We start from the raw sequence: 72,089 nt of genomic DNA, 5'->3' as shown, positions 1-72,089 counted from the left end.
GTGATTTCGTCAAGCAAAGCTAAGACATAATAAGGTCCCTCATGGATAATCTACAACATGCACAGAACCAACAAAAGTTATATGCTGATAGAAAAAGGATTGAAAGATCTTTTGAGGTAGGAGATTTGGTATTTGTTAGGTTGCAGCCATATAAGCAAAGCACCTTGAAGAGGAGTGGGGTAGAGAAACTCAAGCCAAGGTTCTATGGGCCTTATAAGATCATCAAGAAGGTAGAAGAGGTAGCTTATGAATTCGAGCTCCCACCAAATAGAAAAATATATAATATTTTCCATGTATCTTGCCTAAGGAAGGTTCTAGGCCAGCAAATCATAGTATCTACAAAATTACCACCTCTTGATGATGAAGGGAAATTAGTTTTGATACCAGAAGAGATTTTGGATATAAGAGAGAAAAGATTGAGAAATAGGAGCATTATAGAGCATTTGGTCAAATGGAAAGGATTACCACTAGAGGATGCAACTTAGGAAAGAGCACATATTCTTGAGAATTCCAACCTTAATTTCTTGAGGACAAGCAATATTTGGGAGGGGAGGACTTGTCATGTCCCCTTTTCAAATAATTAAAAATAATAAACTTTGCTAAGGCAAGCAGGCTCCAAAAAGGTGAAGTTCTGGCAAAAGAGGCTAATCTTTGGAAACCAATGGACTAATAAATAAAAATTATTATTAAATTATATTTTATTAACCCCTCTTGGTTGTGAGTTAGGGTTATGCCCTCTTTTAAGGGGTTTGGAGGCATTTTGGGCTCATTCTAGAACTTGATTTTGCTCATTTCTTTGTTGTTCTTCAGAGGCTGCCAAACCTGTGGAGAAGGAGACCCAAGAATGGGAGTTTGTAGGTTTCTAGGAAGGCTAAGTATGGGAGTTTGAAGCCATTCCATGTGAATGCTCATACAGATTTTGCCTTTGTGTTGAACAGTGCAAATTTGTGAATTTTTTGGTGTGTGTTTTGTAAGAGTTTGGTGTTTCCAGTTGAGTATTTCATATCAGTTTGGGTTTCTGCTATATTTTAGACTTTTAGATGTTAAAATAGAGCTGGATATATGTATTTGGTCATGATTATAATTTTGTGATAGAGTATTAGTATTTTTGTGGTGTTTTCGGCCTATTCTATGTTATTTTCGGGAGCCTGATGAGCATTGTTTTTATCCTCTGTTTGGGAGTTGTTGTGTAAATTTTATACAGATCTAAAAATGTCATTTTGTAGGCTTTTATGCTGCTGAAATTTTTATAAAAATTTCCACTTTCAGATTTACTAATAATATGTGAAGCTGTGAAGTTTTTGGCACTATTTCGGGCATACCCGATTTGGGGTTTATTAAGAAATTGGTGGATCTTTGAAATATTGGTTGTTTGATTTTAAAGATCTGATTAGGGGCTTGAAATATCATATAAAATCAGAAAAGAGACATTTCAGACTTAAATGCAATGTCTCCAAAGACATCTTGCACGCACAATAAAAAAATAACAAATAAATGATCAGTATCAAGTCAAAACGAAGCATCAAAACGAAATAAAATGCAATTTTTAAGTGCAAAAGTCAAAACTGTCATGGAATTTCGCATGAAATTCATGAAATCTCGCACGAAATTATACAATTTTGTGCAGAGACATTATTTCTTCACGCAAAGAATCCTGCATTCACACAAAAAAAGAGTTTCTCGCACGAAGAAATCAATGTCCACATGAGAAAATAAGATTTCATGTGAAAATTCAATCACTTCGCGTGAAGAATCTCTTTGTTCACACGAAACCAAATTCCTTCCGTGTGAAGATCCTCATTGCCGCGCGTGAAGAAATAGATATCCTTGAATCCTCGTGCGAAGAAAGAAAATCTTCGGGCGAGAAGAGATCGGTCTCGCATGAAGAAAGATTTGACCCCTAAAAAAATGCTAAAACATGCAATAAATGACCTCAATATACTTAAAAACAAAAGTACAAAGATGGGAAATCGATGACTCACCGGCGGTCTGTAGTCTGCTGGCTGGCTGTGTCATCTAGAGCACTCAAAATGATGATATCTCACGTTCACTACCATGTCTCTATCAGAGCTAAAAATCACTACAAGAAAAAAGCAAAATTGAATTGAAAATGACCCTTCAAGCCCTTATATAGGTGTTGACCAAATTTTTCAAAGTTCTCGGATTTGCGCAAAAATCACACCCCTGGCTAATTGGACCGTTTTGAATCCATTTTTGGGACCAAATTCGAAATTTGACACACCTAAGAGCCTAAAAAATGTGTTTTAAAATTTTAGGGACCGACGCGATCAAATGCTTGTGCAACCCAAATCTTTCTAATACTTTGTGATTCTTAGAATCCTTTCAACTTTACATTCTCCATATTTTCAAAATTTATTTTGAAAATAGTCAACTTAAGTCAACTATGGCTAAATCTGGTTAAACTTGGTCTTTGTGACCTCACAATCATTTCAACTCAACCCTAAATCTTCTTTAGATCATTATCATCTCTTCTAGATTCTGTTGAATCTCAAATTTCTTCTACATCTCATGATGTATTGCTTCAAATCAGATTTCTGGTGTGTCATCTTTCCATTTCACTCCTGAGGGGGCAGGATGATTACATCATTGAATACCTATTGCTTGGGGCATCTGGTTCCCATCTTATGTCCTTATCACTTGGGATATCTCATCACTCGAGGCATTTTGTTCCCTTCTATTTGGCATCTTTTCCATCTATCTTATCTTTTCATCAATTGATCAACTTTATAACAACTCTTCTCAAAGTTCAATAGATGGGTATTGGGATAATCTAAACCCCAACTCCTGAGGATCAAGCATCATTTTGGAGATGATTCTATGACTCATGATTGGACCTTGTTATCTTTTTTTCAATCTCTTGGGTATCTAGGTGTTCTATCTGGATCCTTGAACGTTAAGCTCCGTTCTAGAGATAGTCTTCTAAATGCTTTCAATCTCAGGTATCTAGGTGTTCTATCTGGATCTTTGAAGATTACGCTCTATTTTGGAGATAGTCTTCTAAATGCTATTATTCTTGGGTATCTAGATGTTCTATTTAGATTCTTAAAGGTTAAACTTTTTTCTAAAGAAACCTTTTAAATGCTTATCAATTTCAGGTATCTAGATGTTCTGTTTGGATCCTTAAAGATTAAGCTCTGTTCTAAAGATAGTCTTTTAAATGCTACCAATCTTAGGTATCTAAGTGCTCTACTTGGATTCTTTAGGATTAAGCTCTGTTCTAGAGATAGTCCTTAAAAGCTTATAATTTGGTCTCCATGTCATCAACTTCGAAACCAATCTCATCTTTGCATCATGCTTTCTGATTTTCTTTGAATTGAACGTGTTGCTCACACATTCATTCAAAGAGGGACAAAATGTAATACCCCAAAATTGGCTCATTGCACTGATACCAATTATGGTCTATTTCTGACTAATCCTAAAGTCCTATTCTAATAGGGAGTTCTCATTCTACTATTTTCTACTTGACTTAACTGCTAGATGTAGAAAACCCTAATCTGCATTCATCATATTTCTTATTTAATTCCTATAGTACGTACTCATATTAGTTGCATTAAACCTACTTGATTTAATTATAATTTAATTTTAAGTATTTATACTTTATTAAATTCAATTATTTCTTAAGGCTAATGTACTATGGAATTAAATTTATTTAATTTAATAAATACGCCTATCTTGATTAATTAAATGTAATTATTTAATTAAATGGGAAAGGTATTTCTAATTAATTAAACTAAATTATTTAATTAAGTGGAGTACTTACTTCTAATTAATTAAACGAAGTTATTTAATTAAATAGGAAGTCATTCCTAATTAATTAAATGAAGTTATTTAATTAAATAAGAAAAGTGTCTCTAATTAATTAAAAGATTATTTAATTAAATAGAAAAAGTAATTATGAGAGCATATCTCATTTTATTAAATTAAATATCTCAACAAAATCTCTCTTCAGTTCAAAAAAGGAAATTTGCAAATCAGTATTGATAAAAAATGAGTTAAATCAGTTAACTCCTTTTTCTACTCAAATTGAATCAGTTAACTCCTTTTTCTACTCAAATTAAATTTGTTAACTCCCTTTAATTTGGGAATCTCCCTTTGTGACTGAACTTCACCTTTAATCCTGACCGTTGATTGAAATCGATCTCAACCGTTGATGGATTCCAAGAAAGTCTATTTAAGAGATCCTCATCTCTTCATTTTGAAAGGATGAATTTGGAGAATTTGCATCAAATTGCTGTTGGAATTCATACTCACATTTGCTCATATTTTTACATACATCTTGCATTCTTAGTTTAAATTCATCTAGCTTAATAATGCATACATTTTTAGTTTAATGTCTTTTATTTCTTAGATTAATTTCTTGTACTTCATCTAGATTACTTGCACATTCATATAGCTTAAATTGCATTTAAATCCTTCATTCTTACATGGTCTGGTTGCTTAAACACCTCGAATTTGAGGATATCTAACCAGAAATTCCCTTTAGATAGAAAGCAACAGGTCGCTTTACGGGCTAATTTTTGGATGAACAATCTAATGTTCATTCCAGGATGAATGCATATATAATGACCGTGTTGAAGTGTGTGTGTGTTAGTAGAGGCCACATATTCATGCATACACCTATAGAGTATGCCTCTTTGTTCTAAGTTATAATACTCATAGGTTGACCATGGGAATTTCTTAGGAAAAGCCTACATTTGATGCATTTACAGAGATGTTAATTGTTGAACAATCTCACTTGATAGATTTGGGACTTCTCACAACATCAAAGACCAAAGAATTGGTGGCTAGTGATGAGCACCAATCAAGTCAAGGAGGGAGAAGTTATAGCAACAACATGAAGAAGTAGTGGAAGAAAATATCACAATCTGAGACACAGCAATCCTCCTCACAACAAGGCAATTTTTCTTCCAACAAGAAGGGAAGTAATGAAAAGAAGGAAAAACTTTTTTGTGCATATTGCAAAAAGCCAAATCATGATGAGCATCATTGCAAGACTAAGAGAATTGATGAGTTGAAAAATCTACTTAAGAATAACAAATTTCAAGTGCCAAGTACTTCCAAGGATTCAACTCCAACCTCTTCAAATGGAAAAGGGCAAGCACTTATGGAAAATACAACTTCTTCTTTAGAGTGGATTCTTGATTTAAGTGCCTCCTATCATATGAGTTCTTCAAAGGGAGACTTTTCTTCATTGAAGTAGTCATAAGTATCGCACATCTGCATGGGAGATGATACCAAAATGGAAGCTGAAGGAAGAGGACATGTGAAAATGGAAAATGGGGAATTCAAATATGTTCGCTATGTTCTAAACCTTAGCTCCAATCTCCTCTTAGTTTATCAAATCACTCACCTTGGAGATGGACACAAAGTTGAGTTCCTTCAAGGTTCAGTGATGGTGTGCAATCTTAGAGATGATTCATTGGTTGTAGTGGGGAAAGTCAATCATGACAAGAGGCTTTATTCCTTCTCCCACTTTGTGCCTAAGTCTCCTTCTCAAGCCTTGTTGACTCACTCTAATTCTCAAACTACATTATGGCATGATCGGTTTGGTCATCTTGACTTCTGCTACCTTTAGCGAATTTACTTCAAACACATGGTCAAAAGTCTACCTAACATCAAATTTGCTAAGCATCAATATTCATCATGTTTAGTGGATATGCATATTGAGGAGAAGAATGATAAAGGAAAGTCTTCTAGAGCACCAGTTGTTCTCGAGTTGGTTCACATGGTTTTAGCAAGACCCTTTGCAATGACATCAGTCAACCAAGGCCACTAAATCCTTACTTTTGTTGATGACTTTTCATGATTCACATGGGTCTACTTTCCTCATCACAAAAGTGAAGTGGTTCATAAGCTTCAAGCCTTTAAGACTCATGTTGAACACAAATCAAGGAAAGGCATCAAGGTTCTAAGGATGGATAATGAAAGAAGATATGTGGACATAAGACTTAAAGAATTTTGCAAACTTGAGGGGATTGATCTTCAGAATCCACCAACATTTAGTCCGCACAAGAAAGATGTTGTAGCTATGAGGATTAGAACTCTTAAGGCAATAGCAAGTTGCATGATAGAAGCCAAGTCTCTTGATCCAACACTTTAAGTTGAAGCCATTAGTAGTACTACTTACATACCTTATAGGTCTCCTCATAATGCCTTAGATGGAAAAACTCCTTTTAAGGCATGGTGTGGCAGAAAACTAGTTGTGAGTCACTTCAAAGTATTTGGTTGTCCAACATGGGAAAACCTATCTTCCAAGGAATATAAGGCACCAACACCTAGGCCTTATACTTTCATTAGGTATGAAGACTGTGTTAAGGCTTACAAACTTATGGATCCAAAGACTCATGAGATTTTTGTGGAGAAGGATGTTCACTTTGAGGAAAGTTCACCCAACTTATCCTCCAATCCTCTCTGCACTTCATACACTATGAAAACTAATAGTGACACTAGTGATAGTTCTTTAATAGATTCAGATGTGGGTTTCTATTGATAGTTGCAGCAAGAGGTCATGGCATCAGTATAGTCCACATGCATACATTGCCATAGTGATAGGTCTAGCAAAGCAAGGTACTTCTTGTCTTCTAGCTCTAGCTTTAGTTGACAACTACATGGTAGACATTGGAGGTTTGATTGTGGAGTCACACACCATAGAATTGGAAGACATCCTTGATGATTCACATCTTCTCTTTGATAAAGATGATCCTTCTATAGTTGTTGTGAGGGCTCACTCTAAACCTCATGTCCATTCTCTACATGATCAATCTTTATAGGTTTATGTGAGTGTAGATCTTTATTAATAGTAGTTGTCTGAGGTCTCTTTATGAGTTGAGGAGATAGGTGGCTCATTGGGATAGGTTCAATAGACATTCTTGCTAGATCAGCATTCATTTTTTTTAGTAGTGTTGGAAGGGGTAACCATTAGAATCGACATAGGGACACTTAAGTAGGTTTCAGGGACACCATACATCTTTAGGATTGTACTTTTTCCTTTTTTTCTTCCAAAGGGGAGGAACATCATTCTACACTCATGGACTAGCTTCTTCCTTGGAGCAATAATCACTGGTTCACATTTTGCATTGGGGGGTAGGCGGACTACCTTGTCTCTCTTCCTTTTCTTTCTTATGGGGGGGACTTTTTCCTCTTATGAGGTCTTGTTCTTCTCATTCTTCACTATTGTATATACTATATGTATATTGTAATGAGGGGGTCTTGATTATAACATCCATCCATGCATCCCTTTTCATCTCTCTTTTTGTGGGAGGGTTTTTCCCATGAGGTTTTCCCTCTTTCTCTGCTTTATGAGAGATTGCATTTTCATTATGTACATGGGTACCTAACATGGCCTAGTAGCTGAGACCCATCATGCATTGCATCCTAGTTTTCATAAGCTTAAGGGCATTCCCCTAAGTTACACTTAAGGATGGGTGTTGGTGTAAATACGTATTTACTATTAACACTTTACTTTACTTAGGTTAATGCATTGTTTTATTATATTGCACTATCTTATTATTTATTTTGTCAAACACTTAGGAGTTTGCATACCATTATGAGTTGTCATGTTGACAACATAGAAGTATGCAACTCTAATTTAGCACATGGTGTCTACAACACCAGAGTTTGCATCATTCACTAAGTTTTCATGTAGACAACATAGTTATTTGCACTCCCTTTTTATCACATGTTTTCTACAACATAAATTTGTGTGTTACAGCTTTGTAGGCTTATCCCTTCATCATCGCACTTACTTTCGTGCTTAATGGAGGATAACCCATATCTGGTGGACATGTGCATGGTTGTATGACTTATCATGTAGCTAATTCTTAGGCAATCTACATGCATCTCAAAAGCCTTTATATACAGGCACTCCTAGTGTACTTTCATTACATCAAATGAATATATCATCATTTTGATCATACTCTTTCTAGTCTATATTGTGCTTGTATTTGAGTTCTTTGTTCTTGGGTGAATTTTTCCTTAAGGAAAATTCTTACATATATATAAACAAGAAACACACACATATATATATTGAATAACTATTATAGATAAACACCCATATATATTGAATAAGTAATTTGATCAACATGTGTAATGTTTAAATGCATGTACATGTGTATAGGTTTTTGGAAACTAAAATTCAAAAAATTGTTGTGTTGTCACTAATGTCAAATCTATTGATAAGACAATTTATTATGTGAACTAAATATCATATTTATTTTATTGATGAAGAGGATTTGAGAAGTTCTTCATATAAAAAGTATCTAGAGGAAATATCGAGTTATGAAGAGGAAACTACAAATTGACATTTGATTAGTTATACTTTAACAAGACAAAGTGATTGTTTAAATCATGTTGATAGAGGAGAAGATAGTGATGTTCAAGTCTTGACAAGTGCAAGAAAATATAGATCACTTATGTAGGCTTGGCCAAGCAATAGAGTAAAAGACCAAGGAATTTTAATGTACATTTCGAGTGATGCTAGTGTCAACCAAGCCACTATATGTGCCAAGAAAATCCAGTGTTGACCGAGTATTAGTATCGACTAAGTGAAAAAGTTGATGTCAAGAAAGAAGTTATATAGCGACCGAGAAATTTAGTGATGATCGAGTGTCAGAACTTAGTGTTGGCCAAGGAACACCATTTTAATTATTTGAGAGGAATCATAGTTTCTAGCCAACTATGTTGAGTTCTTTGGATATGGAAAATGGGTTGAAGATAAGGATTGATGAGTTGGATCATTTAATTGTAGGAGAGGATTAAGTAAATGATCTAAGAAATAAATTTAAAGAGATGTTTCTAAAAAAGATGAGATAACCAAAAAGTTGATTAGATATGTTGTATTTGATAGATTGAATCACAAACCCTAAGATCTATGGTGTTGATTAAGTTGCAAAAGATCATAATTGCATATTTAAGGAGGTACAAAGGAAAACTTTCTAATGTAGCAAGGGTTTGAGGTTACCCCTACTAGAGGTAATCTAGATCTCTGCAAATAACCACATAGTGGAAACACAATAACAAGACACACAATATGATACCAATGCAACTCTTTATTTATAAAACAATTATTTACATGCAATAAGCCCAATTGTAAGGCCTTCTAAGTTAGGGCCAACTACAAAAAGAAATTACAAAATAGTTATACAAGCTCCCTCAAGGTCCAACTCACAATACTAAACCCAACTAGTCTAAATACACACTCTTGTAGAAACCTATAAGGAAGATCTAAACTTTTTCTCGCAAGCCAACCAAGCAATCTCCTTGTTTCCCAAGCCTCGGCTACTAGCCCTTCTCAAAACTTGCTCCTACACTTCTTCCTCTTCTCCAAGCTAGATAATCTATTGTTACATGCCTTAAGACTCCAAAATACACCCCTGCTTATACCTAAGCCAGCCATAGGTTGGCCTATCCCATTACAAATTAAAATAAACCCTTTCATTAAATTTTTGCATAAACCACAAGTTGTTGTAGTACAAATTAAATACCCATTCATAAAATAAATGCCAAAATTTGTCTCACTAACAACTCAGGCACCATAGGAACAAAGAACAAACTAAGTGTCAAAGAAAACCATGTCAAGTGTCAGTATTCCACCATACATAATCAAGATCCTTTACTGATCGAGTTGACTTAGGAAAAACTATTTTTGAGCTCCCTGTAAACCGAGCTCCCAATATCTGTCGAGTGGGCCCCAAGCATCATTGAACATCTTCATTAATTGAGACACTCAGTTAACACAATCAAACCAAATCAGTATCGATTCAGCCACCCTTTGTTCTTTTCCTGAGTCCTCCAACTCTAAGGTCAATCCATACAAACATGTAGGATTGCTAACCAACCATGGATGTTGCTGCATCAGACACCCCAGGTTTGAAAAGATGTTCTCAGTATTTGGAAGAACATCTTCTAGGATTCAAAATATAAATCCCAATTTGGTTCTTCACATACATATCCTCCAAGTCCTCAACTTGTGCATCCTTTTCCTTTCTCTTCTTCTTCTTCTTTTCATCTTTTCATCCATCCTTGGTTTGCTATAGGTTAGTTTTCCATGTTGATCTCCAACCCTCTTAAAATCTGCCAACTCGACTTCTAATACTTAGGTTCCTCCTACTAAGATCCTCATTCAAAAAAGGAATCAGGGAATGCTTATTTCTACCTTTCACAATTATAAACACATTCATGACACAATCATGCACATCCATGCAATCATACTACCAAGGTGTACTAAGAAACACATAACAACTATTCATGTCCACAATATCACACAATACTTTATCCTTATACTACCGAATCTGAAAATCAATAAGACATTGCTCCCTCACTTCCAAAAAATAGTTATCTTGCAACTAGGCAATTCTATAAGGATAAAAATGTCTTAGTCTTCTCAAACCAAGTTTCTGAACCATCTCCTCAGCAACAAGGTTGTCAATACTAACACCATCCATAATCACCTTATAGACTTTACCACCAAACTTACAATGAGTCCTAAAAAACCATTCCTTTAACAAGATTACATTGTCCTCTAACCAATCAACACTAATCAAGCCAATAAACTCTCTCCTTGATTAGGTTGACTGTCATGGCCTTCAACCTCATTCTCAACATCTCTCATACCATGAGGATATTCAAATGATATATGCCCTACTTCACCATATCTATAGTAAGTACCTTTAAACTCACCTCTACCTATCCTTCTCTTTTGATTAATAGGTTTTGGTTCATCTTCTTAACTTGGTTTAGCTTTTGCCAAGATATTCGACTTCTCCTTCTCTCTAGAATTGCCTTGACATTTCCTCTTCAACTTATCTTCTACCTTTAGATCATACTGATAAGAATCCTCAATCAAATCAATCTTCAAAATACCAACCTCATCTTTGATATTGAATCTCAAACCATTAATGTATCTAAGCTACCTTCTCCTTTGACAATTCTTTATGCCCAAACTGAATAGAACTCCTTGGTATAATCTTTCATAGTCATTCCTTTTTGTTTCAATTTCTGTAACCTTTTGAACAACTCAAGTTCATAATTAGTAGGAATAAAATCATCCATCAATTTAGTTACCAACAACCTCCATTTAGTGATCTTTATTTCATCTTCCTCCTCTCTATCTCTTTGCAGTTCTTTCCACCAAAGATTAGCATGTCCTTTAAAATTAGTTTGTACCAACCTTACACTGAGTGGATCTTCAATATTCTCAAGCTTAAAGGAGTATTACAATTCACCAATCCAGTCAATCAGGTCTTTAGGTGTCAAAGTACCTAATAAATTAGAAACATCCATCTTATGATTCAACTTTTATTAAGATCTAGGTCTAGCAAATTGACCAGCCCTAGTTTCAATATGTCTCTCCACATGATTAGTTTTGTCCTCACCACTAGATCGAGTAACTTCAAAGTGTTTAGCCACTTCCTCATAACCATCTTCACTACCGACATGCCAAGGTACACCACCTATAGCACTCAAAATTTTAGCAATCACGTCACTCTTCATCAATGCTATATCAGATTTGAATTATACTTTAATCTTCTTAGAGATCCTTTCTTCTACAACAACACTAAGATCATCAATTTTGCTAGGGTCCAATATTATTGGAGGCATCTTACAAGATCCTTTGCAAACCCAAGGCAATAAATCTAGAATATCAATCAGCTCCACAAGATCAACCTTCTCTTCCAACCTTCACCCAAGTCTTGGTGTAAACTACCTCAACTTCAGTACTTGATTTACACACTTAGGAACAACTGAGCTCTAATACCACTTGATGGAGTGAGAATCTGAGGGTACCCTTATTGGAGATAATTTGGATCCCTATAAATAACCACATAGTGGCAGTATAGCAATAAGATACACAATATGATACCAATGCAATTCTTTATTTATAAAGTAGTTGTTTAAATTCCATATGCCCAACTGTAAGGCCTTCTAGGTTAGGGCTAAATACAAAAGAAAATTACAAAATAGTTCTACAAGATCTCTCAAGATCCAACTCACAACACTAACCCTAGCTAGTCCAGATCCACACTCTAGTAGAAACCTCCAAGGAAGATCTAAAGTTGTGCTTGCAAGCTCACCAAGCAATCTCCTTATTTCCTAAGCCTCGGCTACTAGCCCTTCTCAAAACTCACTTCTACAATTCATCCTCTTCTCCAAGCTAGATGATCTACTATCTTATGCCTTAAGACTCCACAAAACACCCCTACTTATACCCAACTAACCCACAGGTCAACCTAGCCCATTACAAATTAAAATCAACCCTTACATTAAATGTTTCCATAAGCCAAAAGTTGGTTGCAACACAAATTAAATACTCATACATTAAAAAATGTCAAAAGTTGGCTCCCTAACAACTTAAGCACCACAGGAACAAAGACCAAACTGGGTGTCAAAGAACACTATGCCAAGTGTTAACATTCCACTAGACATGACCAATTTCCTTCACTAACTAAGCTAACTTGGAAAAAACTACTGTCAAGCTTCCAGTGCAAACTGAGCTCCCAATATCTAGAAAGTGCCTCAAGCATCACCAAAGATCTTCATTAATCAAGTCACTTAGGTAATAAAACAACCAAACTAACTCAGTATCAACCTAGTCACCCTTCATTCTTTGACTTAGTCCTCCAACTCATGGGTCAATCCATGCCAACATGTAGGATTTCTAGCCAACCAAGGATGCTCCTGCATCACTTTCAGTATGCTTATGTGGAAGAGAAGAAAGTAGAGAACAAGTGTGTGTTTGGAAGAGTTTCAAAGATTTGAAGCTATTATTGATTTTTTTTACTAGCAAATCTAAGTAGAAGGCTTAATTGAGTTGTGAAGAAGTGAAGGGTGATTTCTTGAAGAGTTGCCAATCTAACATTGAGATGATAATGGAGCCATAAAATGAATATGTATGAGGAGTTGAACATAGATTTGAACATGTAGAGTTAGTTGTACTAAATAGATCAAACCTACTAGTACTTTCTAACCATTGTGAATAGTATTTAAAATCCTTTAATCAAGGTTAACCTAATAATCATAAGGATTGAACAATTTATGTAAATCCTTTAACCAGGTGACATTCTAATAGAATGTTTTAAATTCTTCAAACAAGGCCACTCCTAATAGGGTGTTTTGAGTGTTAATGCCTCATAATGTGGATCTAATACTCCCTGGAGTGGAGGAACTTTATTACTTAGTTTTTTATCTTCTTCTTTTTCTAGTTTGGTGTCTTGGGATCTCATGTGAAATCATCCTTTCTCATGTGAGAATGCAAGATCTCACATAGAGTATTGGGTTTCCTTGCATGGCCTTTGGCACTTTCTCATGCAAAACTCAACAATAGTTTTGGGTATCTTAGTTGTTTGGTCAAGTACTTTCTTGATCTGTATGGTGGACATCCTTTGAATGGAAAATACTTCCTCACATGGCACGCTGCACATCTTTGTACAAAAATTTGTCAGTTTGTGGTCCTCATGTGAAAAAAGGGGGCATCTCCACTAATTTTTGGGATCAATTTTTGGTGATTCTAGTACCCTTTGGGTTTACTTAATTTTCCATGCCTTAACAAATCTTATATTCTTTGTTTTATTTTTCTTTTGGGTTTCTATTTTCTATTGTGTGTGTGTCAATTCGGGTAGTGGCATTTTGAGATTCGTTGTTTTCGGGATGGTGGTTAAGTCTTCCATTGTGATCTATGTGATCCGAGTATGATGTTGTCATGTGCACTCATACTTGTTAAAAAAATCTTGGCTTGTATTTCATCCTTGTTCCAAAGATCTCCAGGCGAGGCATTACATGTTATTATGATGCTTTATTGTTTAAATGTTTACATTCTGCAAATCTGTTATTTTTAAAAACAATGGATAGCTAGTTAATGTTGCTAATAGTTTATAGTAAAGTCTAATCAATGGAATGATAAGATATGAAATTGTATTTTTTTTCAATTGTTACATTTGGACCTCCGATAACTAATTCAACCCCCCCCCCCCCCCCCCCCCCAAAGCTATTCTAAATATTTTAACAATTAGTATCAGAGTATTGGTGCATGTAAAGAAGAGTTTTAAGGTACTCAAAGTTAAAGATCATGGTATACAAGAGAAAGGACCCAAAGTTGAACAAAGCTAACTTTTCTGCATGGAATAAGTTGATGAGATTACATATATCCAACATTAGTGATGTTGCACTGGAGTTTCTAGATAATGCATATGTAGACATTACAACAATCCCTCTAACTACCCAACAACTAAAAGAAAAGAAAGAACATAATCACTCAATGTTGGAGATTGTTTTAGCCCTAAGCTATGATGAGTTTGATGACTTAAAGGAATGCACAAATTCAAAGGAAATGTAGGATAAAGAAAAGACTATGTATGGAGGAGATTATAATGTCTTGAGAGCCAAATTAGAAACCCTAAAAGGTAAGTTCAATGAGATGAAAATGACAAAAGGTGTGAACATAGTACAATATTGTATGAGAATCAAAGAATTTGTCAATACTATTAGAGGAGCTCATGGAAAGATTGTAGATGAAATAATAATCAGCAAGATATTGAGAACTCTACTTAATATTTATGCTATTAGTGTTTCTGCAATATAAGAGCTAAGATGTACACCAAGTAATAACCTAACTCTAGAAGGAGTAATTAGTAGGCTTGCTACTTTTGAGATGTCACATATTCATAATTACACTCTACTACTATTGAATATTCTTTTAAATCACAATTGGTTCTTAGCAAGAAAGGAAAAAAGAAAATATGTGAAAAATGATAGTGATACTTCTAATGATGAAATTGATGAACTTGAGCCAATGATAGCTAGGAGATTTGGAAGAGGCAAAGCAAAATACAAAAGTAAGCTTCCTATAATCTATTTTCATGCAACAAGGCTAATCATATTGCTACAATGAGTTCTAATTGATAAGACAAGGATGAGAGCAAGTAAAAAGGAAGAAGATATGACAAAGACTTCAAGAAAAGCAAGAACTACAAGGACAAAGATAAGAAATCTTGTTATATTGCTAAAGAAGAAATTGATAATGAGTCTAAAAGTAATAATGAAGAAGTAGTCTATGTTTTCATGAAAGAAGATTCTTATGAAGATGAGAAAACTACTTCAATTTCTTATGTCAACAAAAGTGATAGATGGATAATTGATAGTGGTTGCTCTAATCACATGACTGATGATAAAAGTCAATTTGAGGACATTGGACCATACAAAGGTGGATGTGTAAATTTTGGTAATGATATTCTATGTCTTGTAAGAGGTAAATGGACAATTTAACTAACTGATAAAATTAAATATGTCAATATTTACTGGGTTGAAGGACTTAACTATAATTTGTTGAGTATTTCATAGTTAAACAATTCAGGTTATAGACTTGAATTCTATTACAGAAAGGCCAAAATATTTGATGATGATGGTAAACTAATTGAAAGTGGTGACCAAACAAGAGGTAAGTTGTTCTACCTAGATTTATCTAATGAGACATGCTTTATTGCACAGTATGAAGATATTTGGTTATGGCACAAAAGGTTATGTCATGTAAATTTTAACAATTTGGTTAACATTTGTAAAATGAAATGAGTAAGAGGATTTCCTAAACTGAAGAAACTTAACAATGTTGTGTGTAAACAATGTCAATTTGGAAAAATGACAGTCTAGTTTCAAGAGAAAAATATATTCATCCGATGACATTTTGGAATTGGTTCATACTGACTTATGTGGATGTATTGGAGTTCAAAGCTACTATGGAGACAAATACATCATTTTATTTGTAGATGAATACTCTAGAATGATGATTTTGATATTTCTTAAAGAAAAATATGATGCTTTTAAGATATTTAAGTGGTTTTTGGCTATAGTTGAGAAGGAGACAGGGAAGATTTTGAAGTGCTTGAGATCTAATAGAGGTGATGAATTCATTTCCAATGAGTTCAACATATTCTACAGTGATAGAGGATTCAAAAGGCAGATGTCTACACCTAGGAGCCCTCCTTAGAATGGAATAGTTGAAAGAAAGAATATATCAATCATGGATTGTGCTGAAACACTAATGATGGAAATAAATGTGTCATAGAAATATTGGAGAGAAGTTGTAAGTACAACTATTTATACTCTGAACAAAGTGCAAGTCAAGAAAGGTAAAAATGCTACACCTTTTGAATTATGGTATGGTTATGCACCTCATGTGAAATATTTCAAAGTCTTTGGAAGAAAATGTTACATACTTAAAAGACAATAGGAATGGAAAACTTGATGCTAAAAGTGATGAAGGCATATTCTTAGGATATTCTACAAAGTGTAAAGCTTATAAGAATTTGAATTCTAACATTAACAAAGTTGTGGAAAGTGCAAATGTAATAATTGATGAATTTATAGAGAAAAATGAAGTTGAATGTAAGACATAACCTAAATATTACAGTTCATTCATATATGTGAATGGAAGTGCTCCAAGTAGTCCACCTAAACAAGAAATCAAAGTTGTAGATCCTTAGCAGACTAGGAATACTAAGTTGCAATAACTAGTTGTCAAGAAATGGAATGTAGGTGTTGAGAAATAGATAGATGATGTTGAGTCACAAATAGAGGAAGTTGAACAATAGTTAGACAATGTCAAGCACACATAAACTAAATCTAAACCTATGTAAGGAACAGATGATGAGGTTGAGATTATTTTTCAAAATAAATCCATTGAAGAAAAAAGAAGAAAAGAGTCTGTGTTAGCAAAATATGTCAGAAGACATCAAACACTTGAACAAATCATTGGAGATAAAGAGTTTGGTGTTATGACAAGAAAAAGACTATAAAGTGATACATGATTACTTTGTGAGTTTGAGCCCAAATCTATGAAATATGCTTTGGGGAATGAAGACTGGATATAAGCTATGAATGAAGAAATTAAACAAATTGAAAAGAACAAAACTTGGTCTCTAGTACCCAAACCTAAAGACAAAAATGTTATTTGAACAAAGTGAATATTCAGAAACAAGTTGAATGAGAAAGGTGAAGTTATAAGGAATAAAGCTAGATTTGTATGCAAAGGATATGCATGAGAGGAAGATGTTGACTATAGGGAAAAAATTCCCTTGTAGCAAGATTAGAAGGACATTGATCTATACTTGCATATTCTACTTATAAAGGATTCAATGTATATCAAATGGATGTCAAAACTGCATTTTTGAATGGAATACTAGAAGAAGTATAAATACAATAGCCTAAAGGGTTTATGGACCTTGACAAGAAGAACATGGTATGCAAGTTGCATAAAGCTTTATATGGTTTGAAATAAGCCCTAAGAGCATGGTATGAAAGACTTCATAATTATTTGGTAAAGATTGGTTTTACAAGGACAAATGATAACATCAATCTATATTTAAAGACTAGAAAGAACAATGAGGTATTGTTATATGAAATTTTTATGGATGATATCATATTTGGAGGAAAGCAAGCATTATGCAAAACTTTTTTTGATGAAATGAAGAAGGAATTTAAAATGTTAACGTTTGTTGAGATCAAATTCTTTGTTGGTTTACAAGTATATCAGATGAAGCAATGTATCTTCATTACACAGTTAAAATATATCAAGGAGATATTAAAAACTTTTGGGATGGAAGACTTTAAACCATTGGGTGCACCTATGATTACTAGACACAAACTATCTAAGAATGACAATTATGCTGATGTGAACCAGACACAATATAGATCATGATTGGCAAAATGCGATTTTTTTTCATAGCAGACCAGATACTCCATTAGTTATTGGGATAGTTGTTATATTTTCATCAAGTCCTAAGGACAATCACATGATGATATTAAAGAGTATACTAAGATATCTAAAAGGAGAAAAAGTCTATGGATTATATTACAATAAGAATGATAGGTTTTAACTAAAGGTATTTACTGATTCTGATTGGGCAAGAAATGTTGATGAAAGAAAGAGAACTCAAAGAAAGAGCACAAGTGTTGGTGAATTATTTCTAGGAAAGAGACTAGTTTCAAGACAAGCAAGAAGTAGAACTACATTTCCTAATCAACTATTTAAGCCAAGTATGTGGCAGCAACTATAAATTGTTCAGATATTATGTGGATCAAGAAATTGTTGAAAGGTATGAAGGAACAAATTACGGATCCAGTGATTATCTATTCTGATAACACAAGTCCTATTAATATATCAAAGAACCATGTTATGCACACAAAGAAAAAACACATTGCTATAAAGTATTATTACTTGAGAGAGATAGCTTAAGACAAAGAAATGAAATTAGAATATGTGAATATAAAAGAGCAAATTGCTAACATATTCACTGAAGCTTTACCTAAGGATGCTCATGAATATCTTAGAGCTAAACTAGGGGTGATTCCCCTAAAAAAAGTTTCTATCAGAGAATAATTGCATCAAATGTGTTGAACAACCTATATTACACATTGATGCAGATAGTTCTACTTTGGGAGTTGACTAAGGTAGTGGTGAAGAAGAAGAACAACATAAAAGATCAGTCATATGAAGGTGACAAATGAAGAATTGAGACTTAACATGCAATTACCTACATAATCAAGATGTATGAAGTAAAGAGTTAGTGTCTTTGGCATTGTTGTCAAAGAGGGAAAGATTGAATAGAAATATAATAAAGAAAGAGGGAGATATTGATTGCACAAAATACTTGAGGAAGATATTGCAATATGGGATAGATTATCTTCAAAGAGGGAGATCATTCAAGAATGATAAATTGATTACTTAGAGGGAGTTCATTTGTACCAATTGATTTTTCTATTTTTTTATTTTTTTTTACTCACGTGAATTGAATATGCCCAATAAAAAAGTTCATGACCACTAGCTCACATAAATTTTGGGGCTTAAATTTTTAAGCCTTGATGAGGGAACAACTCAAGACAAATGAATACAATAGGAAAGGAAAATTTTATTATCTATATTAAGAAGCTATTACATATATTCAAATAACAATAGGCTCTGCTACATGTCTTATGGGCTATAATTTTATTAGATTCTAGAGAAAAACCCTTCCCACGGTACCTTCTCCCAAACTCTATTAAAAAAATAAAAATAAATCTTTTAAACCTCAAGAATGGGCCTTAAGTAGCCTATTTTAGGTTTAGGATTAGGAATACATTTTATATTGTACCATTTGGTGGCCACCACAAAAATAGGTTGTAGAATTCAAGTTAGAAGTCAGTGCAACATTATAAGATTCTAGAAAAGGTATTCCAACTTCCTAGAGACATAGCTTTTCATTTGAGACTTCAATTGACAAACTATTTACATTTTTGGAAAGTTCTCTGAGAGCACTATAGTCATTTGAGAAACTTTGTGCGCCCCCCACTTTATGGGACCTTACAAGGTTGTTTAGTGCCTCAAATTGGACTACAAAGAATTTTTAGCAGGTCTCAGGGAAGCTTAAAATTATAATAGCTTTCAACTTGCAAAAACTTTTGACCTGATTTTTTTTTTGGAGCACTTGAAATCTTAATTCCAATCATATCTCCAACTTACACCCCATAACTCTTGATAATTATGGATGTATAAGAAATAACCCATTTTCTACACTTGCACTTATCCTAAGGTGCACAAAAAAACTAGAAATATGAGAGTCATAATCACTATTTAGCCCAAATGGGTATCCATAAATACAAACACATTACATAAAAATATCACTAAACATATTTTTGGGTGACAAAGGATTTCCCTTACACCATTGGATAGACTTGCATTAGACACCTAGAGTTGTTTGAAATGTGATCTAGTCACGTTTGAGCTGGATGAGGAAAACCCAAGCAATCAACCTCTACCTTAGATAACTAGGTTGAGTCTTCTATGAGTCATCCTTTCCACTTCAAAAGATACTCCTCATAGTGTCTATTTGTAGTACTCCTTACGTGGTTTTCCAAGATTTCTTCAATCTCCTCCTTCTTAGAGGTAGGAATTGGCCATTGTTTAGCTATTGGTTCCTCCTCTATACCATATTCATGATAGTCTATTAAATCTACAATATTGAAAAAAAGAGAAATGTCGATTCAATCCAACAACTCCACTTCCTGAATCATGATTCTTTAAAATCTTATAGGAAAAAATTTTCTTTCTTTTAGCTTGTTGTAAGTGCCCACTGGAAATTGTCCTTTTTCTCAAATACACAATAACCAAATCTCCAACTTGGAATTCCTTTATGTCTCCCCTTTTGATTTACCCTAACCTTATACTGCATTTTCATCTTGATGATATGCTCACACACTTCCTCATGCAAGTTATTGACATATTCAACAAAGTTATGTGCCTCAACACTAGTTATGGCTCCTTGCTCCATCTTCCTCAACTTTGGTGCAGTCCTTGGACTCCTCACATACACAATTTGGAATGGTGACCTACCAACACTCTTGTTCATAGAATTATTGTAAGAGAATTATGCCTATGGTATAATCAAATCCCATTCCTTGGGCTTATCCCCTACTAAACACCTCAATAGATTACCCAAACTTTTATTCACTACTTCAATTCACCCTTCAATTTAGGGGTGATGTGTAGAATTTAACTTTAACTTTGTCTTCAACTTCTTCCATAAGGTTCTCCAAAAGTACCCAACAAACTTTGTATCTCAAACTAAAACAATACTCTTTGGAAGACCATGTAACCTCACCGCCTCTCTAAAAAATAAATTTGCAATGTAAACAACATCATAGGTCTTGTGGAAAAGAATTAAATGAGTCATCTTCAAAAACCTATCAACCACCACAAATATTGAATATTTTCCTCTTTGTGTCATTGACAAACCATGAACAAAATCCATACTTATGTCTTCCCAAGGATTTGATGAAACATGCAATGGCTGATAGAGTCCAGTATTTTGACTCACTTCTTTAGCTATCTGACACACTAGACAACTCTGCACATAAATTCTTCACATCCTGTGAAAATTGAGGCAAAAAATAATGTTCACTGATAATGGAAATTGTCTTATCTCGATCAAAGTGTCCTTTCATTCCTCCACTATGTTTATGTTAGAATGTAAAATCCACCAATATAACTGAGGGGGTGAGGGGTTTGAATTAGTTATCCAACTATTATAACAATTATCAACTATATTAATACTTAATCATATGAGAAATAAGTGACCATAACAAAATACTCATAGACAATAACACCATATATGTTAACTAGGGAAACCCATGATTAGAGGGAAAACCTCGGCGGGGATGGTACCCACAAAATGATGTGCTAATATAATATTCCTTGTTAGAGGATGGACCCTGTTAAGATCCAATGAAATACATTCAGTACATATCAGTTTCTATTAGGATACTTCAAATCCTTGTTAGGAGATTCCAACACTATTAGGATTTGTAGAATGTAGATGAACCAACTATCTAAATAGCTTCAGGGGTAAGATCACTAAACTCACTGTGCAACAGATCTTTGTATTATTCCTTGTGCCACAGAATAATAGAATAAATTGTACTTGTTCTTCCTCTTCCTCTATCTTGTCAACTAGACTTCTACTCTTGATCTTGATACTAGATCACCAACTTTGCATCCAATAATCTCTTGGATCACTTACTCACATTTACCAAATACTCTTCTCTTTCTCGCTCTATCATGATCACAATGCATACTTACAATCAAGGAAAATGCCTTCCTTTATACCGTGTCCTCAAAAGAACTCCTTCAGTCAGCCTTGAGGCTTTCCTAATTAATTATAATTGGACCACATCAAGATACTTAATTATATTACAATTACACAACATTGTTAGCTCACAGTCTTTTCAATTTTTCACACATGCGACTCTAGACCTTGTGCACTCACTAACATCATCATCAGAATGTCTTCTATCACAATTTAACTTCACATATCATGATTCTATCTCAATAAAGATACATAATCAATCACTAGAAACTACTTCTTAGATACTTTGTATGTATATTGCTCTTTGTATATCAAGTATATCTTCTGCATATCTTCTCCTTACTTGATGTGAACTTAACCTCGTCATCAGGACATAGTTTAGAATATTTCCTTAATAACGCTTGATCTAGCCATCAAACCTCTACCTGTACGACCTCATTCTCTATCTTCTACTCTGTCAGTCTTCACACAATTAATGCTATGTTGACATCAATGACAAACACAATCATGACTACAACATGTCAATCATGTTAACAATCTGAACATGCTCTGGCAATGCTTGGGATACTCCCCCAAAGGGATAATATCAACATTCATGATAACAACTCACCCTTTGGCATTGATGGCAACATAGATGAAAAAAATCTAAGTTCTAAGAATACCAACAACATTATGTTGCTATTGTTGTTGTTCTCATCTTTTCAAATCATCTTCATCAATCAAATCTGAGCCTCACTAGAACACTACTCTATTTAATATATCTTTCTTTGGGATCGACATCAATTTTTCATATTAAACAACTCTCAGCTTCTCCCCCATTCAATGTATCTTCCCATTGAAATCTTATATATAGGAGATATCAATATCTCCCCCATTCATACATAGAGATGTTTTTCATGCATATTCTCCCCCATTGACATCACTGATAAAGGCTTCATTAGGTCAATCATTTGCTCCAATTCTTCAATCAGCTCAAGTGTCCAAAGAAATTGTTTTAGAGCAATTACCAAGAGTCATAGATGACTCTACTCATCTCGAATACTCCCCATACAAAAAGCATCAACATTCACTCTAGTCAAATGATAGTGTTATGTACCACTAGACTAATGCAACCTCTACATCATCTACTCAAGAGTAAGCAGGGGCATAACCCAAAACATAGCTTACAAGTACTCAAATGTATCTTTAGGAAGAGGCTTCATAAAGATATCTACAATCTAATGCTTTGTACTGACATACTCCAATCTGATTTCTATTTATGCAACTTTCTCTCTGAAAACATGATACTTAATAGATATATCTTTAGTCTTAAAATGCAATACATGATTCTTGGACATACTTGTTGTACTTGTGTTATCATAATGTATGATAACAGATTTTGAAAACTCTATCCCAATATCTTTTAGCGTCTTCTTCATCCACATAATTTGATTACAATTGTTTGCTACTACCACATACTATGCTTCAACTATACTCTATGAGATGCAATCGTATTTTTTGCTTAGCCAAGAAACCAATCTTCCTCAAAGAATAAATGCTCCACCATTAGTGATCTTTCAGTCATCCATACTGCTTGCCCAATCCACATCAATATAAGCACATAAAGTGAAATCACTTGATCTATTATACCATAATCCATAATCGGGTGTAACCTTCAAATATCTAAATATCTTGTTTAATGCTACATAATGAGATTCCTTAGGATAAACTTGAAATCGTACTACTATCCCAACTGCATTTGTTATATCTTGTTTGTTGTGAGTCAAATATTGCAAACCTCCAATCATTGATCTATACTTCTTCTTCTCAATGATATGTGTCTCATCTTTGCTAGATAACTTGTGACTAGTTACAATAGGTGTACCAATAGTTTTACAACTCTCCAAGCCAAATCTTTTGAACAAGTCTTTCAAATGCTTAGCTTGTGATATGAAAATACCATCATTGTTTTGTACAATCTGTAAACCCAAGAAAAACTTCATCTCACCAATCATACTCATCTCAAATTCATTCTTCATTTCTTCAACAAATTTATGACATGCTTCATCATTACCTCCAAAGATTATGTCATCAAAAAATATCACAATGATCAACAAATAATTTTTAATTTCTTTCAAATATAGATTACTATCTGCCATGCCTTTCACAAATTCAAGTTTTGTCAAATACTTATCCAATCTTGCATACCAGGTTCTAGGTGCTTGCTTTAGTTTATACATTGCTTTCTTCAATCTACATACCATATCATTTTCTTCTGTCAAAAGAAATCCTTTAGGCTACTCAATGTAGACATCTTCTTCAAGTTCTCCATTCAAAAAGGCTAACTTGATATTCATCTGATACACTTTAAAAAAAATATTTGTTGCATAATCCAAGAACATTCTTACTGCTTCCATTCTGACTATAGGGGAAAATGTTTATTTATAATCTATGTCTTTGTGCTATGAATATCCTTTACATACCAATCTAGCTTTGTTCTTCACATCTTCACCTAATTCATTCATCTTGTTTCCGAATACACATTTAGTTCCTATAACATTCTTGTCTTTAGGCCTGGGAAGCAATTCTCATGTCCTGTTCTTCACAATTAGATCAAGTTCTTCCTTCATTGCTTAAATCCAATGATCATCCTTGCATGCCCCATTTGCGCTCTTACATTCAACTTGAGAAAACTTCAATAGTCTCTCTAACAAATCTAGGATTATCTTCTTCCTCATCAGAATTATAATCTATCATCATTTCTTTAACTCCAAACTTTTCATCCACTTTTAGATTTGCACACACAACAATTATCTTAGTTTGTATGATTAAAACATCTATCAGCTTTTCTTTCAATGAATAACCAACAAACATACCTTCATTGCTTCTTGGATCAAACTTACCAATATCATCATCTCTTTTTATGTAACACTTCCAAAAATTCTATTCACTGAAGGTGTATGACCAAACCACAATTCATAAGGAGTCTTGTTTGTACCTTTTCTGATATGTACTCTATTCATGGTGTATATTGTTGTATTAACTGCGTCCCTTCAAATTTTTTTGGATACACCATTGGACTTGTTGCCTCTAATACAAATCCGTTCCTCCTTTTTGCTATCCCATTTTTCTCATGGGTCTTAGGTGACGATAATTGTCTCTTAATTCCATTTTATTCATAAAACATGTTAAACTCTCTAGAAGTAAACTCTTCACCTCTATCTAATATCAAACATTTAATCTTTACTCCAAATTCATTCTCAACTCTATTCTCAAATATCTTGAACTTCTCAAATGCTTCAGATTTTTTCTTTAAGAAATGCTACCCACATCATTCTAGTGAAATCATCAACAAAAATCATAAAGTACGTTTCTCCATAGAAACCTCTTGTTCTGGTAGGGTCACTCAAGTCTATATGAACAATCTCCAACTTCTTTGTAGCAATGAACTTCTTGTTGGGAAAGGAAACCTTCTTCTTCTTAGCCATTATACATCGTTGCACACAACAATAGCAAGCTTCATAATTATAGGAAAATCTTTGACTACAAATGTACTACTAGCCTTCACAATGTTATCAAAGTTTATATGATAGAACCTTCTATGCCATAACTAACTATTATCCACTTTTGCAACCAAACAAGTCATCTTAGTAGGATTCAATTGAAACACATTACCTCTGGATGTTGTACTGGTTCAAATTAGCTTACCATCCTTATCTTTGATAATGCAGTCTTCTTTGTGAATTTCAATTGATAACCTTTGTCAACCAACTGTCCAATGCTCAACAAGTTATGTCAAACCAACAACAAAATAAACATCATCAATGTTAGTTTTTCCATCAAGAGTAATAGATCATATCCTTGTGATATGACAAGGCACATTGTTACCAACCTAATAGTACCTCCATCATGATTTCAAAATTTAAAAAATTTGTTCATATCACCAGTCATATGATGTGAACATCCACTATCTATAATCCAATCATATTTATTTTCAACTTTATAAACTAGGGCTTTTTCTTCTCTAATTTCAATTTCATAACTTTCTTCTTATATAGCCCCAAATCCTAGCTCATCATCACTTTCACTCTGAACTCTTTCCTCAGATTCATCATCTTGAATTGCATACAAGCAATCTCTAGGTCTTCTAGACTTGAAATTTCTCTTATACGTTTTTCTCTCTTTTAGGACACTTAGAAGCATAATGACTAGATTCATTACAAGTCCAACATTTAAAGAACTTCTTACCATGTGGTTCTCTTCTCACAAGCAAGACTATACTTTTTTCAATCTTTCTATCTTCTTCAGATCTGGATCTGCCACTACTAGAATAGTCTCCATGGGTGCTTGCACTTCTGGATAAACAAGGACAAATACTTAATGCATTAAAAGTTGTTTCCAACTCTTGTCAATTCTCCAAACTGCCTCCAACTAGATTTTGTTGCTTCCAATATTCCAAGCAAAGTCTCCTTGGTGAACTTTTTAATGTAGGGCATCAAGATTTCAATCATCTGCGCTACTCGTTTGAATGGTGATGTCAAAGTTTTCAAAATCTTCCACACAATCTCATCTTCCACTTTAGATCCTTCACAAGACTTAATTCTTGCAACAATCTAAGATATTCTACCAGTATAGATTCTAACAAATTCATCTTCCATCATTTTAGCCTCTTGAAACAAACATATCCAATTTTGTAATCTCATTCTTTTAGCATGCTTATCTCCTTCAAATGTAGATTCTAAAGATTTCCAAATTTTATGAGATGTCTCTAGTGATTAAATCTGATTGTATTCGTTTTCAGGAATAGCTGACGGTAGTGCTTCTCTGGCTCGCATGTTACACAAACAAATCTCTTTCTGGTTCACTTCATTAATCAAGCTTGCCTTCTTCCACAATTGCTTTGTCACTCTTTGTGAAAAGCCAATATCCTAGACCCATACATAGCAAATGAGTCTTCATCTTTTCCTTCCAGCTGTCATAGTTAACTCCATCAAACTTAGGACTTTTTTTTTTGAAGTGACTCGTCATTGATCTCCCAAAGCTATTAAGCTTTATCTTCAAGGACCTAAGGCTGTGATACCAATTGTTAGAAAGTAAAGTCCACCAATATAACCAAGAAAGGGGGGGGGAGGGAGAGGTGAATCAATTATCCAACTATTATAACAATTATCAACCTTATTAATCCTCAACCTTATTGATTTGTTCTAAAGATTGAGGCCAGTACCAAAACTAACATCTGTAGCAACTACAAAATGATGATTTCCCTTGAAGTTCTCACAAAATTCAGTCTTAAATAGAACAAGTCAGATAGAGAAGATGCAGCACATGACTTCTGAAACCAAAGCTAGGGATGTACAACAGAAAATGTAAGATTTGCAAGTCTAAAGAACTGAGTTCAAATGCATGCAGATTGTTCAGCTTGTAAGAGATGACTAGATCAAAAAGCACGATAAAAAAATTGTTTATGACATGGAATGAATGTCCTATCCACTTTGCCTCCCATTCTTGTTTAAAAGCAAAGTCCACGATGGAAAGCTTGTCATTACCTTAGGTATTATGAAGAGTTCACTTGTACAGATCAAACTAAAGCTAATGCATTAACAATTTGCTACTTTGTTACAATGCGACCAATTCCTGTGATGACAAAAACCAATTTCGCTCCTAGTTGCAAAGCTAACTTGTACAAGAGATCTTTAAAAGAATTTAACTACTTGAATATGATACAAGCATCCGAAACAAAGATAACTTGCATCAGTGGTCAACTTCTGAGAACCACTATAAAAAGTTTCAAGTTTTCAAGAATACACAACAGTAGCTCCACAGCTTCATTTTGTTCTCAAAACATGTTCAGGCCATCTACATCATCATTTGGTACAGCAAGACCCATGTAATCAGTGTCAGCATTTGGCAAGCTAATATCCTCATAGTTCAACCAATTTGCAATGTCTTCTGCACTAGGAAGTTGCAAATGTGACAAATCTATGGGGATATTATCACCGGATGTATCATCATCAGCAATGGAATTCTGTAACACAGGCATTTCAACATTCACTTTCACCACTTTATCACTAATTTTTTCCCAATAACTTGATGCCAATGATGGTGTTTGTTCTTTAGATGGCCTGCCAAGAAGGTCATTTTCTGCAGCAGACAACCAAGCAGTTTTGTGCCTTGGTTTGAGCTTGTTTCTCATCTCACCCTTTGCATTGGCCAGATCTGGTTGACAATTCCTAGTACAGCCAGATCTGATTATGATCTCTTTGGCCTGCACCTTGCCCTCTCTGTCTCTTTTACTGCGTTTTCTTTTAGCCCCCCTAGGTAGAGTAGTCCCAACAGCTGCTGTACCCCTTAGAGTGCCACTTTTGTTAACTTCTTCAAGTAGACGTTCTATATTTTTCCCAGGTGTTGACCATGTCTCACCTTTCAGAACAGTTCGCATTGAGAAAGAAGCTGTACCTTGCCTTGTGTTACATAATTCCCAATCTCCATTCTCCAGCTTCTGCATATGTTGTACAACAATATGAGAAGATTTTCCTGGAGGGACTATAGGATCAGCTGCAAACACAACAAGGAATGAATGAATTTAATTGCTATACAAATTGACTAATTTCAGACTCAACCCGCTACCTGTGGCAATTCAAATAATACAGTTCCTGAGGCCAGGTTAACAAGACTCTGAAAGCTTTTAGTGTAAAGTAACTTTAAATCAATTATCTATTAACAAAGGACTTTATGCCATTAGTACTAAGATAACAAGCACTAAAAGAGAATATCCCCCACAAAACAGAAAGAAGTGAATAAACTCAGCACATGTATGTACAAAACCTGATGTTTTGATATCTGAGAGAGCATGTGCACTATCAGAAAGTGAATTTGCAGTGTCACCCTTGATAGCATCACCAAGTAACTTTGTATCCTTTTCCTTCAAGGATATTGAGAACATTCCTTCTTTTAAAGATGCATCTGAAAGGCACCTCTTGCCAGTTTCTTCAAACATTCTACACTCAGCTAGTGTCCCTTCAACAAAACTCTGAGTAGCTTGCTTTTTTACTTTGTTTTGTGCAATTTTACAACCACGTGAGTTGGTGCCTTGCAATCCCTGTAAAAGAAATAATTCCCTCAGATAAAAATGAAGAATGATATTCATTTCATATGATACCTTTCTCTAAATATTTTATGTGCTACTAAAGGTTGAACTCTAAAGCAGTTTTATAGTTTCTCGCAGTGGAATTTCTTAGGAGGTGAGAGAATCTTGTGGTTTCTGTCCAGATTAATTTGGGCAAACCCAAACAACATTTCACAAGTTCTGCAGAATCCACAATGAATCTAATGAATTTTCATGATTTGAAAATAAATAGATTATAAATGTTTCCGTGTTCACTTGATACAAATCCTGACATTTTCCTGCTGACACTGCAAGAAACAAGTTTAATGCTACCTGAGAACCATGCAGATTGGGCTGATCTTCACATGGAAAATAAAAAAATACCCTGGAGAACGAAATCATTCACATTAAAAATTGAAAGCTGAAAGTGTCCTTTCTCAAGAGGATTCTAGGATTTCTAGTGGATACTTAACTATATGCACTTTTCCATCAGCATTTATAATTTGATGAAACATTACAACTTTTAGGAAAGCAAGAAATGAGAAAATTGATTTACTGGAAGCAATTTTGATTAAAATCACCTGTTGCTCGAGCTCATCCTTAAGCTTACAAGTCTCTGTTTTCATTTCCTCATCTCCCCTATTTTCTAGATCTGGCTGAAACGGGAAATGGAAGCACATTACAAGAAAATTGTGAAGGAAACAAAAAATCTTCAAGACACAATGATAGAGAAAAATTAGCTAGAAAATATACCATCAATTCTTGAAATAGTCCAATAGTTTGGAGTTCCAGTAATATTCGTTGATCTAGGTCCAACTCTTGTGATTGGATGCCATATGCATTTTCAGTATCAATTTCAATATGAGTACAATCACCACAAGGAGAATAGTCATTTGTGCAATGAAGACGGTCATCTTCTGGTCCAGCATCCAATTTTCTGTTTGTTTCGTCAGAGTTTTCCTCAACAATTAAAGCTGAAAGCAGTCTTTGATAAAGTGGAACCATCCTGTCATAAAGACAACTAGGTTTTCCAGGTGTCTTGATGTCCTCTTTAGCATTCAAACTGCTAGAAGGCTTCAAGGACTCATTATCCACAGACACATCCATATATCTTTTTTGATTACTCAAAACAATTGGACTTCCTTTTGCTGGCAGCATACTACAGATAATATCAGCCTGGCAAAAGGGGAATTATTTATTTAAAGACAGCAAATATGAAATTTACATAAAAAATATCCTCACAATAAATCAATGCTAAAATATCAAAGGCAATTCCAAACTGTCAAAATCTCTACATCTATTAAAAACGTTCAGCATGAGCCCTGGATGCTTAGTAAACAATATATAGTATATTCTACAGAAAATGAGCCATTTTGTGTGATAAACTAATTTGCCAAGGAGTCCACCTTAACTATTAATTAAAATTTAAGTATATGAAACTACTGAACTTTGTAGGACATGGTTCGTGCCAGTGCCATTAATTAAGCATCATTTATTTGTCATTTCACAGCCATTCATATTTACACGAGTTAAGCTAGTTCCTAACTGGTTTGCCTCTCTGCCCAGGAGCAGCACGGGAGTCTACAAAAGCATTATGAATCAGAACACCTGCAAGAAGTTTGAGGGCATCCTCTAAGGATTGGGTCACAACCTTTCCGTGGAAGCCAGAAATCAACTAGCCACATCAGGTGAAGTGCTATATTGAGCATGGCAATGCATATCTCAGATTTCAGACCTTGTGTAGAAGAAAGGCATTGATACCAGAAGATAAGTATCACTCCCAGGCACTCCTAATCAGCATTCTGAGGCCAAACTACTCAAAGAGAAGCCTTGGGAATAAAGCTACAGGTGCCTGTAAGATCTGAATACAGTTCAAGAGTTCTTACAAGTTACATGCAATTGGTTTATATGCTGCTATTGTAGCCTGAGATAAAGTCTGGAAAACTAATTGCCTGTTTATTGGACGTATGAAATATATCTCTGTCTAAATCCTCGATTGACTGAGTCCCTATTCTGGGCTGTAGAAAGTTATTCAAATTGTATTATGGGCAGACATCCTGAGTAAGACAAGCATATGGTATTTGAATTGTATAATGGACGAACGGTCTAAATAATACTAGCATATGTTGTTTCTTGTTATCCAAACATTGTATAGTAGTTGAGCTGGTAAAGTATATAATCTGAATATATTTGGGGAAATCATTGCTAATGAGTAACTGGTTGATCTAAAAAGCTAAAGTCTGAATAAGCATGATTTCTTTTGTTTTCAAATTTAAGGAATATACTGTATATACTAGAAAACCTCTTTGCTTTATAAGCTGCTTTGTTTCATTTTGGAGACTAAAATGTCTGCTTTACTCTGAATCTCATGTATAATAAAACTGAGATATTCAATGAATGAAAGAAATGAATCACCTCTCCAGTTTGATTACCAGCAGTAGGACATATAAGAATTGCATCTTCCTCCTCTACCTCTCTGACCTGCATATACCAACAAAAATGTCAACAACAAAAGATCAAACAAAGATCCAATTGAAGAAAATGATAAAATTACATAAGTTTCAAGAGTGGAATCCTTAAATATATTTATTGGCAGCGGTCATGAATGATAAAGCTGTTACCAGTTGCTTGAGAAATTCTTGGTTGTCTTGAGTAGCAGATGCAAAAAATGGTTCCATTTGCTTGCAAAAGGATCCTGAGCATGCAACATCTGACACAAATACTTCTACGTCAAGCTACCAGATAGTAAAAAGAATTATTCTATGCAACTGAGATCATTTTCAGGAACCTTGGTAAACATATAAGACTATTCACCTCAAAGAAAAACTTACAGATATTAGGTCAAACTTCCTCAAATGTTTCAATCAGGCTAACTTCATAGAAAAAAATTAGGAATCTAAACAGAAGCATCACGTGCAACTTTTATTTTTCCCTAAGAGAATGTGAATTTAGCAAAATGATGAATTATAGCAATCAGCTGTTTCAGCTTCAGGCCTGAGAATGTATTCATATTCAAAATTATTTCCAATTTTCTTATCCTTAATCCAGTAAGACTCAAATTCATACCACTTGCATTATTAGAAGCATTAACAGTTGCCAGGAGTTCTTCCCTATCATCCAAATCCCCTACAAAGATCACCAGCCAGCATTAACATAATATGACAGTAGAGAACAATGTTTCTCAATTTACATAGAAAGAAAACACTCAATTATCAAATAATAACTGCAGCATGCCTGTAAGTTTTGATAATCCATTCTTAATTGGACACCTTGGCTGGATAACTCCCTTTCGATTCAATGAAGAATTTCTGGTTGGAGATTGACTTGTCCTACTGAACAAACCAAGAAGCTGCTATCATTCATGCAAATATAATGGCCAATTCTTTAAAATTATTCTTAAGTATTTAATCATGCAAAAATTAAAATGTTTTAAATAATAAAATTACTAACCTTGCTACTTTATCAGTAACTAGCCTTGTGCTTCTTAGTTTCTTTCTAGGTGCAGGATTTTCAAGGTTTCCACTTATAGGACCATTCATTCTAAGAGAAGTGCTATCCTTCCCACTCCTTCCTGGTCTCTGGACACCATCTCCACTCTCTGGTTCAATGACATTTTTTTCCTTAACTAAAGGCAAAAGAAATAATCCAACCTTTTGACAAACAGGTGCATTTTTCTCAATTGCATCTCCTTGTTTCTTCCTCTTGTTCTTGCACTTGTCACCAGATCCTGATTCCTCGCTCTCAGAAAAAGCAGCTAAAGAAAAGATATTTCCAGTCTTTAATCTGCTGTGCTGGAAAGCATTATTGTTGGAAGAGCATCTTAGATTACTTTGGTCACTGCTTTCAGTTGAATTAGGTATTAAAGACCTCTCCAAAAAATTTGGTAAATTATCATGATTCAAAATTAGAGGCATCAAATTTGTTCTTTTTATACATTGACGTTTTCGTGGCTTTTGTTCAGACCAGTGGATAGCAGGGGTTGATGAGAATCCTGATGACAATGATTGCTTGCAACTATTTAAGCCACCAGTGCTCTGAACTCTATTTGGATTTGAAGTCCGTTCACGGTTATCAAATATTGGAGAGGTGTGTGGAACATTTGGAGATAATTTCACAAAAGAACAACCACCCTTTCCTTTTGCAGGGTTTGCTGCATGATTTTTGTTGCAGATATTGGACCTGAATACAATAACATACAGATATTGAATGTTAAGACATTAGCAAGACAAGCTCAAAATTGAGGAAGAATTCTGAGCATTGACAGGAGAGCTAGTGAAGTGTATAGCCTTATTTCCACACTTGACCAAGATCAGATAATGTACGATAACAGAATCTAGATTCTAGATCCATCTTCAAAATTGGCAGATTCAATAACTTATGAGCCTAAGATAATTAAAAAGTAAATGTCACCATTGATATTTTCATGATGATACAAAGTATTCTTCTTTTTGTTGAGTTATTAACAGAGACTGAAAAGTCCTAAATCTTTTGACCATTTCAATGAAATTTAGTGTTAAGCAAAACATTTGTATTTAACTTTCCACTAATCATTTGAAATGGAACCTCTTTTTGAACTTAGTTTAATACATATCATCTCTGAATCAATATATATGCATAACAGTTATACAATCTGAAGAATAGGAGTGGTAGAAACTCCTTCACAAAGCAAAGGTTCCTATGCTTTTGATAAAAGTCTTATAGAAACCAAAGAAATTGGATAATATCCAAATCTGATAATAGGATTCTAATCAATATTAAACCAATGGTTTTCACTCTGTGACAAAATTAGGTACAATACAGTAAATCTTTGCTGAGCACTCTGCTCCTTTTTCCCCTCTTATGTTTGAATAAATTTTTACCCCTCCTTTAGTTTATAAAACATCATCCGTTGGTTTCCCTCTATCAATGACATGAACAAAAGTGTCAATAGTTAAAATTGAAAATGTTAACTAAACAATGTTATAATTTAAGCAACAACATTAGTCATGGGTTGATGTACAAGTGACCTTTTTTCACTTATAAAAATCTGATTTCCACTTCATCAAGATTTACCTTCAACATTTGAATTACCCAAAAGTATGGTCCAGGTGTATAATTTCCCTAATATCTACATGTCATTTGACTAAATTTTTCAATCTTCTTCTATTTGCTAGTAATTGCATGTATATACTTTTTATCCCACAAGATAATTATCTGCATTATCAATGAATAAATATTTTCTGGAGTTCTTTTCTTTGCTGTTTGTTAGTTTACATAATACAATGCTTTTATAAAGCCTTTTAGATTTTGTATAAAAAGAATTGATAAACTCTGGTAATGCAACCAGAGGCAGCAAGCATTCATGATAAGGATGTACATTATCCTCAATGCATGACCCAATTTTTGCAATACAAAGAATTCAAAATAAACATAATCAGTTTCTTCTGTAATGTTCAGAAAAATATTAAGAGTGGTGACAACCAGTAGAGAGGATTAGCTGGGAGCCTCTGAACGTACTAGCTGAGAAAAACTAAATTACTAGAACAACATTTGTACTTCAGAGGCAGTTCAACTAATAGCCTTAAACTACTGCACAACATCATTAGATCCTAATGAAAATCTTCATTTATTATCTTTGCCGAAAATGCAATACTCAAAATCTCTGACCACATCAATATTTGTGACACTACATTATGTTGACCCATCAACATTGAATGTAAACATTTTAGAACAACTAAACAACCATCCTGAATAATTGAGATTAAATAATGTTAATGAAAAGTCCTACCTGAAGCCATGGCTTTCACTTGACCTCAAGTGGGTCTCAGAGCTGGGCCTTTGCTGTTTACCCTGTTTATAATCTTTATCTCCATCCAGCATTCTATTTGCTTCTGACTTGACAGAAACATCTAACTTCATTCCAGAATATCTTCTGATCAATTTTGCCGTTTCCCAGCTTTCACTTCTAGCTGTCAAGGTCTTATCCTTGACTTTTGAATGAGTACTAACCTTTCTCGACCTCAATATATCTCTTTCCCTATCTATCATTATAGATGCTCTAGAAATATTGTTGGGATAGCCTGGCACCTGAGACCATTCATAAAGCATCAAGCAATAGATCAGATAATGCCTATTTTCTTTACTAGAGTTCTACTATCTATACTAGGCAGCACATGGACCTGTTCAAAATACAATTAAGAACAATCCTAAACTATAACAAGTTCCTTGAGAGAATGTGGTATTCAACTACAGAAAATTATAAACCCAAGATATTATCTAAACACTTATCTCTCTCTTTTTTATAACTAGCAAGCAAAAGTGCTTGTCAAAAATTCCTACAGCATGGATGAAGGTACAAAAGAGAAAATTTAAAAATTTGAAAACACCAATTCAATGTTTACTGAATTTTCTCAACCTTCTTACCATATTCTTGACCTTCTACAATCAACAGATAAAGGAAAACTAGCAAAAATTTTGAATGAGGAAAATGTTACAAAAATAGAAAATGTAATGAAACAGAGAAATGAAAGGATAAAATACTATATTTCTGGACAGGCATTTCTGATACAAACCCTAATATTCATCATGAGGATGCAAACTTGTTTATGTGGAACAGGTGCTGGTATTTCTATTTGAGACCTCTTCCTTGGCAACATTAGTTTATGATATCTATCTAGTTTGTCTATAGCTTCATCCAAAACATTTATCTTCTTCTGCACCACAGAAGTTTCACATTAACTATGATAAAAAAATGCTGCCCAATGGTATAGACATCCAACCTTATAGTTATAACATTCTGCATAGCATCTAGGACTGGAAAATTGCAATAAACACTTATACTGTTTGAAAACACTTGACATACAAAACCCATGCAAACTACAAATTTTAAGAAAAACCCTTGCTACAATGAACCGTAATGAAATGTTTTGTCTTTGGATATATTACCCCACCTTGAGAGAACTTTGAGACAAATCCTTACTGACTTTAGCTCTTCTACTCCAAGAGAAGGAGGAGGTTCAGTCTGCACTGGACCCAATGATGGAACTTCTGCTGAGGTTCCTACTACAGCATTAGTCACCCTTTTCAGTTCTGGATGATGATAATATGTATGATTTCCCATTTGAAAGTTAATCCAAAAGTAGAACTTGTGATAGAGGCAATTTTTCTCCATGTAATGACATATCCCTCAGGGAATGTTTTGATCCATCTGAGCTAGCAGAGAATATTTTAAACCTCAGATTCTTTGTCATCTTTCTCTGATATGTTCAAGATCTCAAATCCCAAAACTTAATCTATAACAGATAAATTCAGAGATCAAACACCAAGTAGCTGAAGTGTCTGACAAAAGCATTTAATTCAATCTTGTGTTCATTCAAGGAAACATCTGACTAAAGGTTTAATGTAATGTCCCCCTTTGTTATATACCTAAAATATTGCCCTAGGGCCTAAATGACAATAGCAACAACTAAATTTATCGGCAAGAGTATTTTCTTATTAAATTACATATTAGTAATTGCATCAAGTAAGTTAATTATTTGGCATTGAATATAGCAATGAAGATTCCCACCTATAGACACACATATTAGAGTTGCAACCCTAATAGAAACTTGAGGGAAGAAGCACCATAGAATGCTAGGAGACAATCCACCCCAGTTAAACCCATGAACTTTGAACAAGTAATTGAACTCAATGTGACGCCTTGGCCAACAAGTAATAAACTCAATCAGTGCCCACAAGGAACTAACTTAATAGGCATCCACTTTATGAGTAGGAGTTCATATCCCCACATTCCTTGTGTTTCACTTTTCTGTTTCTAATAGATTTTCTTTCTTAAATCAATGCAAAATTATTTGTGATTAAAGTAATTCAAGCAAATCATCTAGTCTTATTAGATTCCACACATGGCATGCCAAATAGTTCAGAAAAATGTATGTAGGTTATGTCTCACTACTATATATACTTACTTATATACATACATAAATATATATGTGTATCTATCTGGATTCCTGATCCTATTCAATGATTTTCTCCAAATGAAAATCTTCCTTAAATATCTGTCAAGGGGGATGAATAGATACTCCCATTACCTGTTTTCACCAAACAGGGTGTCTCCTCCAAGATAATTGAACCCTGTTTAATATGCATGTAGGTTGTATCTCACTGATGTATATATTTACTTACACAAGCGGGCACACACACACATGTATGTATGTGGATTCCTGATCCTATTCAATGCTTTCCTCCAAATGAAATTCTTCCTTAAATATCTGTCAAGGGGGATGAATAGACACCCCCGTTACATTTTCACAAAATGTGGTGTCTCCTCCAAGATAATTGCACCCTCTTTCCTCCCCTGCCTCTTCATCTCATGTGGCTGTTGGAAACCACCCTGTTTAGTGAATTGTTAAGTTTTACAAGTGCTCCTATTATGGAATAAACTCTAAATGTAGTGATCAGCTTAGAGAATAGAGAAAAGGTGAAGTTTTATGAATAAGGCCATTTTCTTCTCATAGATGCATAACTAGCAGCCAGAAGTATAAACTTTAATTATTTTATTCTCTTTTAGGGACAGTGCATGTATCATGCTGGTAGCATGTCATATTTTTCCCCTCTAATTGGTCCTAAACATTGTTTTAACCCAGGTTGGCTTTCATTCCTTTATTTGCTCAGGCTTTTAGTGCCGCAATCTATATTCGCAAATCTCTAGCCTTAGATGAAACGTGGCACTTAATTAAATCTTGTCCAAATCATAATAATCAATCTGATAGATACTGATTCTTGGCACATTCGCTTGCATACTTGTCTATGCAGTGATCACATTAAATTAAATTGTGTTCCAAAGACAATACAAATGCAGTTTTAAGATAAGAAGTTATATTAAGTTTATCAAAATGTACGAAAATTCTGGTTTGGTAGTTGCCCTCAATCCTAGTACACTAGAAGATTTGATTCAAAAGGCAACAAGATTAGAAATTACATCATATGAAGACTAACCCAACACCAAAAGTCTAGCCTCGCAACTTCCCTATAGAAAAATTGGTTTGAAAAGCATTTCTACCAAGAAATGACAACAAAGAACTACAAAAAGAAAAATTGTTTCCATTGTAAGGAAAATTTGGAGCACAAGCATGTTCGTAAACAAGAACACCTTACCAATATGCACATTTAATGGCAATAACCACTGATTATAGAGCTCCACAAGTAGTTGATGTCTTCTTCAAAGAAATTTTTAGGCTACAAGGCTCCTCAAAAATATTGTCAGTGATAAAGAGTCAATTCTTTACCTTGTTTGCATTTCCTAACGATGGATCATTGAGTATGATCCAAAACCTTGATGCTAACAAAATCCACACAATTGAATCCAGAAGTGCATCCTCAAAGGCTATGGACTATGAAAATCTAATGTCTGCAATCTGAACATTGATGCTAACAAAATCCACCCAGTTGAATCCAGAAGCACATTCTCTAACAACTCTTTTGCCTAGCAGCAACCAAACTCATACCAAGCAAAGGCTATCATACTCACAAACTAATGAACAACTTAGATGAAATGACTGATCAACTATTTAATTTCTTGTAATGTTCCCTTTTGAATTGCCCTAAATCTTGCCCCCTATGCTTGTAGAATATAAGACTATTGCGGGTTATACGTTCTCAGACTGCTACAGTAAAGTAGATGGACTTCACTTGATTCCGTTTTCCTCTTTTGATGCTGATTTCTTCTCTTTGGATAAGTGCTGACACTGGTTGGTTTGTGCCTTTCTTCAATCAAAGTTCCTCCTTAAATTATAAATACCCTTCTCTTGTTGCTGAAGGGTTTTGTCCTTTATGGTGGCTACCTTGTGACGTAGAGCTTGGTAGACCCACAGATCTCACTGATCAATGTCACTTGGTTCAAAACTCTTCATGTTTTAAGCCTATATCCTTTCACTGGGTTTCTCTCAAACCCTCATACTCAACCACCAATTTCAATAATGTATTGCAACACCCTCTAGGGCCTTAACCAATGTTACATGGGGAATCGCACCCCCCTCCCAAACCTCGATGTACCCATCCCCGAGACGTCCTGCACCCAGTACTCACGTACCCAAGTACCCCCACCTCTGCCATTTTGCAACCATGCTGCTGTTAGTATGAGGACTTGGATTTCTATTTGACTTTTGTTTTTTGAATGCTACTATTGGGATGTAATTTTTTACTATGTTGAATGTTCAATGGTTCTAGTTCATGTTGCATTTTGGCTATGTTAAAGTATTTTAATTTGGTATGTTCTACTGAAACATCATTTCATAACAAGCATTTCAAGTTCTATATGTATACTATAAAATACTCCTCCCTGCCCTGTCCTTCCCCTGCCACCATCCCCTGGCCATCCCCTCACCATCCCGAAAATAAGGCCCATTTTCCCCTTGTCTCAAAAACTCGTTCCGAAGTCCCGCCATCCCAATGTACCCCAATACTGGGGTAACATTGGCCTTAACATGTCCCATTCAACAGATTTCAGTGATCCAGAAACTTGTTCTTTCTCAACTTGGCATTAACCCTCTTATTCAGCCCAAACTAAGCCTTTATGTCCTAGTAGCTCTACCCAGACTAGTTTTTCTCAGTTTTCTCAATTCCATCCCAAAACACTCAGCAATTAAATTAGAGTTCCAGACACCCTTTTGGAAGTTGTATAACATACTTCAAGGATTCATATCACTCCTTTCGATATTAGGGGAGATCCAATGCTGTTTGCACCAATTTTAGGCCTAATTAGGCCAATTTTGCGAGTAAGTACCCCTGAAACTTGGCACAAAATCTAGTTATGACTCCAAACTAAGAATTCTGTAGGTATTTTGTACAGCCATCCTTGTTTGATGGATCAATCAGAAAACCATCCTTGTTTAAGCCCTATATCTAGGGCTTTCTCAAAATGGCATGTACCTTCACTTCCAAGACCAAACAAAGGATCCTACAGCATGTCCTTAATGTCCTTATACACATTCAAACGTAAAACACTATCCTTATGTGGGCAGATGTTCCAATCCAATACCTGCTCACACCCTTCACATACTCTTCTTAAGCCTTCCTTGAGTACTTTGGTGATCACCATCCAATACTGCATCAAAGTTGTTAGCAGGAGCATATTGAAGATGTTGAAGATCCATTCCACAAGAAACGGATGATACAAAAATTGGAATGGCCTTATTCCATTGAAAAACTTACAAATTTATCAACAACTTGTACGCTGTTAAAGACCAGTCCTACAGTCTGTTAAAAAATTTCATAAATGGATTCAAAATGCCATAGAAGGGACTAGGAAATGTTACCAAAAAATCTTCTAGAAGGTTCCAATGGAGCTTGTAAGAGAAACAATCAAAATGCGCTCAGAACTTGCCAAAAATCTGAGTTTTATTATTTCTTCATGAGTACAGTCCATACAACCAGATAAGAAATCCTCTCCAATCACTTCATCTGCCTTCCTTCGCATGTAATGTGACTTGTAAAGTCCACACAAACTGGTTTGAACCAACTCTAACTTCCAAAACTTGTAAAAAACTTCAAACTAATGGTTTGGGCAACTAGCAGTTAGTTTTTTAATTAAAAATCTTGATTTTCCCTCCAAACACAATTTAATCCTTTCTAATGACTCCAAAGGCTTGTAAATGCCTTGATCCACCTAATCCTGGTTTAAAACATCTGAAACTCCTTTCTATGCCCATCCATCATCCTGATTTGTCAATTTGGACCATGTTGTCAACTAGCACCTATTGAGCAATTTGGTCCTAATTGTGTGTTATTCATGACTTTATATGTTCTTGAACAATAAGGTTACTTTTGACTCCTATTGACCTATACCAACCCCTGGGATCATTCTTATGCCCAATTACATCATCTTGGATCGTATGGTCCTTATTAGGACCATTAGGATTTTACATTTACATTCATTGGTTTCATTACATCATATGCCATAACTGGCTTCAAGACTTCAAGTGGTCCATTGGACTTATCCTTTCCCTAATCAAGACTTGATGGCTTCATGGCTTTGCTTGTTTGGTTGGGTGCTCCTGCGCCACCTTCTCTTCAAGAGTGATGTTTCTTCCAAACTTTTGTGTGACCCATAACTAATCGTAATTGTTGTTGAGCATATTTGATCACTAGAATTAGGAATCTGTGTTAGATAGCTTACTAAGAGCGTTGTTTCCTTTATATCAATCATTGCTTTCTAATGTATTGTTGCTATTATTTATTGTTATCCACCAAGTGAATACTTTTGCTAATTGTCATCCTTATTATATCATTGTCTGGGCTGCCTAATCTTTGCTGGTTTAGTAGAGAAAATCGCAAAGCCTTAGAACTAAGACTATTTTCGAGGGCATTGATATCTTATTTATGGTAGGGGTTATATTAGTCCACTCTTCATGGGATTGCTTGCGCTCGAGCAATTTAAAATTTTGACAATCAAGAAGATCTACTCTTTCTCGATTAGTGTCTTCTATAGCAAGGCCTTTCTGCATAACCATATACTTAGATGAATGATATAACAGCTTCATTGAACACATACTATTGTCTAATTTCCTGTACATATTAGTTTGTCAGTGTTTTCTTTACAATTCATTTCCAGACCTACATGTTGGAAGGTGGAGTCATTATGGCGTACCTTGGTAGGATGTTATTCCAGCAGTGAAAGATAGTCTTCATAGGGTTTAATATGTAGCAGTGCGATTCATAATCACTATTTTTAATAAGTTGTCTTCAGTTAGGATTCTGCAACTAGAACTTTTTATACTAAGAGAAATCATTTTTTCATGAACTTTTGAATGTTGTTCCAACTGTGAAATTTTCTGAAAAAATACAAAATCTTTTTGGTCATCTTCTGTCTTTTCACATAAATCTGAAGACTTGTATTGTTGTTCTTCTCTATATTTTTCCTGCTCTTTTAATTTTTACAACACTAACATTGACATCAGAACAAAGTTGGATGAGAAGTTCAAGATCATATATTAAATTTTAAAGCGCATTCATTCTTATTTTGAACGTCTGCAAAGATTTCAAAGCGTCATTTCTAATGATATTGTGAAACATGGCATATCTCCAATAAATTGCAGATCTATTTTAGAAAGAATGCAATTCACGTAATCGCCCCTCTTCAGAGATGCCAGTAGAGTCTCGTTTGAGTTAGTCAGCCAACATCGCTCTATCGTTCCATGAGGGCAGTCCAGGGAATAACTACTCTGTACACCTTTGTTTTTGCCTTAAATTTACTAACTTAAGAACAATTTTACTGCACCTTTTCCTTCTTTGAATCTTAGAAAGTATTATTTTCCCTTCCAACTTGGTTTGCCGCTAAAATGTTGAGATACAAAATTGCGAGGAGAGGCACGATGTCTTGTATGCAAGGTAGCAGCTGCTTCTGGAGGTCAAAGTCGAGTAATTTGGCTCGAGCCATAGCACCTGCCAAACGCTATCTGGCTACAACACTCAGGCAAGACTTGCGACGATCCCCGCGCCCTAACCAAGAAAAAATATATCCATTTCTCTGCATTTTGCAGTCCTCGCCTGAAAGGGCAGTGTGCCCTACTGCTAATTGTGAAAATCATGCCCATATTTTTCCAAATCGCGCCCATTTTCCTGTTGTTTCCTACCCGCCTTCTCCCTTGGTAATCGAATAGTGTCGAGCGATTCTCGTGAATTTCTCTGAAAACAATGCTAAATCCCTTGAGGCGTCGGTTTCTTAATGCTAAGTCATCTACTACAACTGCCCATTTTGAGTCGTCACCTCCCATCGCTCCTGCCGTTAAGTGGCTCGTGTTCATTCAACAAGGATTTCCAGGTAGATTTTGGGTCTCAAACCATTAGAAGCTGCATCCGCTTAGATTTTTTAAGGAAAATTGTAAGAGTCCATGAATTTTATTTCACTATAGAAGTTTCAGCTCCTTAGTTGAAAGAAATATTGCTAAAATTTATTTTTTTGACAGAGATTGCTAAAATTTATTAGCCGATAGGCTATTATAGGTGAGACTTTCATCTAAACATGTCTTGTCGCTTAAAACAACTAGTTGTTTTTGTTAATGGTTTGCATTGATTGCGTATATTTCAATAACTGCGATATCTTTTATTAGATCACAATCTGATTTACAAACGAGATATGTGGTTCGATTGGAACATCTTTTTCATTCGTCGCCTACCTTTTGCACTTTGAAATCATAAATCGCACTTCAGTGACATTTCGGAAGTGATTATCAATATCATATTCGGCCTGGTGAAGGATGGGAGGGCAAGGAATTGAATGGCCCTGGTTTTCAAGAAATGGCAGGAGCTGGAGTGAGCAACACGAATGGAGCTCTGTGTGCGGGGAAACATAAGCAATTTGTATTTGATAGCATTCTGTTTTCAGGGCATGACGACTCTGGACCTGTCGCAGATTTCGCCATGGGGTTACCCTGTTTTGGATGCCTCTTCTCCTAAGAGTCAAATAATTGGGCATCTTCTAAAGCAGGCCTTTCACACCGTTCAGAGCATCACAATCTATGCTTGCAATACCCAGAACATCGACATGCTTGCGCACCTCTGGCTGCGAATCCGCCATGTCAAGCTGGTGAGATGGCACCACCCTGTCAATGATCCAGGGTCTCCTCTTGGAGAGCTGCTACCACTTCCTCTCAATTGTGAATTGCTTCAAACCCTAGACCTTGCTCAGTTCTATTGCTGGACGGAGGACGTTGTCTCTACTTTGCTCTATTCCCCTCTATTTTTGTGTCTGCCCCTCTGAATCTCTCGTCTCTTAATTTGCTCATGCTTTCTACCGATAGTTTCAAGGCCCCCAAGCTCGTTGTCATTTTAGAGGCCTGCAGAAACCTCCAAGAGCTGTACGTTGTATGTGTCTTTGATTTGCGATGAGCTATATTCCCTGAATTTCTCTCCTCTGTTTCTAGGTACCGATGACCCCTGCGCCGCTCGCTTCCGTGGCACCTAAAACCCTAGAGTGAGAAAACCCTAAACAAAGTTTTCTGAAACCCTAGAGACAGAAAATTTTGATGCGACCAAATTTGTTGCTTCTTCCGGTGGTAACCTCCAAGAGACGGCAGGACATACGCGCGTGGAGCAGGGCGACAGTGGCATAATAGAATAAACAGCTAGGCAGGTGAAGAAAAAAGAAAAAGACAATGGGACTAAAGATTCCATTGCGACGTCTCAAGAATTTATATTCAAAAGGGGGCCAAAAAAACTCTTCTATTGCAATTAAACCTAATCGTGGTTGAGATATGAGATGTGCGGTATGCCCCCGCCTTTGCCTGACAGTTTCCCTACACTTCATTTTCTCTGGTCACCCTAACATTATGATGATGCAATTACATTACAATTCTCGTACTCGCCCTTCCCTGAATTACCTTACTGGATTCCCACTCTCTACAATGCGGGTAAATTCTCTTTCGTTTTGCCAATGCACATACGCCCAATGTGGGTAGCTTATACAATTTGTGGCCATCGAACAAAGCACATGCCTATCTTATGCACGAGAGAAGTTGCGGTGAAAATCTCAATATTTGTGGACATGGCTAAAATTTTTTACAAGTACCTAGCCTATATAGCTTCCTGTACTGGTTAGAAGTTTTCCACTTTCTTGAGATGTGGTGTGAAAAAACAATATCGACAAAGTTATGAAAAAATATCAGGACTCTGGCCCAAGCCTTTATTTAATGTCCTTGTCTGTTTCAGTCTTCCTTCGATGTACAGGGAAATCTTTTTTTCACTATTGCCCAAAACACGTCGGGCTTTGCAGTACACTGGAATAAATAGAATGCGGGTAGACAGAATACCTAGGCTTGGAATTTGTAGTAGTATTGGCGCTTTTTTAACACTTTTAAGCCGAATGGAAATGAACTATATTGACAGGTTAATTATGCTATGGTTTCACAATTTCCACTTTATTCTAAGTTTTTTGTTTCTTTTACATCAGGGTAATTTTTAGTCCATCGACTATAGCAGCTCCATACAACATCTTGAACTCTTTTACTTCTCTTTTGATTGAAGCAACAATTTGGAGTTTTTCATTGGCCCATACAAGCCTCAGGCCCCCACTGATGAATATGCAATTTCTTCGCACTTTTTTTCCCGAAGATAAGATGTCCATTTCTCAAGTTCTAATGATCTAAACTGGAATAAATTTAATGTTTTCCGAGTTCTGATAGGCAAAGGAAGCCAATGGCAATGCCCATCGCAGATCAGATATGGATAGTAAATTTTGGCTTTGTGTGACTTAAATTTGAGGTTGGCACTAAAAACCTTTTATTAAATATCAGATAGTGCACAAAGAATCATAAGAGGTGAGAAGATGAGGTTGAGATTCTCTCACTCTTAGACTCTTAATCAATTCTGCTAATGTCTAAAATTGCTGCACATTAATAGATTTGTATAGAACTTATAAATCTTTTTCTTATATTGTTAGATATGAACACATTATTCAATTTATATAAAATAAATTATTTTCAATATATTGGTACAATTATTTAAAAATACAATATTGACTGATTTATATTGCAAAAATATATATTCTAGGAGTCAACCCAAGATTTTATGTAACAACTCATTTCTCCCATTTGTGATGGAATTTGTAGCAGGTAGTAAAGGCAACAATCAAAATTGAGCACAACCCATATGATTAACAAACATGTAAAGGAACCAGACATGGGAGTAAAGATTATTGCAAGGATTAATGGGGTACTTGTTCATTATTCGTACAATCTAGAGCTTTCACTTGCAAAACATTGTACAATGTTTGTTTGTTAATCATGAATTGAAATGGGAAAATAAAATTGAAACACTTGATTCCATCGCCATAGGGAAGTGCCTAGCCTCCTTGGCTGCCATTCTAAAGAGAGGCACCTCCAATGCACTCTTCTATTCCACCTTGCTCTAACACTCAGTATCAAGGAAAGGCCTGAAATGATGAGTTGAATGAAGGGCTTTGCTAGAGCTGTTACTCTCGAAATACTCACTGCAATTGCATCAAAGCAACAAAATGAAAGCCATCGAGGCAAGGTAGTAGAAGCACAAAATAAAAATAGTTAAATAATAAAAGCTTGGACCACATACATAGTTTGTTCTTAAATTAACTTTTCTTGCAACTTCACATTGTTAGATATTTGGGCATTCCTTTCTTAGTCCAACCTTCTATTAAGGATATATGGTTGTCAATCTTTTCTAAGATTGAAGACAAACATAAAAAATGGAAAATCCAACGGTTATATCTTGTTGGAAGGGTTCAGATTGTGTAAAAAGTTTTGGCATCTCACGAAATATATTACTTCTCTACTTGGATGTGTTTGCCAGTTATTAGTTCAATGTGCTAGAAATCTTTTAAGAGACTTTTTGTGGTCATAGGATTGATGCTTTAAATAATAACAATTGATATTGGTAACACAAAATGACGAGGTTTGACTTTTACAACTATATCAAGAGTTAAATCACTAGATAACTCTCAAATAGAACCAACATTCTCCTTTCATCAATATGAACAAGAATGAAAAATAATCCATTACAATTATGAGGAGAAAAGAAGAATCTTGATTGCAATAACTCTCACTAGTGCTCCCTTAATATATATGAGTCTATGTGTGATACTTTATCAACTTTTTATTGGCTATGTTTATGCATTTGAATATCCTTTTTCCCCAGTGAATAAAGTTGTTGTGTTATAGGCATTATGAGAAGATGTCCCTTATGGTGATGGAAATCATTTTATTTTTTAGAAATCAATTTCTTCTTATTCCAGAAACAAGCTACTCATTACCATGTAATACATATAATGTATTAAACTTGCAACCAAAAATCTATCTAAAAGATTCTACTATTTTCCTCAAAGATAGTTTATTTTGTGAACAAAATACATACCAATTTAACAATCTTTTATTTTTGGTTTCCCCTTCTACAATTCTTTTCATTTTATAATACATATATATGAATTTAAAAATAATTAAATTTAACTATTTCAAATTAAGAATAATTAATTTATTATTTATCTTTAAGTTTCCTTTTATATTATATTAGATGTCTAACAAAAAAATAAATGTGAGCAATCATATTATATAGACTTACACCTTTAGTCACTATCGGCATACCCTTGCTCCTTCAGGTGCAAGTGCTAGTTTTATGACAAAGATTATTTAGTTGTAATGTGTCAATTTTTGACAAACGGCTAAATTTTTTTCTAAATTGGTGAGACTTCTCTAGCCCCACTTCATTTTCATCTTCTATTATGGAGGAAAATATTCTAATTAATCCTAGCCCCCCAAAAAATTCTTATGGGGATCCTCAACCTCAAAAATAGACCTATAGACCCCCTCATAGACTCCTACCTAAATATGAGATAGTGCATGCCAACATTGCTCACTTTTTGACTATTGCAATTGGATGATGATCATTAGTTCCCCAATTTCTCTTTGTGTTGTCTCATTCAAAAGGCATTACCAAGAATATTTGCATAATTGTTGATTCTAAATTGTCACATTTCAAATTGAAGTTTTGTATTCAAGATTTTTTTGGGGGTTTTCCTTTTCTTTTCTGTATCTTGTTTTACATGAAAATTGAGGAGAGTTACTTTTTTATTGTCTTAAATAAGAGTTTTAACCTTAACAAATCTTTGTGTACATTTAACAAATGAAAAGGTAAAATTTAACTTTTTAAAAAAAAATTCAATATGTTTTTTCATTTTATTCATAGAAATTTTATCTCTTTGAAATCTAAGAGCCAAATGTTCAAATAGATATATTCTATAAATTCATTCGTGTCTTCTAGGTCCCATCCAAATATTCTTTCTTTAGCTCAAGTTGTCATTGAAATTTTTTTAGATCATCTACCTATCTATTCTATCAATTCATTCATGTCTTCTAGGTCTCATTTAAATATTCTTTCTTTAGCTAAAGTTGTCACTGAAAACAACCTTAGGTCATCTACCTACTTTTATTTGTTCTATTTTCTTTTAAAGTATCTTATGAGATGCATCGTAGTCATTACTTCCATAGAATTAATCACCACTTTCTTAACACAATATCATAAACAAAAAATTAATTATGAACTTACTTGTGATCAAACACTTTTGTATTTTCTCAATTTGTTTCCACTTGAATTCAAAACTACTACTAACCAACAATTTACATATCTATATCCAAACTAGCAACACTAGAAGATAAAAAAGAACTTATGTCTAGCTCTCCAATATCTACTTTGAAGAGACAATTATAATTTCCATCCTTTTTTTGTGTTCTCATTTTATAGAATCCTGTAATTATGCTTGTTGTTGAATTCCACCCCAAAAGTTTTGTCCTTTGTAACTTCTCAAGAATATTGTCTTGAAAATGCAACTTATTTTGGCTTCATTGACTTATGTGAGAGAAAATTACAATTTTGGATATTCACTTATATAAAGGCATATACTTATTCTCTTGCAACTCTTGGTATAAATTTTGCAATCATAACAAGGTGACTAACATAACATGGAAAAAAGACTATCTCAAATGAATTCCATCTCCACCTTGTGAATTTAGTCATTCCTTAAACTTATGAATAAATTTTTTTTTTTAAAGTAGGTATAAGGGTCATCCTTGCACCTCAACATCAGTCTTGAAACATCAATAACCTCTTTGTAAAGTCTATGAACAACCACTTTAAAATATAAAAGAATCACAAGTTCCTCCATTCCATGTGATAGTTTATACTCAAGGACTATGTTAAAGGTCTTACAAAAGATGTCTTTTCCTTACTCCCATTTACGTTCAATTAATTGTCTTAAATTGATTATCTTTCTGTTTTATCGTGTTTGTTTTATTCCTATCAAATTAACAAATAACTTTACAAACTTGATGGAATTGTTATTGTGATTCTATATTTGGAAATATTATTGCTGCCACCACTTTTGAAAAGAGGTATTGATGCCACCACTTTCCTAAAGAGTATATAGAAGTATATTGATCACATGCAACTATTTATTCATATCCTTCTAATGGCGGCGCTTCTTAAAAGGATTCCAGATTACAGACAAAATACACAGAGAGGAAACAAACTCGGAAAGAAATAAAAAGCCATAATAAACTAAAAATCACAAAGCTTATGGAAACGATAAATTCGACAGGGAAGAACATGGAAAATAAATAAATAAATAACAATAAGAAGCTTACATGTAGAATGTAAACCCTAATCAACCTGCCGCTGGTAAGCTTTCTACCGACCTCTGCGCCCTGTGAAATTGCGTGCTTGCTTTCAACTCGTAAACTCAATTTAAGATTATGCTGCAAAATAATTAATTCAAAATTCGTCAAATTTAGGAATGCAAGCAAAAATTACGCTGCAAAAAACTCAATTTGATATTCGCCACTGTGAAATTCAGAATACAGGCGAAAATTGTGCTTCAATTTGGTAATGGCAGGTTAAGAGGACAGCTGCATGCAACAAAGCTTTCTGAAGATTTGTAACGACAGTAACAATAAGGAAGTTTCCATTTTTTTTATCCAATCCATCCAAAAATGGAAACTTTTGAAAAATCTTACTATCGTTACAAATCTTCAGAAATCTTTTGAAAAATTTGTTACTAGCGTTACAAATCTTTAGAAATCTTTTGAAAAATCATCTCTAATCAATAGAAACATCATCTCTAATCATGGCAATCCTCTATAATAATGAAGAGTGCATAGGGTTGAACAACTGAGATTAAGTGGTTTAGAGTCATTGGTATTATGACCAAATATCATCTCCATATATGATCCCACTCTAGTGCCAAACTCAATCTGACTCAACTGTCATAGTTTCTCATCTAGATTGTCTAGTCCACCAAGAGTAATAGTGACATCAACAACTCATATCTCCTCAATTAGATTTGGAGTAGATTGTAGTGCATCTGAGTGTCATGATGAGTGTTGAATGACATATGTGTTGTGTGTTATGTTGAGTGATGATCACCAAAGTCTTGTGCACCCTATTGTACATCTCTAATCCTATATGAAACCTCTTGTAAATAGACAATGTATGAATACGCCTATATATCTAAAAAATACAATGCCATAGCCATATGTCTATGCTCCCCACTAAGGCCACATATATCTCCTAGAGCAAGAAGACATGCAACTCTGTAAACTTCATCACTCGACACAATAGATGTAGTACTAGACGATGCCTCTAAAGATGATTTGGGTTGAATAGGTCTTCTCATAATATATCTACCCAGAGTGTTAGATGTCATGCTACTAGCAGAAGATACAATGTTTCCTATCATCTCAATTGCTTCCCTCTAGGAAGAAATAATAACTTTAGCCATATTAGTGGCCATCACTAGGGTCACAACTAGAGTCCTCTACCCCACTAACTATCAAGGATCATGTCGAGGTCGACCAACCAGATGGTACTCATCATGATCTACAACTTTGCCACATCCTTGACCATAATATCCTAGAAGATCTAAATAGTTGACAATTTAACCAAATGGAACTCCATGTACAACTATTGGACAAAATGTAATGATATTTGGTCATTATTGGGATAATGACCATGTGCTATGAGAAGTTGAGGGTATATCATGCATGCAATCTAAGGCACAACACATTTCATAACCGGATAGGCCTTCACCAAGGCCTGACCCTTAGAAAATGGGAAAACCATTGATAATCTCCTTTGGGACCAGGCTCTGAACCTAAGCAAAGGTAATATCACCCAAGACCTCTTCTTTAAGCTTTGCAAAAATTGTATCAATAGACTGTGTTGAGACAATAGTCTGTCATCTTAGTCTATGACTAAGATCTCAAAGACTCGTATAGATTTGCTCACAAATACCTCTATATAAATGATCTATAGATCTATCAATCAACTATCTGAGTCATGTCATCTCTATAGTCATAAAATTGGAATATATTATCCATATTAGGAGTACAAGGGTGAACACATGGTCCTTGTGCCTGCCCTTTTCCTATTCCCTGACCCTTAGGCTACTCATGATCTTAAGGCTACTCATGTCCTAACCCCTAATCATGAGGCTTCTCATGTCCTAGTCCCTAATACAAGGCTTCCCATGATCTAGTCCCTATCCCTCATCTCTATCATTTGATTCCATCTACATGGGTAATATGTGCAAATTAAATGTTAAGTAAGTCCTATTAAATGCTAATACCTATCCTATATTGTAAAACTATGAAGGTGGACTATTAGACCTGTTAATAGGTTATATTAGACATGTTAATATGCTATTTAAATTAAGAGGTCCTATTAGGCCCTAAGAGATCTATCCTATTAAGATACAATCGGTATATTACTTCTTAATCTATGTTTTATTGTAGGTTAATAGTCAAATTAGGTGTTAATGTTCATATTAAAATAAATTAAATGTCATCTACAAATGAGCAGAGAGTGAAAGGAGAGAGAGTGAGGAGAGTGAGTGAGAAGAGAGAGATAGGAGAGAGAGTGAGAGGAGAGGGAAAGTGAGAGGAGAGAGAGTGAGAGGAGAGCTCAATAGTGAGGAGAGAGAAAGTTAGAGAAGAGAGAGTGAGGAGAGAGATAGGAGAGAGTGAGGAAAAGAGAGCAAGGAGAGAGTACATAGGAGAGAGAGTAGAGGAGAGAGAAATTTTGAAGAGAGAGTGAGTTTAGGGTTTAGGGCTTAGGATTTAAGGATTATGGCTTAGGGATTAGGGTTTAAGGATTAGGGTTTGGAGTTTAAGGATTAGGGTTTATGATTTATAGTTTAGGGTATAGGATTAACTATTTAGGTTTTACAATTAAAGAATTAGGGTTTAGGGATTATGGTAATGTACAATATCAATTTAGGGTATAAGATTTACTATTTAGGGTTTAGGGTTTTATGAATAGGGTTTATGACTTAAGATTTAGGGATTAGGGATTAGGGTTTAGGGTTTAAGCTTTATTGCTTAGTGTTTATGATTTACAATTTAGGGTATAGGATTTACTATTTAGGGTTTAGGATTAGGGAACTTAGGATTGAGTTTTAAGGCTTAGGGTTTATGATGTCTGTTTAGGGTATAAAATTTATAGTTTAGGTTTTAGGGTTTATAACTTTTAGGGTATAAGATTTACTATTCTGGGTTTTGGGATTAAGGATTAGGATTTATGGCTTAGGGTTTAAGGATTACCTAGGGTTTAGGGTTTAAGGATTAGCGTTTATGATTTATGGTTTAGGATATATGATTAACTATTTAGGGCTTACAGTTAAAGGATTAGGGTTTAGGGCTTTCGATAAATGTATAATATTAGTTTAGGGTATATGAATTACTACTTAGGATTTAGAGTTTTATGATTAGGGTTTAGAGCTTAGGGTTTATGATATCAGTTTAGGGTATAGGATTTATAGTTTAGGGTTTAGGGTTTATAATTTACAGTTTAGGGTATAAGATTTACTATTTAAGGTTTTGTGTTTAAGGATTAGGGTTTAAGGATTACCTATGGTTTAGGGTTTAAGGATTAGGATTTTGGGTTTAGGATTTACAATTTACAATTTATTGTATAGGATTTACTATTTAAGGTTTAGGGTTTTAGGATTATGGTTTATGACTTATTGTTTAAGAATTAGAGTTCAGTGTTTCCAACTATAGTTTTAACTTTTTTTTTTCAACTATAGTTTAGATAGCTATTTTTTTTCAACTATAGTTAAAATAACTATGTTTTTCAACTAAAATTTGAAAATAAATATGTTTTTTCAACTATACAAGTTATATTTTTCCAATATTTTGTATGCACCTAGTAATAGATTTTTGGTTTTCATTTTCAATCAACCTAGAGTATTTCGTTTTCCATTTTTTATCTATACCTAGAGTTTTTCATTTTTTAAACCAATTATTTTTCCAACTATAGGTTTCACTATATTTTTCCAATATTTTCTAACTATATTGTTATGTTGAAAACTATGCAACATAAATTAAAAATACTAATTTACATAAAACTAACTAAAATTTAACATCTAAACATAAAACTAATTAAGAAACATTAAATAACTATGTGTTTTCAACTAAAGTTCAAAAATAAATATGTTTTTTCAACTATACTTTATATTTTTCCAATATTTTATAACACTTAGTACTAGATTTTCAATTTTCATTTTTGAAACCTATTATTTTTTCCACCAATAGGTTTCTCTATGGTTTTCCAATATTTTATAACTATACTATTATGTTCAAAACTACACAACATAATAAAAAATAGTAATTTACATAAAACTAACTACAATATAACATGTAAACATAAAATTAATTAAGAAACATTAAATAACTATGTTTTTCAACTAAAGTGTAAAAATAAATATGTTTTTTCAACTATACTTTATATCTTTCCAATATTTTTTTTTGATGAATAGTCCTTTTCAATTAATAAAATTTACTAAGATTACAATTCACAAAAAAGGGTCGGGGGATACAGGATCACCCCGCGAATGAGTTCAATCGGCCAAAGCCGGAGCAAACAACATGGCCGCAGCCAGCAACTATAAACAAAAAACTTACTAGATTTTTTTTTTCATTTTCATTTTCTATCAATCTAGAGTTTTTTTTGTTTTCTATCTTGACCTAGAGTTTTTCATTTTTTAAACTTATTATTTTTCCCAACTATAGGTTTGACTATATTTTTCCAATATTTGATAACTATATTAATATGTTTAAAACTATGTAACTTAATAAAAGAATACTAATTTACATTAAACTAACTACAATTTAACATGTAAACATAAAAATAATTAAGAAACAACTAAAATTTCACTAAAAATAACTAAAATTTCATTAAAAACAAATAAAAAATCCTAAAAAATAATTAAATATTCTTTCAATACAAAAATGAACAAAATACATATCAAAATGCTCAAAAGAAGTAAAAATGTAGATGGAAATGTCATTTTCAATGTGAACTTCATTAGCTTCACTCCAAGCCCTTAGGTCCACAAGCTATAATAGCAAATGAGAAATAAATTAGTGATTTGTGATTTATATTTCCAACTACTTGCAGGGCACAATTGAAGCCCACTGTTAATGTTCCACATGGGGCTTTGATCAAGGACCATACTATCCAGGCTTCGAATGAAGCCCCAAGGGGCTGTCATTTGAAGCCCAAGCTTCAATCAAAGCCCTTCAATGTGGGCGATCCCACTTTCCATTTGATTTCTTGGTAATGGAAAGTGGGAAGCATTATTGTGGCTTCACCCATCTATATACACAAGCTCTAATTTCTTATTTATTTTTTCCTTCCCACTCTTTACAAAACTAACTCTCTTTTATTTTCCATACACACAAATTTCACAAAATTCCATATTGAAACATTTTAGACTTGGTAAAACTTTCTTTGAATGAAGTAATTTCATATCTTTCTTACTCATATGCCCAAGTCTATTGTTGAAGTTGATGAAAGATCAACCCCACAACTCCTAAGAATCACTTGCATGCAAACACCTATTATAGAAGAGAGAAGCAAAAGGCTATAGAGGCAGAAATTGCCAGATCCATAGACAAGACATTTTTGATGAGATAAAAATTAGATTGCTATTATCAACAATAAATTAATCTCAGTTCTCAATTGTGTTTGCAATGAGAGATTGTCCTTATAAAGGAGATCAAACCCCTAAAATGGTCTAACCTAGGTTACATCATAATAATTAATAAAAGAATTAATTATTAGATGCCTAAAGTTTAGGTTAAGTAGACTGGAGTTAATTAGAAAATATCTAATTACTCTAACACCACCCCTTAAGATAAACTTAGGGAGTACCTAAAAACCTAAAAATACTACTAAAAGTAGATTTGGGTCCGAACAAACAAGGCTTGATGAGGTATCCAAGCACAACCAGATCTCTAAAAAGAGGAGAAATAGAGAACCACATGGGAAAAACCCTACTCCAAAAAGAGATGGAAAACATGCTGAAAGAAACTAGTGAAGAACTAAAGAAGCTTCCAAACTAGGGAATGTCCTATAAGATAGGAATATAAGATGATCATGAAGAACACACTGAAGCATATAGAAGCTACAAAGCTTTGTCAAAAGTAATTGTTGATCTAAAGAACCTCCACTAAAATAGAACCTAACTAGGTAGAGAAGACTATAATCTGCATCAAATCAAGAGGCACACAAAGGTAAACAATTGGACTCAAAGATATAGATGTCATGAAACACCAGAGCCTCAAGAGTTAATCAATCAAACCAAGGAAGCATGAGAAACAACAAAAGAACCCCCATAATGCAAATAAGAGTGAGGTGATAGGCAACCGAAAAAGTGGGCCAAAAGAATTGCAAGTCAAGGAATCATGACCAAGATGTATAGAACAATACATATGTGTATACTAAGGTGATCAATCTCAGACATGAAATGAGGTTAATGTCACAGAAGGGACACTCACTAGAAAAAGGAAGATGGAAAAAAAAGGAAAAACATCAACTCCCCATGGAACTTTATTAGAGTAGAACATGTACAATAAGGTACAAGATATGGTGAATCCCAAGAATAAAATAATTTTCATAAGTGTCCTCAGATGACTACTTGAATTAGAAGGAAAAACAAGTCAAAACAAGACAAAACAATTGAAATAAAAATATAGATGCAATATGGCACTTTGTCTTAGTGCATTTGCAAGAGTGCATACAAAAGATCCCTAAATAGATTAGAAGAGACATAAGACTAATATAAAATATAGTACAAGTCGTGAAAAATCATCTAGAGAAAAGAAATCAATCCCTAGACCTAAAACAACCAAATTATCCACCAAAATGCAAAAATACAGACGTCTAAATAGAATGTGCCTAGAGTAGAATCTAGAAAAATAACTAGCATCACTGAAAAGATCTTAGAAAGAGATTTCCAATGATATAAAGAATTTTCAAATTAGAGATCAGATACTCAAGACATGTCTCCCAGAGTGCAAAAAGAAACTCTAGACTTTGATAGTAGAAAGAACCATCAAAATAACATCAAAACTAAAAACTAACTATACCACTGTGATGGGTTTGGAACTAGTTTTTTAATAATATCTTGTTTCCAAATAATGGAGTTTGTATACCCAAGATATGACAAAAAAGAGTGAAGGTAGGTCCAAATATAGGCCAAGAAGGTGATAGGAAGTGGTGATGCAATGCAGATATGGTGCTGACATTAGCAAGTGACAAGCCCAAATTTGATGGTCAAACAATTGTCAAGGCAAGAAAAAGCTTTAAAATGACCCCCATCAGAAAAAAAATCTGACCACAGAAATATAGAGCTAGGCAAAGGGTCGATGCTAGATTAAAAGTTGGTGGCCAAGATATGAACAAGTGAAATAAAGTTTTTAATAAAAAAACTTCAAACCAAAAAACCATGCATAGTCAAAAAATTACGCCCAAGATAGAGGGACTGATTTGAAGTAGGCAACCCTTTTTAAGTGTATATGCTTCCATCAGCCGACTCCATACATACCTTTACAAAGGAGACTAGAGGCAATGACAAGAACATAGAAATTGATAGATTTGCGATTAGTCCTCTACCATATATACACAACAATAGTCCCCATAAACATATCAATGAGAAAGTATCCTATCAAAATAAGATTCTAGTTGGCTAGATTATGACAAGGGACATGCCACCAGTCTCTCATCGTAATGAAGAATAGCAATGTTCAAAGGTGTGTTTCGATCATTGTCCTTGACATCCACCAAGAGAGGAGCAGTCCCTTCAATACAACTAATACTATCACGACCCCCTTATTCTTCCTTTGAGAGTAGGAGGAGAACAACCTCATCAAAATAGTTTGATAACACTTGGTGGAGCAAAGTGCAACCTATGTCATCTTTGGTGGTCAAGCTTGTGTTACAGTGGAGAAGTAGTGTGGACATCCTATGCCTAATCTTTGAAAAGAACTCCCACTTGTTCATGCACCTTGCCCACAAAGTGGCCAAAATTCACTACATTGAAATTGGTGGAGGGGTTATTGAGCAAGATACACACCTTCAAATGTGGGAGGCCATCAAGGAAGGAAATATTAATGATGGTGGAGCATGCAGCTCTCCCTCCAAATAGATGATGTAATCCTTCATACCAGACATGTCCCTTCTCCATAAAAAGCTGACAAAGATGGGCTCCACCATTCATGACATGAAAACTAGACATTTATGGCACAAATAATAGTGGACATCCATAATGAAAACAAAGGCAAGAGTCATGATGCCAAAACATAGAGGTGCAAACTTGCTAAAAAAATTGGTGATGTTGGCAAATTCGGGGGCAGTAATAAAGTATGACTCCAATGAATATGCATGCATTTCACATCACTGATTTGAAATTAGTTTTCAAAATAATTCCAAAACCCACCAAAATAATTCGCTTCCCAAAAAATGTTGATAGTAAAAATCCAAGTCATATATAATGCCCCAAACAATGAAGGTGGGCACATTATGGTCAATATCCTTAATAGGATTCTTTTGTTTAGTTGATCATCTAGTGGGTATCATCCCCACCAGGGTTTTTCCTTGGCTAGGGTTTCCCTAGTCAACAAATAATGGTGTTATGAGTTCTTTATGTGCATGGTTATATTTACTATTCATCATTGTTGGTTTACTTTCATATGCAAGTTATCTAGTAATTAACAATATTGAGTTGTGGGAAAAAGTTTCAAGAATATTGATTCACCCCCACCCCCCCCCCCCCCCCCAAACCCCCCCCTTTTAGTATTATCTATTTCTAACAATTGGTATCAAAGCCTAGTTACTCTGAAGAAGTTTAATAGCTTGAGTAAGATCCCTATGAATATGGAATAGTTAAAGAAAAATCTTGAAGAAGCTCTTGAATAGATTGACCTTCTTATAGAAGAAAGAGATAACCTAAAAGATAGGTATGAAGATGCAAAAGTCTACATTGGAAAACTGGAGGATAAGATTAATGATCTAAAATATGGCTAGGAATCAATTGTATAGACTAGTGACAATGATGATGTAGGAAACCTCAAGAAGGAAAATGAGATCTTGGACATGAATTAAAAATTGTTGAACTTAAGTTGAGTCTTAAGAAAGATGGTAGTAAGAGTGAACCTAAATTGAAAACTAAGAATGTAGACCTTAGATCCCAGTTTAGTCAAGTAACATCTCAATTAGATAATATCAAGATTGAGCATGCAGAATTAGAAAGATGCATTATCATTGTTAAAGGAGAATTGACATAAGCTAAGAAACAATTAGAGAAACTTTATTCCAATAGTGAGAAAATTGATGAATAGGTATCTCAATAGAGACCTTCTTATGATAAGATAGGACTTGGATATCCTATCGGAGATAAATCAACAAAGAAATTTGAAATCAGAGGAGAACCAAATCCAGTTATTGATTCCCCTATAGAATTTGATCTAAGTAAAGTAGAATCAAGCACAACTATTGAAGTATCAAAACAAATTGAATTAGTTGATTTATCAGCAAGACATGATGAACCTAAGAAAATAGAGCAAGTTGATAAAGCTAGGCAAAATGAAGCACCCAAGGAAGTAAGACATTAGTTCAGAGGTAGATGTTTCATATACAATGAAGTTGGTCATATGAAAAGAGATTGCATGGGCAAGTCTTTTAGACCCATTACTAATGTCTATTGTTATAATTGTCATGGATATGGACATAAAGTAGTAGATTGTAAGAATCCTAAGTTTGATGGTAATAATGCAAATAGTAGAATGTTTAGGAACACTAACTATATAGGTAATGAAAGAGGGAAATCAAAGAGAATATCTAATGATGGAGAGAGACCTAATGGAGAAAAGAACCAAATTGTGTGTTACAAGTGTAATAAACCTAGATAAATTACAAGAAATTATAGAGAACCTTAGAGTCAGAATGGAACTATTCAGAGAACAAATGCCCCTGTATATTAGTTATGTAATAACTTCGAACAGATAATGAGATATTGTAGAATGGATAGAAGAAACTTCAATAGGAATCCTAACTATAGAAGGAACAAAAACAAGAATGATAGAAGGAATGGAAATGATAGTGATAACAATCAAAAGGAAGCAATCAAGGAACATGTTGATTAGTGAAGGACACATAGGGGTAAGGTAAAGCTCTAATTCAAATTTCAATTTGTAAACGGTCTAACCAACCACTTAGTGAATAAGGATTTAAATTTAAATTCCCAAGGTAGGTTTTAGATGTGTGGTTAAGTGAGATTCTAGGCTAAGTCAAGTTGTAAGCAATTAGGTGTTGTTAAGCCTAAAATTGCTCAAAGTTTCTCTACAAGGCAAAACATGGAAAAATGGATAAAATGGGGCAATAAATGGTCAAAGGGTGTCCTTAGGTGTCCTAGGTTCATTTATTGAAGGTGTAAACCAAATTGGTAAAGTTTGGAGGCTTAGATTGCAAAATTACAAAAGTTGTCAAAATTGATCATTAACAACTTTGCAATTTTTGTGAAATTGCAATAGCAAATTTTGCACATTTCAAGAAAAGAGAAACATAGGTAGTTATGGATTGAACGAAAGGCCAAGGTGGTTAGGAGAACCCATATAAACACTTTCCAACTCATTTATAGGGGTTGGTTATGTATTTGTATGGACAAGACATGTGGGGAGGAGAGTTTTTTGTTGCCAAAAAATGTAGTTTGGAGGATTGAGCAAAGAAACCTGATTGAATAGCTTACTATTTTGAATGGAATAGTGAATTTAGTTCACGTATTAACTTTGTGCATGTTTTTTTTAAATTTTGAGAATTTATTTTATATGGTTTAGAAAATTCGTTAATGCTTGCTTTCCTATTGTCTAGTTATGAGCAACCAACATTTGAATGGCTATAGCTTGAGTTTCCATGGTAAAAAAAAAAGACCTTTGGGAATCAAGTAATAGCCCCTGTAATTGAGTTCTAGTGAGAATAGAGGATTGGCACATGCCAATATTGTATAGGAAAAGATAGAGTAGGATGTTAGGGGTCCATAACCTAGGGGAGAAGGTTGGATGTAGAGTTTGAAATGACTGGTGAGATTTTTATTATCATTGCCTTTGAAACCCCTAAAATAAGGGTTTTCTGGAACCGTATTGTATAGACACCATGGAGGTTTGAAACCAAGATAATATTCAAGCCCTAGTTGATATGGAACAATGTCTAGTAGATTTCAATTGGCCTTGTTAGGGAGATTTTGAGCTTATTGCAAGTTCCTTGTTTCTAAGAGGGCTAACAGGGCCTCTTAAGGCTACAAGGTCAAAAAAAGCATTTTTGAGTTGTGGGTATGTCAGACCTATTCAAAAGATACAAAAAATGTGAAAAATGTCAAGAACCATAGGGAGATGGTATAAACTTGATTTTGACCCTCTAAATGCATTTGGTGGAGTTTTGGCATATTATGCCAAATGATGCACAATTAGGGGTGTGGAGTGAGGAGTAAAATCTAAGTTGATTGGTGAGTTTCTTGGAGAGAGGGGATTAGAAGAGAGTCTTCTATGTTGGGGTTAGGGTAGTGACCCTGAGTAGGCTTAGAAATAGTCTTAATAGAGTAGGCAGGTTCTAGGTGAATAATCTCCCCATCATTGATGAATTGAAAGAGGCATTTATGATAGATAAGGATCTAAAAAGCACTTATACAGTTTTAAAGGAACAATATTTCAATGCACTTGATGAGACATTGAAGTCAACAATTATTTGTGACTCATCCTACCCGAATCAAGCAATTTCAAGAGAGGTAGAGCATTAGTTGGTCATAACTGATGTTAGAGAGCAAGTTGGAAGTTGTGTAGTTAATAAAAGGCAGAGGACATAGAGAGGAAGCTATGGTCAAGTGCACAAGCTTAGATATGATTGTAGTAAGAAGGAATTTAGAAAACAAGTTTACTAGTAAATAGAGACATCATTTAAATTTGTGGTAGATACACATTTAATGTGCAATCAGATTTGACATGATTTAAGGATTATGAACAAGATTGTGTGTACCATTTGTTCATGTAAAGTGTTTTGAGAAAATTGAAGAGTGATTTGACATCAATTTGAAGTGCGAAAAGAAGTTCTTGAAGTGCAAAGTTATAGAAGCCCTAAAATACATTTTAAAGGTATTTTATAGAGATAAAATTAAGTTTTTTAGTGCATATAGTTGAATTTCAATGGCTAGTCAGGTAGCTTATAGTGTGAGTGTAAGGCCATAGTATGTATTTAAGAAACATCCATTTGTTTCACTTATGAATGACGTATTATGCACATTTTGGCAAGTTCCAAAGAATGTGCCTTATGTAGGAGATATCATAAGCTATATACATTGTAAAATTGAGAGCATAGGTGATGAAGAAGTACACAAGGACTTAGGGACTATGTGTAATAGTGAACTATCCTTGAAATATGAGTATGCATACCTAAGCAAGTTGAATTTGGTAAAGTATATATTTTATACAAAGTTGGACAACAATGATTGGACTAAAATCATTCTAAGTAGGGTACACGATGATATGTTTTGGTTAGGTGGCATGCAAATTGAAATTGATAATGACCTAATTCACAAGGTCATAGGACTAAGTAAAGAGGGATCTAATCCCATAAATGAGAAGAATGTAAGAAACATGGTTGAGAAAAACCTAAATACAAGATGTGATGGAAGGAACATGAAAGTAGATTCAATTCAAGACAAATGAGTGAAATTGTTAAGTAATATATTAGGGTACAAGTTTAACCATGGTTAAGGGGTTAACTCAGTACCAACTAGATTTTTACATGTTGCTTATGTAATGGCAATTCAGGAAAGAAAAGTGAATTTGTCTGAGATTATCAAATTGTAGTTGTTAGATAACATTGCAAAAGTGAAGAAGACAAAGTGTATAATCTTCAGATTTGAGTCCTTAGTGACTCATTTTTTCTTTTATGCAACAAGGAAGTTCCCAGGAGTGACAAATTGGGATAGCAATGAGTGCACAATGAAATTGGTTGATCAATGCTACAGATCAAAGCTAGAGAATGTTAGAGATGATGACATTGTTAGAATATATAGGCTACTGATATATTTAAGAGTGGGGGGTGGGGTGGGATGAATTAGTTATCCAACTAATATCAAAATTTTCAATCTTAAAAAATATTAACCATACAAGTAATGTAAATTGAAGCCACAATAAGATACTCATATACAATAACACCAGATATGTTAATTAGGGAAACCCTTGATCAGAGGGAAAACTTTGGTGGGGATGGTATCCACAAGATGATGTATTAATATAAATATTCCTTGTTAGAGAATAGACCCTATTAGGAGTCTATTACAATATTCAATACATATGAGTTAGAATTAGGAGACTTTGAATCCTTGTTAGGAGTTGTTCCAACCTTGTTAGGAGTTGTAGAAGATAGTTGGATCCACTGCCCAAAAAAATTCAAGGGAAAGACCAATGAACCCACTATCCAAATGATCTCTGTATTATTCCTTGTAGAATAATAGAATAAAATTGTACTTCCTTTCTTTGTCTCTTTCTTATCAACTAGACTTTTTCTCCCTTAGATCTTATAACTAGATCTCGAACTATGCATCCAATAATCCCTTGGATCACTTATACGCATTCAGTAAGCACTCTGCTCTTTTCTGCACTTTGACCTTAAAAAATGATCTCAATACACATCATACTCCTTATGATCAAGGAAAACATATTTCCTTTACACCATATCTTCATAATAATTCCTTGAGTTGACCTTGAGGCTTTCCTAGTTAATTAAAATAAGATACTTAATTAAATTACAATTTCAATATCACTATTAGCTCATAGTATTTACAAAACTTCTCACATGTTATAGTTCTTTATCACTGCCTGATTGCACATCACTTCATTACATCTCAGATGTAAGATTGACAAAAAAAATTTAGGAACTACTTTCCCAATACTTTGTCTCTAAACTGCTCTCTAAAAATCAAATATAACTTTTATATGCCATCAACTTAGGCTCTATACACTTAACCACGTCATTAGGACACTGTGTTGTGCATGTCCAGAACTGCACATGACCACATAATCAAACCATTGTTTGTACCATCAAGATCTTTGTTTGCTACTCTACCAGTCTTTATAGAAATAATGCTATGCTAACATCAATGACAAACATAGTCATGAATGCAATATATCAATACTATTCAATGCTTAGGATAATCCCCCAATGTAGTATCATCAACATTCATGATAAAAATCTCCCCTTGTGGAATTGATGGCAACATAGATGAAAAATATCTAAGTTCTAAGAATACCAACTAAAATTCTGCTGCTACTGCTTGACCAAATCTCATGCATATTCTCCCCCATGCTTTAGGTAGTGTTTTTCATGCATATTCTCCCCCATGCTTTAGGTAGTGTTTTTCATGCATATTCTCTCCCCATTGACATCAATGTCAAAGGTGTCAATCTTAATACCAATTTTCAATGTCCAATGACACTATTCAATACCAAATAAAAAATACCAAGAGTCCTCAATGACTTAGTACATACTAGATACTCCCCCATACAAGAAGCATCATCATTCAGTCCAACCAAATAATAGTGCTCTGTGCCACTAGACTAATCCACTCTTTGCATCAACTATTTAGAAGTAGGTAAGGAATAACCACAAGTATACCTCTTAAGTACTCAAATCTATCTTTAGGAAATGACTCTATAAAGATATTTGCAATTTTATCCTTAGTACTTACATGCTCCAATTTGATCTCCTTTTCTATTGCTTTTGTAGAAGTTGATAAAAGACAACTTCATAGCTCACCAAGATCACCTACATGCAAATAACCTATTGAAGGGAAACCAAAGAAGGAAGAGGTGAAGGTTGGAAAAACACTAAACACATTGAGAGAGAAGATTGCAAACAATGAAAATGTATTGCTATTCAATATGCCTTGAAAATGAGTTATGAAATACAATGATAGAGCACAAATATAAAGACCTCAAGGAAGCTTGTAGAACAAGCTAGAAAGTGCTAGAAGATAAGGTTGACAACTAAGCATACATCCACAAAAGGTGGAATATCCTAGATCAAGGTGAGAAGATAAGTATGTCTTAGATAGGAACAAACTCTCATGTTGTCAACAGCTCCTAGACTACAACTATTAAATAAATGCATTAACCTAAGTAAACTTAAGTAAAAGAATAAATAATTAATAAATAATTATTTACTCTAACACCACCCCTTAAGTGAAAATTAGGGGAATGCCTTAAGCTTACAAAAGCTAAGATGAAATGCATAATGGGTCTCGACAATAAGGCCATGTTAGGTACCCATGTATAATGCAAAGAAATGCAACCTCTAAAAATGGGGAAAGAGAGAAAACCTCATGGGAAAAACCCTCCCCCAAAAAGAGGTAAGAAAATCTAGTGAAGGATTGAAGAAGTCTCCAACTAGAGGAATGTCCTAGAAAATAGGAATAAAGAGGATCATGAAGAGCATCACTGAAGCATGAAGAAGCCACAAACTCTATCATCAGAAAGAAATTGCTGATTTGAAGAACCTCCATGGAAAATAGAAGACATGAACTAAGCATGTCTATATGGTAGATGATCCGTCTCACCGAAATGCATAGGTAGCCAACCACTATAATCACCTAGTATATATGATCAAGTACTAAATACATATTTCACACTATCAAACCATCAAACCAAGGAAGCATAAGAACCCCAGAATAACAACCCCCCCCCCCCCCAAAGCAGATGGGGTGAGATGATAAGAAACTAAGAAATGGGCCAAAATCCTCCTCTAAAAAGAACCAAAAACAATGAGAGAGTTGAAGAGGTATAAACACCTATAAAGTTACAATCACTGACTTTGGATGGGGCTAATGTTCTGGAAGGGACACTCACTTGATAAAGAAAGAGGGCACAAAAATGGAAACAAGTATCCCCCCATGGTGCTTTATAAAATAGTGCAAGTAAAATCGTCTCAAAATAACATTCATGAATCTTAAATGCAAGAGTGACACTTTATCTCAGTGCATTTATACAAAGATACTTACAAATGATATCAAAAATGATTAGAAAGGGAAAAAAGCTAATACAAAAGATAGTACAGCCCAAAACAAAAGATCCCATGCTATGAAAATGATCCTCAGACTTGGAACACCCAAGATATCCACCATAGAGAAAAAATGCCAAAAACATGATAGAAAAAGAATGAGGCAAAATTTGAAAGAAATGATAGAATTTTTCAAAAGATGACAAAACTAGCTTTCCAAAAATATAACATTTTCAAAAAATGGAGATGGGATGCAAAAGATATGAATGCTAGAGTGAAAAATATAACTTTGGACTTTAATTACAAAAACAAGCAATAAAACTACATCAAAACATAAAAATACCTAAACCAATGTCTCTATCTCAGAACTAGCTTTCTAGCACTTCTTTTGGATAAGGAAAATGCCATTGTATACTCAAGTTATGGCCAAAAAATTACAAGTAGGTCAAAAAGGACTAGAGTGTTGGCAGGGGTGCTAATGTAGGTTGACATCATGCTAACATCAACATTCCACTATCTTAAACTTGATCATGGCATGCACATGTGGAAAAAATGCTGACATGTCTGCAAGGTTGGCTGATGTAGCAAAAGCCATGTGGCACCCCTTGCCACATGACAGCTACAAAAAGGTGCCAACTATCACATAATTTTCTATGTAGGAATTATTAACATCATAATGTTTTTGACACTTGAGTGCCAACACACTTAATCATATTCCACATTGGATGCCGAGTACATCATGCGTGCCGAGTAATTTTCAGATGCCGAGTGAAGATCAACTACCGAGTGAAGATCAGATACCGAGTGAAGATCAGATACCGAGTGAAGATCAGATACCAAGTGTTAACAAGTGCCGAGTAACATAAGGTGCTGAGCTATCCAGGAAACAACATGTGCCGAGCATTAGTAATACTTCAGGAGCCGAGTAACTTAGTAGGATCAACATAAGAGTTTGTAATTGCACAAACTATGATGCAAAAAGTTTTTACAGCCGACATAAGGTAAATCTTGAAGGATTTAATGATGAGATCAAATATTTTATTTTCCCTATGCAATTTGCATGCATTCAATAAGAAAAATGCTAAAGGCATGCAACCAATCAGCAAAAGATAAGCATTGAGTGGAAAATGAAGATTGAATATGGATCGTAGATCCATAACTAACCCTAAATCTTCAAATTTTTTTATAAGGAAGATGAAACTTCATTGTAAAGAGTAAAAGAGATGAGAGGTATGAGAAGACATACAAGGGTTCGCAAGGAATTCTATTTTCAGAAGTGAGGATTATCAAATCACAAAAGGATCCAGATTAGAGAAAGCAGAACAAGTGCCTACAAACAACAATCAAGGATTGTAATCAATCAGGTTTATTGTACCTAATACTCTCTAGCAATTGTATTAGAATGAAAATCCTATGGTGATAGGTTAGCTTAATAGCTATTTCGATAAATCCTTTAACCAGGTGATGAAATCCTTTAACAAGGTAACACTTCATGTTAAGTGTTTGAAAGCCTCTAACCAAGTCACTATTGACACAGTGTAAAGCCTTTAACAGGGAAAACCATCAGAAGTGGTTGAACAATATTGCTACAGTAATTTTTGTGGGTATCATCCCCACCCTAGTTTTACCTTCTTATTCTTGGAGGGTTTCTAGGTTACCAAATTTCAGTGTTAAGTGTTATTGATGCATGTGTTTTGTTACATGTTTATTTGATGTATTTATATGCATGCAATTTAATTTCAGTTAAAAGTTTTATTGGCTAAAGTATGATACTTATGATTCACCCCCCCCCCCCCCCTCTCATAAGTACTCTTTCCATATTTGAATATTCCAACAATTGGTATCAGAGCTTAATCCAGGTTCTCTTAAGGAAAAAGCCTAACAGCTTGGAGGAAAAGATCTAAAGATGGAAGCTTTCAAACTTGGAAAGATCATTGAAAATTAGGTGATAGATGTGCAGCTTGCTTTGCATAGCTTGGAGGAATTCAGAAACAAGTTGAGAAACTCATTAAAAAAGAGGAAGGATCTAGCCATAGCTGAAAATGATATACACTACAAGGAGATTGATACCACCAACATATTTTCCAGTGGAGACACTAAAGAGTTTGATGTAGCAATAGAAGAACTGATGGAGAAAAATAAAATTCAAGCAGATGAGATAAGATCTCTCAAGATGGAACATGAATCACAGGCCATAATGATATGTGAAATTATTGAACACAAGAAAAGAGAAGTTGAATATAAAGTGATGTTGGAAAATGACAAAAGAAATCTTGCAAACAAACTTGAAGAAAAATGTACTGAACTAACAAGGATCTCAAACATGCAGATGGATACACTTGCCCAAATGATGAACCTTCATCATGAACTCAATGTAAAAGATATTGAGATCTCTACCTTGAAGATGCAGAATGAAAAAATGCAGAATGAATTGAACAAAGAAAAAGAGGTAGAAGAGAATCTCAATAAATCAAGTGAAGCCATCAAGTATTTTGAACAATTGCTAAAATCACCAAAATCTTCTCATGATACATCAGGACTAGGATACAATAGCACTAAAGTTGGGGAATCATCAAAGAGTGCTAAACAAAGAAGTGATAAAGGTAAGAATTCAAAACCCACTTGTCATTACTATAATAAGAAGGGACATACAACTAATGTGTGCAGGAGTAGAAGATTCAATCAATCAAACATACCCAAAATTTTCTGTCACAAGTGCAACATGCAAGGACATATGACACAAAATTGCAGATCCAATGTCACAAGGACTCAAAGATTTGATGGACATTGTTATAATTGCAAAAAGTATGGACATGGGGCATTTGAATGCAGATCAAAACCTATGTGGACATCAAATCAACCAGAAAAAACAAAAGGAAATGAAAGTCATTATCATTGGGATTACAACATCAGGTACAGTTGTCACTATTGTCAAGAATACAGACATATACCATAGAACTGCATAAGAACACATTTCAAAGGAAACTAAAAAAGATGGTTGAATCAAACTACATGTTTCAGTTGTTTGAAAACTATTCATATGAGTAGAAACTGTCCTACAAGATCAAAGGCACCCAAGATTGAAGATAACAAAGAAAAAAAAAAGATTGACATTGAAAAGATAAGAGGGCAAATGAATAAGACTTGGAAAAAGAAGGAAGAGTGCAATACATCAAGTGGAGGGATCACTTCACCCAATGGGTCAAGTGATCATACTTCATCAAACTAAGCACAAGAAGTACACATGACTGATATACAAAGCTATATCATACATCAGTCCCAAGACAAAGAAGCTAAGCAAAGTATAAATCTACATGAAACAAGATGTCAAGATAAAAACTAAATGTTGATGCCAAGGTGAATCTGGATACCTAGTTAAACTCAAATAGATGCCGAGCTCCCAATAGTGACTGAGCTAATAACTGACGCCGAGTTGGAAAACTCCAATGGAAGCAGAGTAAAAGTGAAATATAGTGCAAGCCGAGTTAGGTCAAAATTTCTTTAGAAGCTGAGTTGGCAATTGAGCATTCAATCTAAAGGTATTTTCGTTTGTGCCGAGCTACGTAGTTTCATACCCATTTGTTGTATAAACCCTAGTTTACAAAAATGGCGTCAAGTTCACAGAAAGTCGGGGAAAAAGAGTCTTTTGAAGTCCAGTTAGTTTCAAATGAGGTGAAGCAACCCAATTTTTTCCCTATTCCTGAAGTTTCCTACAAAAATGACCCAGCCGAAGCTCTCTCCCACATTCCCCCAAAAGTTGTAATGGTTCAAGATGTGAGGAAATGTTACAATTGCAAGATAGGAGCTCTAGGAGATATGGAAATTAGACTAGCTTATGATAAACTATGTGTAGATGGAGTACTGAAAGAAGAATTTAAAATCGTTGAAAGAAAGGGTTTGACCTGAGTTTTAAGTTTTCCCACTGTATTCAAAACTAAATGGATTAGACTTGTACTGAGCAAAATCCATGGTGAAAACTTGTGGTTAGAAGATATGCCCATCAAATTGATAAAGGAAATTATACATAGAGTAACAAGGTACCCAACGCTAGATCGGTCCAAGACACTAAGAAGTGAATCAAAGGAGGTCATTGAAAGGAATACTGGTGCACAATGGAACAAAAGAGGAATGACAATTCATACTATACATGATCCTCTAGTTGAGTTTGCTATTAGAGTCATTACCCATAAATTCTATCAATCCAGTAGACTCAACAGTGTACCATGCATTGCAGTAGATGTAGGTTACAAATTGGTGAAAAAGGATCATACTTATGATCTCGTAGAACTGCAGTTGCAACAGATCAATGAAAACCTAGCTGCCATAAGAAGAAAAAAGGGCACACAATGCAAATTTGGAGCAATCTTAGTTTGCATATTCTTTTATGTACAGAATGAATTTCCTTCTTTTGGTAAAATAGCATGGAGGAATGACAGAACCATCATTGCACAAATTAATGAATATATAGAGCAAATGGGAATTTTGAAGATTTTAAGAAATCCATGAAGCAAAGGTCAAAGATACCAGATTCATTAGTGGAAAAGCATACTAATGATATATGTTTCTTAGTTGACATTGATTTTACTTACATTCAAGTAGTAATACCAAGAGTAAGATGGCTAAGGCCATTTGGATACAAAATCAATATTGATGAAGCATCAACAGCAATAACTGCATTATTGGTAGAGGAAGCAGATAAAAATGCACCACATTTTGGCACTTATGATGTGGTAAGATAAAAAATAAACATGGAATTAAAAACTGCTTCTACATTGAAGAAGAAAGATAAATTAATCAAGAAGATCAAGAAGAAGTTTGGCAAAGAAATTGAGGCTGAGGTAGAAGAAGAAGAAGATGACAGTGAGGATGAAGATGAATAGGAACAAGGGCCAATGGAACTAACTCAAGGTCTTGGAGAAGAAAAGGAGGAAGGTTCAAAAGAAGAAGAAGCCAAGGAAGCACCAATTGAAGCTAAGCCAAAGAAGAGAAAGGCAATAGAACAACCTTCAACCAAGCCCAGATCAAAGAAAGCTGCCACTCCATCACCTCAAAAGCCAACAACACGAGCATCAACAAGAGCCTCTACTCAAAAGGCTAAAGAGGAAGTTATCAAGAAGAAACAAGTCAAGGAATCACAAGAAGAGCCGAGGAAAAGAAGAAGGTATGTGGCTCAACCTGACACTGATGATGAAGAGCAAACAGAAAAGGTAAGCAATTCATCAGTTGATACCCTATGTAAAAAGATTGCAAATGGTGACTTGAATAATTTAAATAAAGTTGATTTTAGTAAATTTAATAAAGAAGAACAAAATGAAATAGAAGACACAGTGTATGGAATGATGGCATAGTTCAAGTACACTCCACTTGAACTAGATGGTCAATTGCCAAAGGAGCTGTCAAAAATTGTAGAAGACAGATGGCATTTTTTCTTAAAAATGGAGAAGGAGATGAGGGAATCAACCCTAGCCAGTGTATTGCTAGATTTGACCAAAGAACAAGTCAGCAAAGTAGTCAAAAGGCATAATAACAAGTTTACACCAAAATATAGGGCATTTTTTATACTTCAAAATAGAATGGAGGAGATTGTTCAAAGAAAAATGAAAACGTGGAAGAACTTGTACAAAAAGATTGAAGATTTTCTTGAGGAAGAATACAAGGAAGAAGCAGCTATACCAACATAGGAGAGGAGAAAAAGGAAAGAAGAAGAAGAAAAGAGAAGTGAACAAGAGAGGAAAGAAGAAGAAGAAAAGAAAAAAGAAGAAGAAAAGAAAGATGGAGAGGAGGAAGAGATACAAAAATAGGAAAAAATGGCAATAGCTGAGCAAGAGCAGCAACCAGAACAGAGTGTGCAAGACACACAATTGCCACCCCCTAGCCCTCCACAAGAATCCATCTCACCTGCAAAAAATGTGATGATTACTGATGTTCCTGATACTTCTGGTTAGAATATCAATCCATTAACTGCAGAAGATCTAAAAAGAATTCTTGACCAATCAACACAAAAAGCAACATAGATGAGTTACAGAAACTAGTAGAAAGTATAGTTAAAGATAAGGTGAATACACAAGAACCACCTTCTATCACAACTACTAGTAGTCAATTTGAAATACCAACAAGTATAATTGATGCTGCAAGAAAAAAGAAAAGTGCAACTGTAGAAAAAGGAATAGAACAAACATGATAGACTATTACATCTGATCTTACAACACAAATACAAAGTGCACTTCCACAGATAAAAATAATTGATCATGGTAGATAGAAGGAGGAGGAAACAATAAAAACCCCTAAAGAACAGGAGGCAATTCAAACATTAATAAATTTGCCTACCTCGGGAACTCCTTCACACTAGCCATTGCAGATTTTAGTACCATCATCCAGTACTACCAGAGTTGCAAGGGTACTTCACTATGGAGACCCTAAATTAGATGAAGAGATAGTCATACCGAGCTATGACTCAAAATCAATAACCATTGATCAAATCAATAAGGTGTAGGATGCACTGAATAGAAGGAAAATACAAGAAATACTCAAAAAGGAGTATAAACATAAGCAAACACTTTATGAGATCAAGGACATCTTTATGGATGCCTTCAGTTTGCAATCACCAGATGAGTCAAAGCATATCACAGAGAAACTAACAGATATTGTTGACTAGGTGATAAGTGAAGACCTAGAAACCAATGCAAAACTTATGTAATGGTCAGAAAGAAAATTTGAAGGGAAAGAGAATGAGAAAATATCACGACAAATTTAACTTTCACATGTTGAATTGGCAAAGCTTATTGACAAGGCGAAGAAGGTACTTGAAAATATATTCTCACTGTACAAAAAGCTGTGTGATTTTTCATACTTCACACAAGAAACAAGCCAAAAGATACTGAGCTTGGAAAGAAATTTAAACATTTCAAGCATGCAACTACCAAGTGATCCAACTCAAAGTGAGAAGCATTTTTCTCAATCGCTTCACACTCACAAAGAAATAGTTGTCTTAACAACAGATGAGGCTAATATTAAGGCCAAATTAATACAGCTCCAGTCCTCCATTACCCCACATTTAGAGATACTCCATAAAGAGCAAGTATATGCTGAAAATGTACTCAAGAAAGATTCAAATCTTTCTATATTAGATGGACTTATTCAACTTGCTGCTGAGACTGCTATCCAACATAAGTCACTAGAAATCACTTTGAACAATTGGGATGTAGCTCTCAAAATGATTATGGAGGTAAATAGCACATTTTTGGCAAAATATGGTCTTAACCCTTAAAAATTCTTTGACATAAGTGTCAAAAAAGGGGGAGATATAGATCAAAAAGGGGGAGATACAGATTAATAAGGGGAGAATAGATACAAAGGAGGAGCATTTCTATACAGATAAGGCACAATCAACTCAGGGGGAGTTACAAAATTTTTGAGGTATATATTGTAAGTCACAAATTTTGATCAAAGTTTTCAATATGTACATACCAATCAGATTAGTAAATGTACTTATAAGG

The 72,089-nt window shown here is 34.5% G+C and overlaps 1 protein-coding gene across 3 annotated transcripts; it reads right to left on the bottom strand.

Annotated features, from left to right (window-relative positions):
- Positions 1-27,110: 27,110 nt before the first annotated feature.
- Positions 27,111-42,162, bottom strand: LOC149531596 (uncharacterized). 3 transcript variants are annotated; one of them, XM_089809796.1, is made up of 11 exons: positions 41,966-42,162; positions 34,481-34,779; positions 32,164-32,892; positions 31,948-32,045; positions 31,780-31,839; positions 31,335-31,423; positions 31,129-31,194; positions 29,467-29,889; positions 29,295-29,369; positions 28,434-28,707; positions 27,111-28,163 (listed from the first exon to the last, which is right to left on the bottom strand). In XM_089809796.1, exons 2-11 carry the CDS (start codon positions 34,738-34,740, stop codon positions 27,445-27,447), a joined length of 2,793 nt encoding a protein of 930 aa, XP_089665922.1. In that variant the 5' UTR covers positions 34,741-34,779; positions 41,966-42,162; the 3' UTR covers positions 27,111-27,444. The 3 variants fall into 3 exon arrangements, with proteins under 3 accessions (XP_089665922.1, XP_089665923.1, XP_089665924.1); XM_089809797.1 differs by lacking the exon at positions 41,966-42,162 and adding an exon at positions 41,336-41,467; XM_089809798.1 differs by lacking the exon at positions 41,966-42,162 and adding an exon at positions 35,643-35,777.
- Between the last annotated feature and the right edge of the window lie 29,927 nt (positions 42,163-72,089).

This window comes from Cupressus sempervirens, chromosome 11 (genome assembly GCF_028749045.1).
Source record: "Cupressus sempervirens isolate cs-2001-9-10 chromosome 11, ASM2874904v1, whole genome shotgun sequence".
Taxonomy (NCBI): domain Eukaryota; kingdom Viridiplantae; phylum Streptophyta; class Pinopsida; order Cupressales; family Cupressaceae; genus Cupressus; species Cupressus sempervirens.
This window is presented reverse-complemented; position numbering and strand designations above follow the sequence as displayed.

Bases quoted from the DNA above. Each gene is read 5' to 3' on its own strand.
- LOC149531596 (XM_089809796.1), bottom strand. From the start codon at position 34,740: ATGATAGATAGGGAAAGAGATATATTGAGGTCGAGAAAGGTTAGTACT. The intron at 29,890-31,128 runs GTGATTCATTTC...CCCTTTTGCCAG, and splicing joins CTGGTAATCAAACTGGAGAG to GCTGATATTATCTGTAGTAT. The intron at 29,370-29,466 runs GTATATTTTCTA...TTCCCGTTTCAG, and splicing joins GACTATTTCAAGAATTGATG to CCAGATCTAGAAAATAGGGG.